Below are 72,089 nucleotides of genomic sequence, written 5' to 3' on the forward strand. Positions count from 1 at the left end.
GAGGAGGAAAATTCTGAGCATGAGAAGCAAGCTTGTGTTGTTTTCCCACAGCCCAAGACACTTATAAGACAGTAAGTCTGGAGAGTATCTAAAGATCCACAGTACAAAACATATCTAGTTTATTATTTCCAATGCTCTTTTAAATACCAGTGTAGCAAAAACAAACATCAACCCGGCAGCTCCTCCTTCCCCTAACAACGCTTAATTACTTTAAGGATGTGTTAGACACACATTTATTCTATAACAAAAACTCATGGTGAAATTTCAACAGAGGAATTCATTGAAGGGGAATATGATCAGTAAAGATATGCCTAGTGTGGATTAAAATAAAAATTTTTATCTGCATTTGTGTTTTATTCTAGATCATGTTTTATCTGCATTGGCTCAGGTTTGGGTTTTTTTTTTTTTTTTTTTTTTTTTTTTTTTTTTTTCCTTTCTGAGAGCATGCAGCCGGCATTGCTAATTCATTTGTCGAGGTATACTGCCTCTATGCGGCCTGATATGTTAAGACAGCTCTTTCTCCACAAGTAGCAGTAGGGTTTGAATTCTGATTTCCTCCGGAATAACATTTGAAAGGGGTTTTGCTGTTTGAAGTTGTATCTGTGGATTCATTTCCAAAACAGCAACCTTAAAATATCTGCCAAGAGGCCATCTCTGAGCTCGCTTTCGGCCTTCTCAATTATCTAGCTACTGTACCAAAACGGAGGATGCAGGAAGAAGCAATGGATCCTGATTATCTTACAAACTTGGAAAGTTCTCACAGGTCTATGCCCTTTAAAGTGAGTAGAATGCTTTTGGCAGATACATTTATGTAGCTGCCTATTTTTTTCATTACATATGTAAACCAGCTGTGGGAGAGAGAGCAAAACAAGAATTGTAAGGAGGGCAGTGTTAGGAAGTTGAAAACCTCGCGTATGAAGCTGGACTCTCCTTCATAATGAACAAGTTGAGCAAACACATAAATGACGCTGTCTCTGTACTTTCTTAAAGGAGAAGGTTTGATTTTCAGCTTCAATTCAGCGACTCTACTTAACAAGTAAATACCTTGTTTACAAAGCAAGGATGTATTTAAGTAAATTACTTTCCTCTGCTTTTTCCTGAAAACAGGTACCCCTTCTTCCTACCCCTCCCCCAGCTCTACAGTTTCACTGGCATGCCTTACGCAAAACTTTCTCTGCAAGAACACAGAGATTTTGTTATGTTTAGGGTGGGATGTATTTAAGTAAATTACTTTCCTCTGCTTTTTCCTGAAAACAGGTACCCCTTCTTCCTACCCCTCCCAGCTCTACAGTTTCACTGGCATGCCTTACGCAAAACTTTCTCTGCAAGAACACAGAGATTTTGTTATGTTTAGGGTGATACATGAGTATCACCGCAAATGTAAACTAAAGTCAATGAATATTTGCAATGGGCAGGCTTCTGAAAACGATGGGTCTTACAAGACATTCTGGAATCTTCGAAAAGACGTTCAGATAGTCCGATTTCTTTACCACCCGAAAGGGGAGGGTGATTTTCTTCCCTAACTACGCTTTCTGCTTCACAAAATTTCCAAAGTAAAGAGAGAACTCAAACGCTGCCTGGAGTAACCCCACAGTTGTGGGGTTAATGTTCTGATAATACGCAAATTATTCCTGTAAGTTGATTTTGTGAAGTGTGTGACCGAGTGAGGGCTGGAAATACAAGCTGGCGTTGATGCTGGAACCTGTGCTGGAAGGGCAGTTGCTAAGCGACCCCGCACATAGCTGATGCCCCCACTGCCACACGCCAGCACGATTTGTTTAAAGAATCCGGCCTTCCGCAGCCAAAGACGACATTAAATGTATAGTTTGTCAAAATATAGGTGGGGGAAACCACCGCATGGTTATTGCTAGTGTCAATCCGCGATTCTGACGTCCACCACTCATTCAAAGGGGATTTCTGAAAGGGAAAAATATAGCGTTGTGCCAGGAACCAAGGTCGTCCATAAATGCTGAAGGTAATTAGTTACAAATTCAGTTTGAACACTATATGAAAGGTAGCTGGTTTGTTTGCTGGGTATCGGTTCCGAGAAACCGCCAGCCTTAGCTTAAAAAATCACTTGTGTTCTGGAGAGAGGGTCGGCCAGTCCACACAAAGTTCTAAGCGGAGATGCGTTTGAGTAGGACTTTGGGCCCTGATGTTTACAAAACAACATTTCAGCTATTTGTGGGAATCGTTTAATAGATTTTTATGCGAAACACACAGGCTTCCAGTCTTCCAGTTTGTAATTACGACCTGGAGTAGAGAGAGATTTGCTGAACTTGAGAGCTGGAGGCGACTTAGAAGTTCTTCCAGCGCCCCCAACTGGTGGAAGACAGAACCTGAACCAGTTCCCGGAGAAGTGAGGTCCATACAGCACTTCCTTGGGAAGGCTTTCAGAAAATCAGGCATGGCCCTCTGCCGTTTTAGAGTAAAGTCAACCTCTGTCAATGCCCAAGATTCTATATTAAGCGAGGGAATTTTTTCTAAAAGTAAAGTGTATCAACTAGGTTTCATTTTGCTTAGAGGAAAGTTTTGAATTTTGTATTTTGAATACTTGAAACACACAGCTGGTTATCACCGGAGACAGGAACACCATCTGGAACTCTAGTCCCACGCTCCATGAAGTAAGACCACTATCGTTTTTTCAAAAGACTGGGACTGCTTTGTGAATTTGGGCACAGAAACATTCTGTAACTCCTTCATAATGCATGGCCACGTACAAACCACTTTTAATGCATTGTTTCATTTAATTCTTGCAATACCGGGAACTGTTTTTGTGACATGGTGTACTTAGAGGCAGAACTGATCTGTATTGTTATAAAGTATAATTTTAACTGTATTTTTCTCCCTCCAGATCAAGGAGGGATGCAATGACCTCCCAGAATAGATAATTGAAATCCTAAAGTGGCTTGAAAATTTTTGGGTTGCTTCACTTTGATATTGTGTATCTTGAAATAGAGCTGGAGACATGGCTCAATGGTAGAGCACTTGCCAGCATGAGTGAATATCCAGACATGAAATTGTTTCTCAGTGGAAAAGGCAACATCATCACCATTTCGTATTTTTGAGAAGCTAGCATGTATTGGGCCAGCACACAATACCTTTAAGGATGCTGGTCCAGCTGAGAGAGTGAGTTTGGTTTAAGAAGCAGAAGACATGAAGTAAATTGACACCTATCAGTTCCACAGCTAAACTGTACTGCAGTGGAGGTGGAGGTATGTGAGTGAGGATGGCCTCTTTGGATTCTCCTGTCCAAATTTTAGAACCTTGGAGCCTGTTGTTCCTTCTACCCAGAAAGCACTTCCCCAGGTATCTAACAGTGCTTACTCTCTCCTTTCCTTTTTCCTTATTCTGGGAGGAGCCGACTGTCATGTGGGGAAGATAATCAAACAGCTGCATAGAAAAGATCATGTGGACAGAAACCAAATAATCAGCACTGATTTATTAGTTAAGTGACCAAGTCAGTTTGAAAGAGGAACAACTAACCCCTGCCGTCCAGCCTTTCAGCTGATGCCCCAGATATCATAGAGCCAAGACAAGCCTTTCCACTGTGTTCTGACCCAGGAGTGATTATAAATGATTACTGTTGATTTAAGTTGACAGTTTTTAGGACTATTTATTATGTAGCAAAAAACAACCATCCTGCAATTTATTTGCCATCTGGCCTTGTAGAATTTACTTGTAGTCTTTGCTTCTTAGTCTTCTTGATTTGAGCTTTAGAAGTAATGATAATAATTGCAATTATAGTACTGATGTTACCTGGCTGTCAGGGTCCTATTGATATCAAACTTTTGGATCAGACCTCTGCAGACACTCATAGCACAATTGGAGTTTTCCATTATATTTGTTGGTGTTTGGTGTTACCTATTAATACAAATAAACCTGCAGCTAAAAGCATCTTTATACAAAGCTTTACCATGAAAATATATGAAATAATTGCCAAAGAAACAATGTGCTATGTCCCAAGACTTTACACAGTGGCCTTAAGTATGTTAAATAAGAAGAAAGGGTGTCAGACATCTAAACATCTGTGGGCTGATAGCAAGAACATCCTAATTCTTCTGTTGGAAAGCCAGGGAGGCCCAAGGGATTCTGTTTTCACAGAAATTCTAGTTTCTGAAGATATACTTTAGGAGTTTGGCTTCTGATTTCTACCCTACAGTTACACTTAACAGTAGTGTCAAATTCATGTTTCAATATCATAATAAACCAAGGAGCCATTTGTGTTCTAGAGATGACACTCAGTGGGTGGCTTCTGTTGGATGTAGGCATCAAGAAAACAAGCATCCAGGCCTTTGTCCTGACTGCCTCAGTTGGTAGATCCCCAGAGAATACAGGAGGGTCTTAGGGTCACTTGCCAGAACATCATCCTCCTGTCAGGAAGCTCTTTGTACTATTAAGAGCAGAGGACATTGGCCTGGGCATGTCATGAAACACTAATAAAAAACTCATCGTCAAGGATGAAGAGTTTTCATTTATGAACTGAAAAGACAGGAGTTTCTGACAGGCTTGACTAGTTGGTGTGAAACAGACCACTGTGTAATATGGTCTCCTGTGGCCTTCAGGATGGTGATCTGGTTATGTTCTAGATAAAGACGGCAGGTCTCAGATCTGTTTTCTTTTTTCATCAGTCACAATATTTCCCATTTGTTAAAATGTTTTTGATGGGCAATTTAATTAAATTGCTATTTGTTTTTAAGTGTAAATAAGTTTGATCCTCTGCTGCTTGGATAAATTGGTCAATAATTAACTTTTAGCAAAATGATAGATAACTTTATTTTTTGTTTAATTTTTTGTTTGTATGTTTGTTTGAGACAGGGTCACCCTGTAGCCCCAGCTGCCTTGGAACTTGCTATGTAGATCAGGCTGGCCTCCATCTCACAGGGATTCACCTGCTTCTGGCAGGAGGAAGTGCTGGTCTTAAAGGTGTGTGCCACCACACCCCACTTTAGATAACTTCCTTAATTTTGTATATTTCTTCACAGAAATTTATTTTCTCAAGATAGTTGACAAAGTTTAGAATTATTTTTTACAGTGGTGAAATAGGACTTTTAGAAAGAGAAGTTATGCTAATCAGGCATTAGAAAAGTAAGGATTTGGAGGTTGGTTGTGGTGGATAGCCCAGCAGGTAGTATGCATGAGGCTGTGCCTTGGATCCCTGACACTCAAACCAAACCCAACAAAAACAATATATATTTTTTTTAAAAGAAAGAAAATGAGTAATTATGCCACAGTATTTTAACCCTTTTTTCTTAAAGCATAACAAGGACCCAGAGGTGCAAAGATCAAAATCTTAGAGGGCATTCCACAGGTGTATTAAACTGAGGGAAAAAAAGGAAAAGTAATGGAGGAAGTAAAATGTGGCAGGGTAGACTTTTCTAGGTAGAAGACTGGAAGTCTTGATATGAACAGAGATTCAGGTTGTCAAGGGTTAGCAGCCCTGTTTTCATCCTTCCTCATACACCCAGTGCTAATCTTGTTCTTCCTGGACCCTACACAGTACCAGAAGTGCTGAAATGTCTGGAAGAAGGCATACAACTTCCAAGTTCTCCAATAATCGATTGTGCTAAAGTAGCCATGTGGCGTCCGTGAATGAGAGCCTCAAAACTGGTGGTAAATGACCAGAATCATATACTCCTGGGCTAGTGGAGGCCAGAAGTGTATAAAAAGTTAAATAGGACACAGTTAGTGGGAGACACTCTGTCACTCTGCTTGGAGGTTGAGAATGAGGTTCCAGGGGACAGTTAGTCCATTTAGGGCTCTTTCATTCATGGGATACCACAGATCTGGCCACACTGGTAATTTGTGGCGTAGTCTCTTCTAGTGAGTACTGATTGTTAAATATGAGTGCTTTAAGTATTTCTTTTATATCCCCACCTTCATGGAAGTCATTTTAGAGGGCAAGTCAGAACTTCCAATGACAGAATTTTGTTCAGGAATACTATCCAAAGAGATTACCACATATTTGGGCCAGATTAAACATACCAGTTTGGAATAAAATTAAATTGTCTTCTCCTACTAAGTAATATAGAAATACTTGAGAGGGCATCAGATCAATTTAACTGTCACCAAACAAACTATCTTATTTCTGTATGAAATTCAGCAAGTTTGCAACTTCATGAAAAATGTAGTGAACAGGAAATGGAAAAGCTCGAGTAGCTAGCAGCACCATCCAAACCCATCTGCATGCTAAATTCTCCATCAACAGGGTGTTTTGCCTACATTGTTACTACTTTATCTCCAGTGCCCTGGATAAGTGACTTGCTTGTAAAGTGTCCCATAAGAATCTCAACATATTTTCAACAAAAACAGAGGGTCACAAAGCAGTCCATTGTTCTCTCTCTCTCTCTCTCTCTCTCTCTCTCTCTCTCTCTCTCTCTCTCTCTCCTACTGCTAGTCTTAAAATATGTTAAAATATGTAACTTTAAAAATGTAAATTAATAAAATGTTTTGAAAAATTAGAATTAAAATATGCAAAGCCGATCTACAGTATTAGAAATCATGGTAATGGGTGATGATGGAAATAGGGAATGTTTGGGCTAGAAGAGTGCATGAAGGAAGTTTTTGGTGGGATTGAGCTGCTCTGTGGTGTATGTGGGTACTGGTCATGATGATTTGATAAGCTATATACTTATGACTTGATACTTCCTTGTATTTTTTGCTACGTATCAATGTATTAAGTGACAAAGTATGCTGATTTGCATTGATTTTTATATACTTATGTAAATTCTAAGAATCAAATATCATTTAAAAAACTTTAAAATTCACATTGCTAATTATTCTGCAAAAAGTTTGTATCATTTTCTGACACCCATTAACAATATATAAATATGACTTACTTATATTCTAGTTAGAACTTGCTATTATTTTTCTAATTTTTAATGATGATAAATAAATCAAGCTTATATTTTTCTCCAGCTTTTTCTGTTGAAAACTTTCAAACATAAAAAAGCTGAAAGAAGAAGATAATTAAAAATACTAGGTAACCCCACACTATTCATTACATTTATTAGTTTCTTGACTTTGTGCCACATTTGTTCTCCCAGTGTCTCTTGATGTCTCCTTTTTGCTCTCTCCTTTCTATCTAAATATCTGAACTACTTTAAAATAAGTGTTAGAGGCTATGAGTATAGCTAGGTAATAAACCACATGCTCTGTGAGACCCTGGTTTTGATTTTCAGCAACACACACACACACACACGTACACACATACACACACACAGATAAAAGAGGAAGTGTTAGACAGTGTATCAATTTATTATGTATTGTATTCCTTAAGAAAATCAATATTTTTATATATTACCCTAATACCTTTATCACAAATCAATAATCTTATATTATCATGTAAAATTTTGTCTGTTTATATTTGCAAATTGTTTGAACACAGTCTTTTCTAATTGATTTGAAAAATAAAATACAGGATCCAAAAATTTTGTTTACTTGTTGCATTGCATTTATTTGTTTTGCTTCTTTAAGTTCTTTTTAACTAAACCATTCCCCCCTTAGTACCTCACTCTGCTTTTTCGTAAATATTGAAAAATTTCAAGTCTCGGTTGTTGGAAAACCTTCTGTTTGTTTTCAAATGTGTGTAATCAGGCTTGATTTCACAGGCTCATATTACAAAATCATTAAAGGTTTTCAGAAGCACGTGTATCAACAACTGAAACAAATTTTCATTTTTGGCTATTGGTTAGTCAGAGCAAGACACTGGAGCTCCAGCCAGGCACCAGATGTTTTGCTGAGAAGGAAAAAATAAAGAGCATTAAGAGCTTTTTAAATCTTGCATTTTCACTCTTGTCCTATAAGAAATAATTGTGACATTTCATGCTTGGAAATGTGTCACAGAAGCTTTCTGTCATATTGACACCATACACTGTGGAAGGGACTTGCTTATGTATCACCAGTTTAAAGGACCTGAAAACGCAGTGACCGCCAAGGAGGATATTTTGAAGTTTGAAATGATCCCTATATAAATAGAACGGATCAGCATAACTTTGGGATAAAATTAGCCCGCAGTTTGTGGACTCTCCAGCCTTGCCTGTGTGCTGGGTGCTGCTCTCCTGCTAAATCACAGCTCAGCTTCCACGGGGAGCAGAGGATGGACGCCTTCACTGCCCCTATCTCCAAAGCTGGAGCTGCCAAGTTAGTTAAGAAAAATTTCCTGGAGGCTCTAAAGTCAAATGACTTCGGAAAACTGAAGGCTATTTTACTCCAAAGGCAAATAGATGTGGACACAGTGTTTGAAGTTGAAGATGAGAATATGGTTTTGGCATCTTACAAACAAGGTAAAAAATATTGTAGAGGTGTAATTGATAGAAAATGATTTTAGGTCAGTAGGTCAGTTATGTACTTTAAAGCAGTCATTTTTGTTGTTTAATGTTTGTTCCCACATTATTTCTAATGTTTATATTTCCTTCCTTTTAAAACTAGAATGGATTTGGGCTAATTTCTGTATTATACACATAGATCTCTGTATATGTGTTCTTTGCTGACTATTCTCCATCCCTGTGCTTAGAATTTGGCATCCTAGGTAGCTGTTTTGTCATGCACTGTGTTTAGAACTTTTCTTGTGCCTGTGATTACACAGAATAGAGAAAACATCTCTGGATTATGGTTAAACAGACTGTTAAAATCTTGTGATGATGTGGCTGTGGGGGACAGACTGTTCATTCTTTGTTAACAGCCACTTAAAGATATATCATCTCAGTGTCTTTATGGATGAAAAAGGGGACTTTCTTACCCATTTAGAGAGTTAATGAATGGAGAAAACTCTGCCATAGGCGCCTTGATGGTCTTCATCATTTTAATGAGTTTCAGCTCAGGAACAAAAGCTGGACTCAAAATACTAAAAAGTTAACTTTCTTTTTTCTTTTTGCTAGACTACAATAATAGATAAAATAAATTTGAAGGGCTTAATGCAGAATCTCTGCTTTGTATAAAAACAGGAAAACAATAATTAGAACAGAAAATTTCTTTAATTAAGGAATTTTTTTTTCTGCGCCTTATGCTTAATAAATCAGAAATAAATTAGCACACTGATTTTAATTCCTCCAATCAACTAGCTAATGGGAGAATTGAAGTACTTAGGCCATCTGGCAAGCAGACTGCAGAGAAATACTCTGTTTAACTTTACTTTTGCTTAAAAAAAATAGATATTCCATTTTTGGGCATAGCACTGAGAGTGAGTGAGCAAGTGAGCGAGATCAAGAAAGGGAGCATGAATAATGATTTTTTTCATGTTTCTATATATCTGTTTTCTATTCATACATAAGTCATCAGAATCTCCAATATTCCATTCAAGCACCAGTAACATTTATTTCTATTCTAATTCATGTCTCTGATCTACAGTTCTAGAGGAAGTAGAAAGTAGTGGATCCCAGTGACTTTGTCTGTGATTTGTACTTTATGATCAATTGCCGTTACTATTTTGATTGAAAAACAAAGGAGCCTATTTCTTCTGTTTTTAAATAGTTGACGGGGGCTCTGTTGAAAGAAAAATTAAATGCTATATAATTAAATGGTTTGCATTTTAAGACTTTGTTTAGTGACAGAATGTCTGAATGCTAAGCATGTTTTAAAGTGATTTTTGAAATGTATATGTGTGCCACATGTAAAATGACTGAGGGACAAGTCAGTGAATAATCTATTTGACACTGAGTTGTAAAAACTACCTGTCTCATTTCTTGAGCAGGTAAATTCTGCAGCTGGCACAGGATGCAGAGGTTCTGAGAAAGGAACTTTGAAGTGTATGTAGGCTCTTGAGAAGCAGAGCTGTTTTCTGTTATTTCTCATGGTATCATTACCCCTGAAAGAAGAAATTGTGTTTTAAACTCTTTTTGTCAATATGCGCTTACTAGCTCTCATGTTCCCTGTGGAGATAACTTGTTATTTATGTTAATGAGTGTTTTCATAGCGTTAAGGCTATGGGATGTGTTTCTCAATAGGGGCAGCAATTTACACTGTCTGCAAAGGAAGAAAACAGTTTAGTCTTGTGTATGCCAAGTAGGTGTGTGTGCAGAAATAACTGAACTTTGGCTCATATTTCAGAGCTTGTTCAGGAAATCAGTCGTGCATATGTGCATGTGGTGTAGACCTAACCTTACTCTCTGTTTACCATGAACGTGAATATAAGACTGCCTCTGGTCTTCAACTTGGGGTAAAACCTTCTTTTTCTTGAAAGTTATTTGACATTTTTAAATTATCAGTCCCTTCACTGGTAAGGTTAGACATGGAAGCAGTACATAGAATCTTAGCTTCTGGCCCAGCAAAGTAGATCTAAGTGGTTGTATCAATGTCTTAATTCACAAAGGAATTCTTAGAACAGTGTAAAGCTGAGTGGTCTGCAACTGGGTAGTTAATTAGTCAGTGAGCTCCTTTAAAGAATGGAAGCTATTTCTGTGTGGCCTTGAGGGACAGGTGGCTAGATTAAAGTTTCTGAGACTTTTTTTTTTATTAGGTAGAAGCAGAACTTTTAGATGTTGAACTGATACGTGTTACTCTCTTGTATTTTTAAGCATATTGGAAAAGTTCTACAAATGAAAGTGCACCATCAGTGTGCAGTTTGATTAGTTTTCACGAAATAAGCAAAGCTATGTCCCTATCATCCAACCCAGGAAAGGGAGCACCACTGTCTACTTTCAAGAGATGGGGATCTTCAGTTATCTTTCACTTAATAAGCAGAATAAAGTGTGACTTGTGCAACAGGTATCACCCTGCCTTGACATTTTCTCATGTCACTGATAATGTGATTCTGTATTCAATAGCTGATTACTCTCAGGAGATTAGCAGGGCTACCATCAACCCTTAACCACTTTTCATAGGATTTCAAAAGGTTATTGCTCTTGTTTCTAAATATAGCATGTCTGATCAAATGCCAAGATCAGAGGATACATTTTGGAAAGGTGATTCAGAACTCTGCTGGCAAAGAAAGCCACTTAGAATGTAAATATTTCCCTCCCTTCACCCCAATCCAAAATGTATTAAGTGCATGGGCAGTTAAAAGTTGACCTCCTGCGGCAGTATGCATTTTATGGGGAGGATAGAACTGAGGTGTTGTACTAGAGCGAAGTCTGGAAACTCATGATCTTTTCTCCCTCCTGTCCTGGAGTTGCCTTATAAGCTTCTACCCATCCAGGAGACAGACTAACCTCTCTAGAACTCCTTAGTCTGTGCCCTGGGGTTTTCCCAACACCCAACACTGATTCTTAAAGTTGGGCACACCTCAATTTGTTTCTTCCAGTTATTTTTAGATTTATCATGAAATCTTCATGTAAAATCCCATTTTGTTCATTTTTTTCCACTTTTTTCCCTCTCTGTAAAGCAAGCAATGAAAGTGTGCTGTCTTGCATTTGAAAATCCTCCCTGGGAATGGTAGGGAGAGACATGGCGTTATTAAAAGCATAGAAAAGTAAATAAGTAAAATATCATTTAACAATAAGTTATTTTTTTTAAAATTTATTATTTTTATTTTACGTGTATGTGTGTATTGCCTGCATGTAGGTAAGTGCACCCGTATCGTGCAATGCCTGAAATTTTACAAGCTGTTTTTTTCATATTAAATTTATTATTTTTATTTTACGTGTGTGTGTATTGCCTGCATGTAGGTAAGTGCACCCGTATCGTGCAATGCCTGCAGAGGTCAGAAGAAGCTGTTGGAACCCCTGGGACTGGAGTTACAGATAGTTGTTAGCTGCCATGTGGGTGCTGGGATTCAAACCTGGGTCTTCTGCAAGAACAACCAGTGTTCTTAACCGCTGAGCCATCTCTCCAGCCCCAAGTTTCATTTCTTTTAACTTTGTGTGTGTGTGTGCATGCGCATTTGAGTATGCTACAGCGTGTGTGTGGAGGTCAGAGAACAGTTTGGGGGGCAATGGTTTCTTCTTGCTGTGTGAGTTATAAGTATTAGACTCAGGTCATCAGGCTTGGTAGCAAGCATCTTTACTGGATGAGCCATCTTGCCATCCCCAAACAACCACTTTAAGACAACAATGATGTGAGGAAATCATAAATTACATGAATGAATTTTAAGCTAGTTAATGCACCTAATAGTTGAATAGTTAAGGGGTGTCATGATGTAGCTTATTCTGAGGCAAATAGAAAATATTTAGACTGAAATCAAAGTAGAAATCTCTGAAAAATCTCAGAGACCCTCCATGGACGTTCCCACAGGCAGCATATGTACTAGAACTACAAATGAATGTCCGTAAGGTTGTTTTCAATGATTTTCCTAGCTGAACATTTTGGTTCTTCCTCAGATGTATGAGCTTTGGCTCCCTAACAGAACAAGTGGAGTATCATACCTATCTCTGGTCTGAAATTCCCTGGTCAGCAGGCTTAATCAACATCCTTTTATTAATCGGTGTAATGCCCTCTAAGTACTTCATTTATAGTCCACAGCTTCTGGCTTCTTGCATGGTAGTCATATTTTTAATTAAAATAACCAATGAATGATTTTGCTTGAAAACTTTCTGGCAGATACTCTATCTACTTTCCTAAGTAGCAGTTGCTATCCAAGTGTCTAGAAAGCTTTTATTCCAAATGAATAATCTCTTTCTCACCTAATTTCCTTCTTTGCCAGAAATTTACTTTCTTGCTTTCCTATTACTATCCTAGGGGTCTTCCCCTTTCCTCCTCGGTCAAATAGCTCTCTCTTTAAAATGTTACAATGCAAGCTTTCTTTCCTCTCCCTTTCCCTTGGGGAGCTGTGAGAATTATCCTGAAAATACTAGCTTTTAAAAAATAGCTAAGAACTGTGCTTTGGCCTAAAATCCTTCGGGACTGTGTAAATATGTGGACAAGGTCAGAGCAAATATCTGCTAATCCAGCCAGGAGCAGCATGTGTGAACTTTGGTTGCAACCACAACCAAAGGCTTCTCCTGTGTAAGGTTTGTTTCCCTTTGATAACACTAGAGTTGGTAACTATCCCTGGGCTTAGCCTTTTGTTTCCCTAGAGATGCACATCCTCCCCAAGGGCTGCCTTCCTTCCTCACCAAGACTCTTGAGCTACGGGTTTTGCACCTAGCCTTGCAGGTATATATATGTCTTTAAGTTTCAGATTTAAATGACACACACACACACACACACACACACACACACACACACACACACACACACACGGGGATTAGTCTACATATGTTTTTGCAAGGGTAAAACTTCTAAAATTTCTTTGGAACTTTTGGCTATGCTTGCTGTCAGTGTGGGGCTAAACTATATAAAATCTTCAGATCAGAGACAGCTACTGACAGATTTTGGAGGGATTAAAGTTTGAGAGTTTGAGATATTTTTCAAATTAAAAAGTTCTTTTTCTCATATGCATATATTATATACTGAGCCTATTCTCCTCTGTCCCAGGCCCCTCTTCCCATCCATCCTCCCATTAATTGCTTTTGTTCCCCTAGATAATTTCTTCATTCATTTAATGTGTGCATACATGATTTCAGGTGACTAGATCAAACTGAGGAACCACAAACGAGAGGAAACATATTTACCTGACACTGGCTTAAATCGCTTAACGTGATTGTTTCCAGTTGCATCCATTTCCCTGAAAACAGCGTAACTTTATCCTCCTTTATGGCCTACAAAAGTCCCATTGTGTGTGCAAATCACATTTTTCCTTATCTGTTTCTCTGCTGTTGGCACCAAGTCAACATATCACAGAGGTAGGCAGCAGTGCTCACGGCAGTACTGTTTGCTATAGAGCAATGTAGGTGTCCATCAACAGAGCTTGGTCTCTGTCAGTGGTGGTTATATGGATATGGGTGTGCAACACTACTTCACCCCTACCACACTAACTGTCCTTAATTGTGAAACAGAGGTTCTTCCATAACACTAAATCCCCTGTGATGCCATGGGGGTGAAGTTGCATAAGCAGCTTATGAATCAGGGTATGCAGAAGGGCAGCAGTGACCGTGAATACTATAGATCCCCGTGGACACGGCTTGTTCTGGGGAGTTCAGGGTGGGATTTGTGCATCAGGATGAGCCTGTGTTTCTCTCTTCGCTTGACCCTTTGCTGAAGCCAAGCTTTTCTGAAGAGGCACCAGTGTCTGCAGCCTGCATATGTGGGGTGGAGTGTGAGTGGCTTACTCTAGAGGGAGGTAGCACCTTTTTCAGACCCCCACCCAGCCCACAAGGGCTTCCTCCCGCCTGTCCTCTGTGTTGTCTGAACATGCAGTGAAGGGGCAGCTGGCCTCTGTGGAAGAGCTCAGAGTGGGATCTTCCAAAGATAAATATTAAGAATAAATCACATCATAGGTTCGGATGCTGTGAGAAGAAAGGCCAGTGCACACAGTGAATTCGCGGCTGGCTTCACTTGCTTTTGGCATGCTGTGCCTATATTCCTGTGTGTGTGCACATGTGCTTGTGAAAATTCTGATCTTTTGGCATATCAACGTTAATGCTAGCACATAAATGAGCACAGCCTAATTTTTCATTTTGGAAGATAGCATAAGCTCAGACTTGGTCCTCTATAAGACTGTGTACTTATTTCCACACTGGCTACACAAGACCTGGCCTCCAGCCTCATTTTTAGGGTGCCTTTTTGCTAAAGGATGCTCTTTTTTTTGAAGCTAGCTTTCCTGTGTGTTGCAGGTTGAGTTATCCAGACCCTCCTGACCCCATCCCTAACCTTGCCACCATACCAGCATACCCTGGGCCGTAGCCCACATTCTTCTATCCCCATTTCTCCCTGGCAGCTCTCCAGGGGTAACACCTAAGGTACCTTATTGCCCTCCAAGTACACACATAGCTAGGTAGAAAAGGCAAGTTTTAGAAATAGTTCCATTCTAGGGTTGGTTAAATTCCAGGAGCCAGTGGTTTGCTGGCCTGATTCCCAGTTAAGAGTTAATGATTTTAGGAGACTCAGATGAAACTGACCAAAGATCAAAGACAGTGGACTGATTCAGGTAACAAACGGGCAGGAAAATCCTGCAGATCCTGCTGTAAATTAGGAGGTAGAAAAAAACATCAACAAACAAATGCATGTCCGTGCCAGAGATGTGACACGCAATTGATGCATTCAGGAGCCTCTTCCTTTCTTTGTGATTTGTACAGCAGGGTTGCAACTAAACCTACACTGTTTCCACAAAGACAAAGACAGATGGAAACTCTGCATTGTAGATATCCCAAGTCCTTGATGTTGGGCTGAGGCAGCCGATTTGTGGCTCTATCAGGCAGAAAAAGTGGCAGTTTTCTCATCTGGAAAATGAGAGGCTTGGGCTGGATAATCCAACCCAGCACCAGCATCCTGTGTTTCTTTGATTTTACATCAAAATGATATTTTCTTAATCAGCTCTTTGCTGTTTTTTTCAAGATCATTTTTCTTCCCTTTGCAGAAGCAGGCCCGAGTTTCCAATCAGTTGTAGCGTGAAGCTGCCTAATCTTTGCTGCTAATAAGCAGGCAACGTATATTCTGGTTTTAGGATCTGGAACTAGTTCTTTCTAAACACTCAGAGAAACTGTCATTGCAAGTTGCTTGTTGAGGAACTTTGATGATAAGAATGATGAAATACTGGTATTAATGTGATTTATTCGTTATCCAAAGCAGGCTACACAGCAAATAGCTTAAAAACACTGTACGCTTGGAATGGAGAGTAAATGTACATCCCTAAGTAGAAATGTCTAAACAGGCGAGTATTTATGCACATCCCTACCTAGTACGCATATCTAGCCACACAAACACATGTATGCTAGGGGCATGTGGTTGATATTTCCCAGTTCAGGCCATCTGGCGCACTGTGGGCTCATGGATGCATGGCTCTTGTATGCTCAATTCTTACCAGTGGTGAAGTATTCAGTTATGACTGTTTTATAACTTAAGCATTCTCCTGTTTATGATCAGTGAGCTTGTTTTCCATCGTTTAAACTCTATGGAAAATACTATATCATATTCATGTACTTAAAATGGTTGGGGATTAAAAAAGAAAACACAAACCTAAATAATCTCATATAACATAGCCTATAAAATAAAAATAGAATCACATGCATTTGATCTTAAGCTAAAGGGCTTTTAAGGCCCAGGAAGGGAATGTAAAAGAACAAGAGAATAAGCAGTAGAGACCATAATAACTTGAGGAAGCCTGACCCACTGCTTGGGTCCACAGAACAAAAGCCTGGAAAACTCATCAGCTACCACTATAAAACCTCTGAGCCATTTTCCCTTCAATTTTATACAAGTGACAAGAATGAAATACTTTGTCAAAAGCCTCACAAAACATTGAGAAACTCTGGGCCAGAAAGTAAAGGTTCCCTTCCTTTCCTTTTGCAGGTTATTGGCTGCCCAGTTATAAACTGAAATCTTCCTGGGCGACAGGCCTGCACCTCTCTGTCTTCTTTGGTCACGTGGAATGTCTTATGGTTCTGCTGGACCACAATGCTACCATCAACTGTCGGCCCAATGGGAAGACTCCTCTGCACGTGGCTTGTGAGATGGCCAACCTCGACTGTGTGAAGGCTCTCTGTGACCGCGGAGCAAAGCTCAACTGCTACTCCCTGAGTGGGCACACGGCTTTGCACTTCTGCACAACGCCAAGCTCCATTCTCTGTGCCAAGCAGTTGGTGTGGAGAGGTAAGCTTTGCTGTGTGGTTGAGGTTATGTCTGTTTACACCAATGTAGTTTGGGGACTTGGTCATTCCTCCTTATCTCAAGGCAATGTGATAGGCATATTAGTACCTTCAACCTAATCCAGGCAGCCCAAGATCTGTATATATGTGTGTATTACATTTTTTTCCCTGAGGTCAGTTAGTGATGATCGTACTGGAATCTTAATTTTAAGACTATGAAGTGTATTAATTTTCAGCTACTTAATAAGTGTTTTTATAGCTGTATGTCATATATATACATATATCAGGTAATGAGGCAAGCAACAAAGAGAGAATAATTCTTTCTCTTAAATTATATATAATATATAATATATATGATATATAATATATATATTGCAGTAGAGGATGTAAGTATTTGGGGGGCTGGTTGAGACAAGGTCTCCCTGTAGCTCCAGCTGGTCTGGAACTCATTCTGTAGACCAGGCTGGCCTCCACTTCACAGAGTCTTCCTGCCTCTGCCTCTGGAATGCTGGGATTAAAGGCTGTGCCACTACATCCTATGAGGACACAAATATTAACAAAAATTTTGAATACCTAAGTGGAGAAAGTGCTACTAAGGAGAAAAACAAGAATCCATGTCAAGAGTGAACTGTTATGCAATGTACAAATATTTCTCTGAGTACATGATGTGTAAGCTGAAACCTTAAGAATGTGATGGAACCACACATTGAAAAATAATCTACACACAACAAGGTCCATGGTAAAGTACGCTATTTTTATGAAAACACTATTTTCATGTAACCATCATCGCAAACATCTTTAAAAGTTCTTTAATAACTTTTGCAGTTACTCCTATCTCCTAACCCTGCCAACCACACTGGTTTGTTTTCTGTCCCCAGAGTTTGGCCTTTCTCAGAAGGTCATCTAAATTAAATTATATAATATGGTAAGCTTTGAAGTTCCCAGTATCATAAGGCATTTGAGATTCATGAATGTGATTGTATGGAGCAGTAAATGAAATGTTTTAATTGCTGACTAGTATTCTATATAGACATGCTGTACAGCCTGTCCACTCCTCAGTCAAGAGACACTTGAACTATCACTGACTCTTGTCACTTTTGGAAAAACACAGATATAACTATATGCATGTAGGCTCTTACAGGTGGGCATACTTTCATTTCTTTAGGATAAGCATCTAGGGATGAGATGGGATGGATGGTAGATGTGTAAGAAACTGACTCTTTAAAAAAGTGACTATACAATTTTGCATTTCTACCAACAATTTGTGAAAACTCCAATTGCTCCCTATAACTTGCCAAAGATCGATAAAGTGAGACACTAAAAAGAAGTTAGGTCCCTAATAAGTATGTAGCGATATTTTGTTTTGGTTTTAGCTTGAATTTCCTTAATAACGGAGGATGTTGTGAGGTTTTCAGGTGTTTATTTGGCAGCAGAGTATTTGATGTTGCTGTTTTTGACTTTTGCTCCTTTTTCATCATCATGAGTTGCTTGATGTTTGATTGTTCTAGATAATTGTCCTTTACCAGCCATGTATCAGCTTCCCTTTTTGCTTTCCTGTAAATTTTTCTTCCCTTCCTCCCTTTCTTCCTTTCTTTTTCTGTGTTCCTGCCTTCCTTCCCTTCTCACTTCCTCTCTGTTGTTTCCCCTTTTCTTTTTTTCTTTTCATGACAGGATCTTATTAAGTATTTATCTCATACAGACTTGAAACTTAAGAGGCCTAGCACTTGAGAGACTGAGACAGGAGGATGACAAAGTCAGTTTGAGCTCTATAATGAGAATTTACCTAAAAAGAAAAAGGATACACACACACACACACACACACACACACACACACACACACACACACAAATTGAATCTAGATAAAGCTTCAGTGTATTCTAACACTTAGATAATCAAAGCTTAGGGAAGAGCCAGTAAAGGAGAGCGTGATGAACTGATGAGAGAAGTTGGAGAGACCTGAGTTTGCTTTTGGCAATACAGGACTAAGAAAGAGGTGAGTTCAAGAAACAAGGTGTGGCCAGCTATAGGGACAGCTATCAAGATTGAGATCTTTCTTAAATTAGGTGACAGGGTTATCACTGACAAAAACAGTTTTGGTGAAATGGTGTGGAAACCAGATTAGAATGGCATGAGCTTGTAGGAGGCATATGCCGATAATTGTTCAAAGAAGTTTGCTTCAAAGGGTGAGTACAAGGGCAGCATGGCCCTGAAGCCTGGGGGATGTCACAGAAGGGCACTGTCTATGCTTGGAGATAAATGGGGCTGCAGGGAAGCCAAGGAAGATTCCTAGAAAGAAGATTGCTGAGGATGCACGTAACAAGATTACTTCAGTAACTTTCAAGGATCCATCCAGTCTTGAGGAAGCTGAGATGAGATGAAATCCAGTGACAATTAAACACAGTCTTAGTTTTAACCAATGGGCCATAAAAAGGTATTTCAGTGCCAGAGCATTGCATATTTGGTGATGATAAGATGAGGGCATTTACAACTGATGGAATTCTCCCTTCAAGTAACACTGAGGCAAAGTCATTGGTCAAAAAAGGAGGGAGAACATAGAATGTGAATGTTTTGATGAGAGTGGGAAAGAATGCAAGAACAATTTACTCAAGAATTGTGGTAAGAATACTGAGCTTCTGAATGGTACTTCTCAAACTGTGGGGATGTAGGGGACCACAGCCTGGCTGCTGATCCTTGCTGCCCGATGAGGAAGGGCAAGAGGGAGACAGACAGACAGACAGACAGACACACACAGAATGGAATGAAATGATCTGCATCAGTTGGAGCTCACCTTCCTATGTCATTGGTGCCTCTACTTTTTACATTTACTTATTATGTTAGATTGAGTTTTTATTTAAACCTTAGATTTTTATATCTAAAGAAATTACAGATCTGTTGACCTGTTACCAAGGACAGGCAAGATGAGAAGGCTGTTAGAACACAGGGCAGTGGTCTGGCTACTCTCACAAAAATTTTTTCCTTCTTTTAAAAATGTATTTTTTGAGAATTTCATATTAACCCTCCATTTCCATTTTCCCTCCTCCAAACTCCCCCCTCCCCATCTCCTCCAGCACATCTCCTTCCCAACATTGTGTCCTCTTCTTTTAAAAAATAAGTCCGCTCTTAGTGCTCTTATATATGCTTGGGTATGGGGCCATCTACTGGAGCATATGGAACCTGCCAGCAGCCAAGCTTGAGTCTTCTGCTTATAGCCATTAGCTGCCAACATCTCACACATTCTTAATGGAAAGAATGGGTACAGGCTAGGGGGCATTTTGACAGCATTAAAGCCTCCTTTAACCCAGGAATTCTATTTCTGGGATTAGAGACTCATCCTAGACAGGAAGACTTTTGACTCAGGGCTCTTATTTATTCTTGGCCTCCAGTTCAAGCTTTAGATATACCTTCCAAATAAAGCTATTAAGAGAGTCAGGACAGAGTGGGCAAGCAGAACACATCCATCGTGGACTTAGGACTGTGCTTGGTCACACAGCCTAGAGCATGGTAGGGATCAAGAAGCTATCTTCTAATTCCATATACCTTCAAAACAGCACAGTTGCGGGCCATTCCATTTTAGATTTTTGTTTTGGAAGTTTTGATTGAATACAGAAATAATTTTAAATATATACAACTTATAAACTTCATGTTGAACATCTATTTTTAAAATATTTATGATTAAAAAATATTTTATTATTTTTATTTTATGTGTATGAGTGTTATGCCTGCATGCAGGTAAGTGCACACATGCTGTGCAATGCCTATGGAGGACAGAAGAGGTTGTCGGATCCCTTAGAACTGGAGTTACAGACAATTGTTATCTGCCATGTGGGTGCTGGGATTCGACCCTGGGTCTTCTACAAGAATAGTCAGTGTTCTTAACCACTGAGCCATCTCTCCAGCCCCATATTTAAAAACTTAAGAATGACCTGATATTTTTCCGCTCCAGAGAATCATGCATATTACTGAAAAATAAAAAAATGCTTATTTAATAGACTGTTTTCTTATGCTACCTGCATATTATGCAGGCATAAAAATGATTTGAAAGAATTCATTCACATGGACAGATTTGATTTTTTTCCATTTATTTATTTATTTATTTATTTATTGTCTTTTGAAAGACAGGGTCTTCCTGTAGCCCCAGCTGTCCTGGAACTCACTATGTAGACCAGGCTACCCTTGAACTCACAGAAATCCACCTGCTTCTGCCTCCTGAGTGTTCAGTTTTTATTTTTCTTTTTAACAGGATCTTATTATGTAGTGCTAGCTGACCTGGCACTCACTATGTAGCCTATGGTAACCTCCAATTATAGTAATTCTCTATCTCAGCCTAAGTGCTGGAACTTAGGCAGGGGCCTCTGTATTTGGCTATCACAGGGTTTAAAAAGCCTTTTATAGAAGAGTGCAAACTGTATAGATATTTTTTTCTAAAAAATAAATATGACTATGCTTATCATGAAATAATACCTAAATTATCAAATGACATCAAAGCAAATATTTAACCATATCTAAGTAATTTTTTTTAGCTTTTGGTAACATCTATTTATTTTGGGCGATATATGTGCATGCGTACCACAGTTCTCATGTGTGGAGGTCACAGGACAACTTTTGGGAGTCAGTTTTCTCCTTCTATGATGTGGGTTCTGAGGCTCAAACTGGGGTCATGAGGCTTGGCAAGAAATCACTTTTATTTGTTGAGACATCTCACTAGCCCCTAAGTAATTTTTTAAAGGCGCATCTATAAGTTAAGACCCTTAGTTCCTTAATTCTAGGATAATGTGTTTTTTTAATTATTATTTTTATTTTATGTGTATGAGTGTATTGCCTGCATATATGTGAGTGCACCTGTGTCGTGCAATGCTGCAGAGGTCAGAAGAGGGCTTCAGATTCCCCTGGAACTGGAGTTAAGGACGGTTCAGAGCCGCCATGTGGGTGCTGGGAATCAAACCCGGGTCCTCTGCAAGAGCAGTCAGTGCTCTTAACTGCTGAGCCATCTCTCCAGCCCCAGGATAATGTATTTTTTGTCCTTATTGTTGTTGTTTGAGATAGGTTGCTATGCAACCCAGGATAATCTTGAACTTTTGATTCTCCTGCCTCTACCTCCCAAGTTCTGAAATTAGAGGTGTGTGCCACTATCCTGGGTTTTTGTAGTACTGGGCATTGAACCTGGGGTCTCATGCTTGCCAGTCAAACCTATCAACTGAGTCACACTCCCAGCTCAATATAAATATTTTAAAGCATGCCACCTGGCAAATAGGAATCAAGAAATGGATGGAAAACAAAATTGCAAATCAGAAAAATTGGGAAACATTTCTTCCATCGTTTTGCATAAAGGAGGAGAAGGTAAGTACTCGTGGATCAGTCTTCTAGTCTGGAAATCGTACAGGACTGTGAGCATCCTGTATCTTATCCCGAGGATTTTTATGACCTCAGACTAGTGGGAAGCACGTGGTACACAGAAAATGTGTTCAGTACTTGGTCCATAACTGGTCAGGGTGTTAGCTCCTGGAGCCCTCAGCAACCCTCTGAGTTCATGGCTGGACCCTCTGCAGTCGAATTAATGGAAATTGTTATGTTCACAGCTAATGATACAATGTCTGGTCAGTTTTGTACTTCTAGTCTCTGAGGGATTCAGCGGAGGGCTGAATTCTGTCCCCTGGGATTATGTCCTAGACACACTCGGGGAGAAGTCACAACACTTCGTGACTGGACATGGTGAACTGAGACAGCATACAGAGGAGGAAAATAAGTCAGGCTAACATGAAACTCAGGACCAGAGAAGTCCATTAGAGGGAGAACCAGTGCCATGGCAACTGAAAACCGATGTAATTTCATTTGCTATTTAATGGGCTCTTTGTGGGAAAGTGCTCTTTGTGGAAAAGGCTAATTGAGTCCAAAAAATTGCATGCAATTTTCTCTTAAAGGATTTTGCCCTGTTTTTTCAGTGTTGCGGAGCCGGCTTTGTCCCATGCTAGATTTTGCCCGCTATTTTTCTGTTTGCCTTTCTACTTAATGCCGCCATCTTCTGGCCTTTGTTTCCTTTGGTATTAGTATAATGGCGTTCATCAGTTGAGAGGGCTTATTTACCTCAGCAAAAAATGTCCTCTCCTTGCATCCTGCATTTTCCTATGAATAAAGAGAGTCGGGTCAGGTTTGGCTGGCTTCTAAGCAGTGTATTATTTCTACCTATTCCCTTTCCTAAGGGGAAAATGAAAGCCGCTGCTTTGCTCTGCATGGAGCAAATCCTGACAGTGGGAGAAAAATTTGTTACTGTAGGAAAGCTATAAAAATTAAAATGGTCTTTAACAGAATGGAGGATGAGGGCAATGTAAAGAAAGACCCTGCCCTTAGAAGGCTGTCCTCTGTACCTGAGTGTGAAATTCCCTGACCAGTGAGGGGAGCCCAAGAAGACAAGGCACCATTGGCCTTGTTTTAATCAGGAAACTGGTATGATAGACATCTCTCCCCACCTTATCCAGTCCACCTTTCCATCACTTGTGCTGTGCACTGTAAAAACACAACTCTGGCCACTCTAGCCACTTGCAAGTCACTTCCACTTCTGTTGTAAACACACCCAGACAATTTCAACTTCAATTTCAATTTTTCTTTAAATTGTTATTATTTGTTAAAATTAATTTTAAAGGAAATTATACATCACTATAAAAAAAGTCCAAAACAAAATCCCTCATTGCACAGAGAGAAGCAGTAACAGTAAATGACAGGCAATGAAATTCTCGACCTCCTGCTGTACAGACACAGTCTTCAATCTGATGGTAGAGAATGTCTCTAAATTGCCTTCTCTTCTGAACTCTGCCTTTTCTTTCTTATTTGAAAAGAATATTTTATTACTTTTATTTTATGTGTAATGAGTGCTTTGTCTGCATACATGTAAGTGCATCCATGCCATACAATGTCTGCAGAGGTCAGAAGAGGGTGTCAGAACCCTTGGAACTGGAGTTGCAGATGACTGGATTGTTTACTGCCACGTGGGTGCTGAGAATCAAACCCAGGTCTTCTGCAAGAGCAGCCAGTGCTCTTAACTGCTGAGCCATCTCTCCAGCCCAAACTGCCTTTTCTAGAAGCCTTGTTTTACCTTGTCTCGTTCAGCACTGAATGAGAGAACGGAAATAGGTTGGTGGGTCCTATTTCACACCTAGCCAGGCAGCAAGCAGTTCCTCCAGCTCCACGGTATCTCATGTGAGAAATGATCCCACGTTTTGTAAAACACAAGGCTTTATTCAGCAGGGCTGTATAAAGTCAATGGTCCCTCAGTGGTGGTAGTTCAAAGCATCCTCTTTAGAATCAAGGCTGTGCTCTCCACATCTTTTTAGCCCTGTCCTGGAGTTCTTTGCCTACACAAAGAGAAAAGAGGAATAAATAATGTATGAAGAGTGGAAAGAAGGGAGAAACTGGCATTATTTCACATGGCATGTTTTTCTACATAGAAAACTTGAGAAAATCTATCATCAAATGGTTAGAATTATTAGCTGAATTTAGTAGTGGTGCTGCATTTAAGATCATTCTACAAAAATGAATTTTGTATTTCTATATACTAGAAATAATCAGAAGCAGTAGTAAAAGAAGATATATTTATAATATCACATGAAACTAAGAAACCCAGAAAAATGTATGTAATAAAAGATATGGAAGAAATAAATTTTTTTGAAAAATATTAAGACTGATAATATTATACCCATGGCTGATTATGAAAAATATAGTATCTAATTATTTTTACCTTAGAGACCACTTTTACTTTTCTAATTTGATAGATGTTGTATTTAGCTAAATATTGCCAAACAAATACCTTTATTTATTTATAAAAACTGAAAAGTTGTAGCAATCTAATTTTGTGATGATTGACCAACTGGTTATAGTGCTAAGATAAGGACCTGGATCCTTTCCCTCTGTGGGGACTGCTACCTTCATAAGTCCTTTCCCTTTGTGGGGACCCCTACCTCTACCAGGTCCTTTTCCCTCTTGTTGGGGGACCCGTATCTCTGTAAAGTCTTTTTCTTCTGGTGGGGCCCCTACCTCTATTAGGTCTTTTTCTATCCTCATGTTCAGGGTACAGCTACCCACGAGGCTTGTTGTCAATGAGCATAACAGTCTTATTTCAGCTGTTGCCAACTGTCTTATTATCTTTTTTTTTTCTCTTTTCTCTATTCTCATTGGTATTTTAATCCCAAATCTTTTACTATGTTTCATTAAAAATATTTCATTATTTTTATTTATGTGTATGAGTATATTGCCTGCATGGATGTGAGTGCACAAATGCCTGAGGAGGTCAGAAGGGGGTGTCAGTTTCCTTGGAACTGGAGTTATGGGCAGTTGTTAGCCGCCATGTGGGTGCTGGGATTCAAACCTGGATCCTCAGCAGTCAGTGCTCTTAATCACTGAGCCATGTCTCCAGCCCCTATGTTTGATTTTAAAAAATATTATCTTCAGGAGCTAGAGAGATGGCTCAGCGGTTAAGAGCACTGACTGCTCTTGCAGAGGACCCGGGTTCTATTCCCAGCACCCACATAACAGCCATGAACTGTCCTTAACTCCAGTTCCAGGGGAATTTGAAGCTGTCTTCTGACCTCCACGGCATTGCATGACATGGGTGCACTCACATACATGCAGGCAATACACTCGTACACATAAAATAAAAATAATAAAATATTTTTAAAAAAAGAAAAAATATTATCTTCAATGAGTATTTGAATCACTTTCATTTTCTGAAAAAAGTTCCTTTCAGAGACTTGCTCCTGTCAAGTCCCTGAGATGTGCCTGGTTTACCACTGTCATCCTGGGATCCTCTCCCTATCATCCTGGTCCTTGTCCTCTCCCTCTGACAGATTTCCTGTTTCTTAAATCATGCCTTCTTAAGTTATAGTTTGCTGCCTATTTGAATTGACTACATCCTTTAGTAGATCTCTGAGAAAGAATGCTTAAGACTATAGATGCCACTTGGTGCATGTGTTCCTCCTTGGTTGGCAGAGGAGTCTCAACTCCTACTCTCCTCGGGCATGGTAAAAGCATCACTCCATGGCCTCTGCTTTTCCAGATGGCAGCTGGAAAACCTGAAGCCATTGTATTTCTTCACCCTTTACTTGTGACCTATGATCTTCCATTCTGGAGAGTTTAGGGTTTTTGTTCCACCTTTGTTCTGAAATTCTTCAAAGATCTGCCTTGATTTGGATTCTTTTCATCCATTTCCCTGGATCTTTCAACCTCCTAAATGCTTCTCTGTCCATTCTGAAAAATGTTCCTGAATTACTTTCTGTATGAATTCTTTCCCACTTTTTAAATCCTCTCTTTTTGAATTGCTTTTTGAATATTAGTCTCCCTAGATCACTCCTGTGGTTGCCACGTGCTGCTTTCCAGTTTTATATGTCTTTATCTTTGTGCTTTGCTTTCTGAAGATTTACTCTGGTCTGTACTTTGTTTTTATTATCTCCACCTACCACATTTAAGGTTCTCTGCAGCTGTCTTAGAATCCTTGGTTGTCTAGTGACTGAAATACAGATGAGGTTTGTAAGCCATTAGTTTCACTTACCTAGGGGATTTGGTTAGACTGGTCATCTGAGGGGGAAAAAAAAATTCTGGTTGGATTTTCTAAAGGAAAATCTAACTGGCTGCCTCCTAGAGGCTCACAGGTTAATTGCCAGCATTCTAAGTGCTGAGTTAGTGAAAAGGGCAGGAAGCACAAACAGTGGAGACACCTGCACCCTGTGTGCTACTCTTTCCTCTTTGCTGAGCTAAAACCTCTCCTGTGTATGGCTTGGGAACAGACTTTCATTCTGAAAGCCCTTCTTCCTGAGCTTCTCTAAGCCCTGGGTCATGCTCTATATTCTCATAGTATATTACAGTTTTCTTTTATGGTACTTTTGTACCATAAATGAATTCCAAATGGAGAGAATTCATGAAAGAAGTGAGGTTGTCCAGGGAGTGAACAAAACTTCAAAGTATTGTGAAGAGTAGATGAAGACGGAAACATGATTGGACGTTTTTCTTTTTTTATGTAACACCCGAACATGAAAAAAAAATGATAGAAACTCGACTCAGAGGTCAGAATTTGAAGGCAGACAAGAGAGGAGGTATGGTTGGAGGTTGCTAAGAAGTCTGGGGAATGAGATCCAGAGAAAACAGTTGGGCCGACTTCAAGAGGAAAGCCCTAGTCTATCATAGCCTAAGAGAAAGGGAAAGGGAGGTGATATAAGAAGTAGTCAGGGTTTGAGGAAGTTTCCATTTGAAGGATATTTTCTAAGTAAAACAAGTATGAGGAGACCTGTGAAGGAGAAGGATTATAGGTTGGAAAAGATTTGGGATAATTATTATAGAGCATGAGCAAATAAGCCAGTATTGCAAACATCAGGCAGCCTGAAGGGGCCAGCTGAGTCCTCTTGCTGGCCTCTGTGATGGTATCAGTCTTACTCAAATGGTGCCACATGGTGAGTTTGTCACATGGTGCCCAGCTGCTTGGGAGAAGGCCCTGAAACTGCCTGGACTCTCTCAGGTTTAGTGTCTCTCATGACACAAGTGAATGCTGTGAAGAGATGGAGGGAGTTTAGTTTTGGCAATAGAGTGCTGAAATTGTAGTACATGGAGCTAAATATGAGGAGGGCTGCAAGTGAGGAATTGTTCTTAGAGTCTCAAAATAGTTATAATGGATATTAAGCAAGCAAGATACAAAGGTAGATTATAGTCAGATAATTGGGTGTGTGAATTAGTGATTTTTAGAAACTGATCTGCTTCAGTAATGACTTAGTCTAGGTTGGACTGTGAGTAGGAGTCACAGGGGCGAAGAGAGTCACTGAAGAGGAGATCCAGAATCAGAGACCAGAACATCCAGTGGGTTGTCTGTGTGTTACAGACACCTAAAAAGAATGGCAGGTGCTTATGCAAAGAAGAGAACTGTGAGTCAGGAGCCAAAATCTACAGAATCTGATGCTGAGATAAATGTATTCAGGAAGAAGGTTAAGTAGAGTAGCTGAAAAATCAAGAGGACTAAAGAAGCGGGGATATTCTTTTTATTATTTTTTTCTGAGCGAATTGGGGAGTAATTGGAAGCAGCAGTGGGGAGTCAGATGTAAGAAACAGCACACCCAGCTATACACCGCAGGCCAGAGTTAAGCATCCCCTATCTGCTGTTGGAGCTCGGAGCAGAGTAAAGCTAGTTTGGTTGCCATGGTAACCAACGCCATGTCTTTGGGCTCATTAATCCTGTGTTCCAAACTAAGCACTTAGCAATAGCCTCTGCATAAATGCAGTAAGGCTCTGCATACTGAAAAGGGCACATTCATGTTAAGCAGGGGAAAAAGGTTTTCAATTTCATTCATTAAACTTGAGTAAATAATTTAATATCTTTGTGCACCAGTCCTCCAAGCTAATGAATAAGGATAAATGCTAAATGGAAAAGGTAGCTTAATAAAGTTACCAGCACCAGCTTTATATATAAAGAGAATTAATGTTTCCAACATGTATGTATATGAAGAGAAAAATGGAAAGGAAAGTAACATATATTAAGCATGTATGGTGTAGATATGTTAGATACATTAAAAGAAAATGTCTTATTTAATCCTTTGACAACAATATGAGGCACTCAGCATTCTCCTCATTTTATAGATGAGAAATCAGAAGCTCAGAGAAGTTAAAGAAGGCCTCAGTTCACCCAGTATGTCACATCTGAGCAGGCTCAGTTTTAGTCACTTCAAGTCCGTGCCTGTTTCACTGTGTCTGGTTGGAAATGTATATTTCTCCCCCTTCTAAGACAGCTGGCTGATTAAGGAATTTGAAAAAACTTTGTGCTCAGTTGACATGCCCTGAGAAGCTTGAGTGTTATATCAGAGTTCCATTAGCCTGAACAAAATCCACCACCGTGAGATGTTTTGAAATATGTTTAAAATGTGAGAAGGCAGCTGGGTATAATAACAGTGTGTTTAATTAAAGACATGGAAAACACTTGATGCTTCTTTCAAAATGGCTCTGCCCCCCCAAAAGCAATATTTGTCTCCACTTTGTCATTTCCAAGCATACAAAAGGTTTGGTTTTGTAAGCAGACCCTTAAGGGGAAGCTGATTCTGTCCTTTTATGTAGGATAATACCTTTGAGTTTTCTGGATTTGCCGCAACAATGCAAAGATGTGGAGAAAAGTGACTGAAGAAGATATATTAAAAATCCATTCATTCATCTTCCTTAAGATTAAACTTTTTAATTAAAAGCAGCACATAGATCATTTTCCAAAGTGTGGACTCCAACAATGCAACTGCAAGATATCAAGTGATAGAAATAACTCAATGCAACTTAGAGCTCCTGTCACTACGTTTACCTATCAGCAGGTTGGTTCTTTTTAAATTTTATTTTTAAAAATCCAATCACTAATTATTTTGTTCTTTCCCATAAGACTATTACAGTCTGTTTTCTCAAATAGAAGTTACATACTGCTGTCCACACCAGGACCACGCTCAGAAAGTAACCAGGGTCTCCTTCAACTGGCTCTCTCGACTTCACATTCCCCCTTCAAAAGCCATATGCAGCTTCCTTGCGGAGTTTTCAGCCTGGGTGTGTTATCTTTATTTTATGGCTAGAAGCATCTGAAACAAGAAATTAAAAGATGACGTTTTTCTTGGGCCTGAACTACTTATTTTTTTCCTATCAGCACTTCTCTAATTTTTTTTCTTTTGCTGAATCTCATTATCCTGTACACATTTTAAATACCATTTAGTCAAAGTTATCAGATTTAGATATAGAAATGTAGCATTTTCTTTGTAAACTTCTGGAAGCAGTAACTTATGGAAGATAATCTAAACAATTTTAGAAGGGGCCCAAGGGCTCAGATTTGGAGGTAATGGTTAAATGAAACAAGATTCGGATGCTCTCATCACAGTTTGCTATTAATCTTACCTAAAAAAAACTCAAAAAGAGGGGAAATAGTGAAAGTATCAGAATTGAAGGTTGAGAAAACCAGGCACATGTCAGCTTCCCAGAGGCTTCTACTCATTGGTGAACCTGTGGAAACAGAAGAAAACTGGACACTCTCTTTTCTGAGACAAAACATCTCCACGGCAATGAGAAGAGGTCTTAGCCAACCCAATGGAGACCAAGGGGTGGGTACCCAGTCAAATCTTCCAATACAGCATCTCTAGCCTTTATTCCCTTGAAGCTTTAGGAGTTTGGCATCTGCTAGAACCATTCTCCAACGAAGAAGGCCACATGTAGTCAAGAACTATGTTCAGGCATGGTGGCATGTAACTCCAGCATTTGGGAGGTCAAGGCAGGAGGATGATGAGTTCCAGGCCAGCCTGGGCTATGGAGTGCAGCCTTGATTAAAAAAAAACAAACAAACCACAAAAACTCCAAATAAAACAGTAATTATCATATATGAGGCTTAAATTGCGCACTTGGAATTTTATTACTGCTCCCCCAACCTTTGTGACTACTTTATGAGGTTAACCATTATCTCTCTTTATAGATTAAAACAGAGCTGTAGACAAATTGCTTAACTAGTGAAACCAGACTACAGATTGCTCTCAATGCAGAGTACCTATTCTGTCCACTAGGTGGTGGTGTCTCACCTTTGGTAGTGAAAGTCCTGCTGGTAAAATGAGGTAAATTAGCCTTGGGATTGTGTGGACTTTTGCTATTGGCCTGTTCCTGGAAAGTTTGTCTCCATTGTATAGCCTAAATGTCAGTCAGTGAACCTGAACTCTGGTGTTTCTGATGATGGAAAAGCACATTTCTGTGTTCTGTAACACTCGCTCCTTTTGTAACATTTCTGGTTGGATCAGGGCTGTTGGATCAGTCTGTCTTGGTTGTGAAACACTAAGCTCTAGGATAATGCTGAAGAATGTAAGTTCTAGAGTAAGATTTCCTGGAGTAAAATCTTGACTCATTTATTAGCTGTGTAATATGAGGTTGGACTTTTAACTCATTTGACTTTTAAATTCCCTCATCTGTTAAATTTGGCTGTTGTTGGTAATCCAAGTGACTTTAGAGAATTGGTAGTAATTGTTAGCAAGAACAAGGTCCTGAGGTTCTTGTCTCAGCATGAGCTCATGGACCATATCTGGCTCTTTCCTCCCATGTTGGATCTGTGTAGCATCCTTTCTTCTCTCTAGAAAGGCATTCCTTGAAGTCCACTGTATTAAACACTGATTCTGGTCCTGTTAATAGTGTTACAAAAGAGAGTTCATTGATCAAATAAGTTGCAGGAAGCACCTGTTAAATTAGACAGATTTCCTCCCCATAGATTGTCACAGAATCTCATATATGCTAGCATGGGTTATAATGGTACAGAGTTTTACAAAACTTACTCAATTATTTAATCTTGGCATTTTTATTATTTTTAATTTTTAAAAATTTATTTTTATGTTATGTGTTTAAGTGTTATGCCTGTGTGTGTGTAAGTGCACCCATGCTGTGCAGTGCCCAAAGACAGCAGAAGAGGGCGTCGGATCCCCTGGAACTGGAGTTATGGACAGGTGTTAGCCACCATGTGGGTGCTGGGATTTGAACCTGGGTCTTCTGCAAGAACATCCAGTACTCGTAACCAAGAAGCAATCTCTCCAGCTCTGAGTTCTTATTTTCAATATATCTCATAGTGCTATTCAGAAATGCTAGTTTAGAATAACAAGATTGAGGCTTATAGCCAGAAAGGAAATGCACATTTAGAGAAATAAAGGGGAGAAAGGCAAAATATTTTCTTTCATATGTGTATGCATTCATGTGTCATATGTGTATGCATTTATATGTAACATATATGTGAAAGTAGAAGGGGAATGTTTATGGGGGAGGTGGTGGATCAGTTGGGGAAGGAGAAATAGAGGTTGGTAGTTGAGGGAATATGAGTGAAGTATAATGATACATATACATGTATGTCATAATGGAAACCATTATTTTGTATGTTAATGAAACAAGTTAATAATTAAAAACAAACACCTTCACAGAAACAGCTAGAATAATATCTGATGAAATATCTGGACACTGCGGCCCAGCCAGGTTGACCCAATAAATCAGTGGTCGCTTCCACCGAGACAAGTTGTCTGATTTCTGACCTACAGAATTCTAAGATAATAAACTTGTGATGTTCTGAGTCACTTTGTGTCTGCTATTGTAGTGACAGGAAACCAACAGTCACCTTCTACTCTGCCTAAGCATCACTGCTAGCCACTTCTCACTGAGGACTTGGTCAGGGGTCTCAGGTTTTGGCCCATTCCCCAGCACTGCCACTAGCTTCTGGTATAGGCTGTCATTCAGTCTCAGACTCCAGCTTCTGACCCCACAACCTTCATCTCACCACAGTCATCTGTGCACATGATCACATCCTGGTCCTTTCTATTGCCTCAGTTTTTTTCTCTTGTCTTTTCTTCACCCCCTCAGTTACTGCTTACTCATTCCTGGGAGTCACAGTCTCCAGTTCTCCCAACAACTCTTATTCAGGTCTCCCAGTCTCTTGTGATATCATTTATTGCCCTTCTCAGTTTGGGCATTTGGTTTAGTTTATGCATTACTGCCCTCCTGCCATTATGACTTTGCCACACAGACCTGGGCTAATATACTCCTCCTTCCCTCCCTCCCTCCCTCCTTCCCTCCCTCTTTCTTTCTTTCTTTCTTTCTTTCTTTCTTTCTTTCTTTCTTTCTTTCTTTCTTTCTTTCTTTCTTCCATCTGTTATCTATCTATCCATCATCCATCCATCCACTTATGGACAAACTATAAACCAAAGGATGATCAAGATTTTATTTATGGTATCATCCAAGAGAGTGCTTGGGATTTCCATTTTGTTGAGATGCCATACCCTGCTCTCTCTCAAACACAACAGACAGATGTTTTCCAAGTGTTAAACAAAGAGAGCTGTTCATTAGCTCAGTGTCTGGCTTTAAGGAGCACCAACTCTTTTTATCAGATTATATTCATTAATGATACAACTCACTGCATCCAATATGTTAGGAATTAGAGAAGACGCTGTATCCTCTACAATTCTTCCAAACATCCCGATTATGAAGATGGTCAAAAGAAGTCCAAATTAATGTCTATGGAGGGAAGATTATTTTGAAAACTCAGGGGAGGATTTCCATAAAACTGTCTTTACAAGAAACAAACAAAAGCTGTGAGGACCTGTGCTCAATACCACACAGAGTTTGAAGGGGACAGATAGTCTCTAGGTCTCTACCTGGTCTCAGGAGATAATGGGCTGAGATGAAGGCAGAAATGCAAAGGGAGTCTGAGAGATTATCCCCCTCTTCTACTCACCTCCAAAATCCTTCTAAACTTTATGTAGTGATGCCTCTTGTCCCACCACCTTGGGATATAGAACATCTCATGCCTAGGGAGCCCTGGGCATGATACCAGCTGCAACCCTCCATACTGTATTTACAGGAGGACTTTCTCTAAGGTCCTCTTCCTAGATGAATCTGATGTCACGCCATTAATACCAGTTACTCAGCTGGATGGGACAGAAAGATTGCAAATTCAAGGTCAGTTGGGTCAACCAGGTGAGCTCAAGTTTGGCCTGGGCAGTAGAGTGAAACCTTGTCTTAAAAAGTAAAAAGAGATTGAAGATGTAGCTCATTTATAGAGTGCTTACCTGGCATTTGTGATGCCCTCAGTTCAATCTAGAAGGAGAGGGAGGGGGGAAAGGGAGGAGAAAAGGTGTCTACTTTCTGCTATGCATCCCAACAGAGACTTGAGCTCTGTTCAAACAGTTCTTTCTGTAGGGCATTGGTTGTAGAAAGAATACAGGTCTTTCCTCTGGACTAATGGACTGCTCATTCATTGTTAAGGACACTGGCTTTTTCCTTTCTCATTTTTGCCTCTGTTCTGTTTCTGAAAAAGGAAAGCCATGGCTACTTAACTAATTCTTTCTTGTGTGATGGCTTCTGCCTCCTCAGTTCCTTCCTTGTAGGCTTCATCCCATGCCAGCAACCTGTCCTGTAGGCATACAACCAGGGTCACTCATCATCTCTAGGACTGGGCCAGGGTTCCTCTTGTTTTGCTAGCCAAACAAGCAGAATTGTGTCCTGGGTAAAGGAAGAAGCATGTATTTACTTTTTCCAAATTCGTAGTTATTTTTAAAAAAACTTCCTCAAGATTAGTCTCTTTTTCAGTTGAATGACAATAATAGCATTCATTTCCTACAGAAAAATACCATTACAACAATTTCAGTTGTGAGATATGGTCTCACTTCATGTGCCCGACAAGATTAGCTCAACATTGTATAATAATGGGCCATTTTCCAAAGTCTGAGCTACTCAGTCTTATCTATGGTTACTTTGCTAAATTTTAATCAGTGGTTTTTGGAATTAAAAAGATTAAAAAAAAAACGAAGTAAATAAAAGGCGGCTGAACTCAGTGCTTGCGTCTTCTTTGCCAGTAGCTCATCTAGAAAGATATCTTTTCTTTCAGGTTCAGTAACTTTAAAATAAACAAAATGATAAATAAACATGGGCTCTATGAGAAACATCTGCCTCCCACGGGATGGGAAGCAATATTGTGAGGAGTCGGCAGATAAGCTCTGATATGAAAAAGATTTGCTTCAGGAGACAGAGGGAACTAGTTTGTGAACTCTGCTTCCTGTTTTCAGTCGAGTTAAAGAAAACAAACTGCAGGTAGCTGTTAAGGAAAAGGCTTCTTTGAGAATAGGCAAGTATGAAGAGGCCTGGTTTAGCCAGCATGTACAGAGCTAAGCTGCTTTTCAACTCCTTCATTGGTCCTTCTTCCATCTAGTGATCTGGACCTGTTTCTCTTTTCCACATTGAAATGTTAGTGTGCCTCTACATGGTTTTCTGTCTAAACTTAAACATTAGGGTGAGCACATCCAGGCCCGTGACTTTAAATATCCACAAATGGTGTTCAGTCTGGCTTTTCCAATCTGATCCTCTTACCTGGCCTCCAGAACACTTTATCCCACTCTGTAAAACTCATCTCCCCTAGTTTCTTAATAACAATCTCTTGCTTATCACATCCAGAAGGAAATTTCCTGTCCCTGCCTGTGTGCTCACCAGCTACACAGTATCTCTCCTACAACAGTGTGCCCTCTTGGTACTACCAAAATCTTTCCTACATGGATCACCTCCACCATGACCACACCATTCCAACCCATACTGTTTCTTCCTGGATATGATATTAGATTTCCAGTCCTTTTCTGCTTTCATCCTCGACACAGCCAACCATAGTGATGAAAGGTGAATGCCATCTGTTCATCTCCATGTGCCCCTTAACACTGAGACCATCTGGTTGTTTATCACTTCCCTCACGTTACTTTCTACTCCCTCTACAACTGATCTCTTTCAGTGTTGGCTTCTTTGTGTTCTCTGACTATAACAAATGTGTTCATACCTCAGAACCTTTGCCCTTGCTACTTCCTTTGCCAGGAGTGCCATTCACCACGAACGTCAGATGTTTATTTCCTCATCACACAATGTGACATCTTCTGACAGCCCCATGACATGATAAACTGCATCTCCTTCTGCCAATCTTCTTCATCACTTAACCAACTTTATTCTTATGGTAAGAATTTACTATGGTAAATGGTGTCTTGGAGCAGGAAGGAACTTGTACACAGTAGGACCTTAATAGATAATTCTTTATGCAACCACTACCATAATTGATTTTAGAACATTTCATCACCAACAAAAATGATGATACAATTTGCTACAGAAGATTTAGCAATTGTGACTGTGACTGTGTGGGATGGGATACTCACAAAGTCTTACAGGATGATGTCAGGATAGAAATAAGAGAAAGACTGAGCCCGAAACGTATGTCTTCCATGGAAATAGAAGAGTCATTGGGAGTTTGTGAGATAACCGATAAGAAAGAATGAAGAATCACCTCACTGGGTGACCTAAACTTTGAAAGACGGCCTCCACAGGATGAGGAAGTGATGGTTCTTGCAGATCTAGAAGAAAGTAGTTCTGAACTTCAGATCATGGAGAGTACAAGGATTAGAGAAATGGGACCTTAAGGAAAATTGTCTTCCATTTGAGATTTCATTTAAGACAAGACAATGGAAGATACAAGGAAATACATTTGTTTTAGATTGTAGACCGAAAGGGCAAATTGAAACAAGAGCACAGCAGCCAACTGAAAATATGCTTTGGTGACAGTTAATAACAAACTTGACACTGTACAGAATTGCATCCTTGACAAAGAAGCAGACTTGAGAAACAATTCCAGAATTCACGGAAAATGAAAAGCTCTGAATAGGAAAAAAAAGAGGTTTAACCTTTGAATAATAGATGTCTCAAAAAGAATATTACTGTTAATAATAAGTGAAACAGTATATGTAAAACTCTTGGGGACTGCTTCGAAGTAGCAGACTTTATTAATCTTTTCATAAAGGAACACTGAACAACATGTTGTATTTTACCTGCACAAAAGCATGTTGCCTCTCTTTGAACTGAGGCAGGTGAAATTCACGTTCATGCTGATGAGACTAAAGGTAAGGGAACCCGGATGAGAACTCAAATAAAGCAGACAGCTGAATGAGAATGATGAACTCTCTGAAATGAGTAAATTAAATAAATTTCCTTCTTGCACCCTTGCTGTCCACCCACATGTATTCTCACACATGCCACAAGCCTGTGTAACCAATGAGACCAATGGCTTTTCATCCTTGTTACCTTTTCCAAGAAAAATGTGGTTTTCTATGATGATATTAAAATGGAAGTCTTGAAGAATTGCCATGTTTTCATTCATATACCTGAGAACTGGGGCTAAAAAAGTTTCAAGATGGGACTTTTTATGAATGACCGTCTTTTTTTAAGCAAAAGCTTTTTGTGTGTGAGTGTTTTGCCTGTGTGTAAGTGCATGCACCATGTGGGTGCAGTGTCCTCGGGGACCAGAAGAGGGTGCCTGATCCCCTAGAACTGAAGTTCCAGATGGTTATGAACTGCCCAGTATGGGTGCTAGAAGAGATCACTCAATAGTTAAGAGCACTTGCTGCTCTTCCAGAGGACCTGCGTATGGTTCTCACCACCCACATCAACTAGAACATTGATGATTTTTTAAAGTTTAGATGTGAGGGCATATGATATAATCTACAGATGTCATGGTGGATGAGGAGGAAAGCTGTGTCTTGAGGGATTGGGAAGCACTGATCTGGATCATCCCCCATCCTAGCACAACCTCTGACCCCAAAGCTAGAAAACAAGAATTTTTTTTTTTTTTTTTTTTTTTTTTTTTTTTAATGGGGAGAGGGGAGTTGAGTTGGTTTAGGGACATGCAGTGAATTCAGGGCTTCCCAAGTCTGGAAATACAGAGAGGTTACAGTTTTTGCACTGATGTGGACCTGTTCCCACTCCCCTGAAGCTCTCAGATGTGACAGAACTCAGGGGAAATGGATGATGGGTAAGGATGGCGCCAAGAGCATGTCAGGAGCAGCAATGCCCAGCAGAGGGAGCAATAGGAACGAGTAAAAGTGGACATCCTATAACCTCTGAGGTCCCGCTGGGGTAGATGAGATTAGCGCTAGTTGTTAAGGTTGAAAAGAAAGGAAACTGAGGAGCTCCTGACATTTGCTAGCTGCCAAGGAAGGGAGGATTATTCTTCTTTGGGGCTAATGGCCATTTGGTAGCTTTCTCATGCTCCAGTGACGTACGGCCTCATCCATGCACAGGGCAACACTAATTGGACTTACTGGGAATTAAAAAAAAAAGACATGACGTTAAGAGGGGAAAATGTTGGTGTTGAGGGGTATATGGGGAGAGTCAGAGGGGGAAATGGAAGGTGGATATTATCATCTTTCATTGTATACATGTATGCAATTTTCCAAAGAATAAAAAGCATATTCTAAGAAGAAAAATAAAAGGGAGACTATAGCAGAACAGGACACATGCAATTTAATGGCATTGTGCAAAAGTCCCTCCAAAATCCCGACATGCTTTGAGCCTGGGTGTCCTCTTGTGGGCTTCTCCCACCCTTTCCATTCCAATCCCTACTCTGTCCCATTTGTCCCATCAGTGTACATGAATCTCAGACCTCTTTGCTCATGGTGAAATGTGAAAATTCCTTGTTGTTGCAGAGTCCATTTCAGTTTGTATCTGTTTCCTTAGTTGCCTTTTCAGGTAGCTTCTGGAAACAGCCTTACATCAGTCATAAGGTTCATAGAGGACCTTTCATGGTGAAAGTTATGTCACCCCTCTTCACCTAGGATGAAAATTCTGAAAAATTTGTTTGGGGATGTATTTTATAAGGCTTTAAAGAAACCCATTTGAGAAAACTGTATTTCAGTGCATAAGAACTCCATGATGCTGTAATGTCAGTCCTTCCTAAATTCACATGTAATTCAATAAGGTCCATGGGAGACAAATCTTAAATACATCCCCAAATCTAAAGAAACTACATTATAATTAACTGGGATGCTTATACAACCCCTGAAGAAGTAAGACATTATAATAAAAGTAAAAAAGAAAAACATTACAAAATTTATTAATGTCATCACTATATTTAGGAAAAATCAAAATAAAATGGCTAAAAGGATGTCACATTAAGAGAGTTTGAGCTCACATTTTAATTGGATGAAGAGCTCATAAAAACAGAAATGATGCAGAAAGTTCAATATACAAACAGATGACTATTTGGACAATTAATTAAAGAAGAGATTGTAATAGTTAATAATTAGTCTAAATGAATTTCAATTTTAAGAAATGAGACTTTTTTAACCTTCTCAATTAGCATGAATTTAAAATATGTCTAACACACTGATGGGTGAAATAGCTACTTTGCTGCATCAATGGGAGAAATGTGATATAACTTTGGACAATCTTTCACAAAGACCCTTAACGCACTTCAGCTGCTTTAGTGTAACAATTATATTTGGAGGAATTTATTCCAAGGGAGCAATACTAAAATTTACATCCGCTTATTAATTGTAGCATTAGTTTATAAGATCAAATTGCTGGCAAAGAAACTGTGTGAACAAGTATTAGGGTACATTTACTCCATGAAATTTAATATAGTTATTTTTAAATAGTATGCAAAGTGATAATAAGATTACAAGTATTATATTCCATCTAACTTAAATGGTAACTAGAGAAAAACATTAATATACAATGAGGTATCACTATGTACCTATTAGAATGGATGAAATTAAATAGACTAAAAATTTCAGTATTGAAGATGTGGGTCACAGAGAGCCCTCACACGTGTCATTGGTGAATACACTGGTTCAACAGCTCGTGTTGACTCTGCTTAATGAAAGGGAAAATGTGTATACTTGATGACTGCCAGTCTACTCATAGGAATAGAACCCAGGGAACTCCTGCATGTGAACATGGGGGTACAAGAATGTCCACCGCAGCAGTGTTTGGAATAGCCTGAAACTGGGAACATCTGTCACCAGTAGAACCCATTAACTGTGAATAACTTATTCTGAGAGACGAGATCTGATAAAATGAACAAACAAGCACTAAACGTCCCAACATAATGTTGAGTGAATGAAGCAAAACAAAACAGTATGTGCTTAAGAGTCTATTTATTTAAAGTTAAAAAAATAAAACTAAATGGTCTGGTTTAGAGCTCTACGCAAAAGTGGCAAGACTGAAAAATGATTTGAAGGGGCTGGAGAGATGGCTCAGCAGTTAAGAACACTGACTGTTTTTGCAAAAGACCTGGGTTCGAATCCCAGCACCTACATGGCTGCTAACAACTGTCGGTAACTCCAGTTTCAGGGGATTCGACAGGCTCTTCTGTCTTCTGCAGGCATTGCATGACACAGGTGCACGCACCAGGCAATACATGCATACACATAAAATAAAAATAATAAGATATTTTGGGAGGTGTTGGAAGGGAGGGAGTGGGCATGGATTTGATCAAAACACCTTATATGCATGTATGAAATTCTCAAAGTTTTTGTAAAAGTTAAAAATGATTTGAAGACTTGGTTGTTCAAACACGCTGGTTATCTGGTCATAGTTACCTCTGGTGGGATGGAGTTCTGATGGGGAGAGGAGTAGGAAGGTGGAGTACTTTTCTGCATCTAGAAAATTTTGCTTGAGTTGAGCTATGGTGACATGAAAGGTGGCTTTACCATAACAGTTGGAACTGCACATACATATTTTTATGTTTTATACAGTATATGTTGTATTTTAAGTTTGAATTGTGCCCCTGCCATGTCCCACAAGAACAAAAATGTCTAATGTCTAGGACCTCAGCCTGTGAATTTTCTTGGGAACAGCATTGCTGCAGATACAGTCCCTAGAAAAGCATGAGGTCTGGTGGAGTGGGGTGGGGGTGGGGTCCCTGTAGCCATACGTGTTCTTATAAGAAGGAAAATGCAGAGACAATGCTGGGTGTAGATGAAGGCCAAGATTAAAGTGACACTTCTATGAGCAAAGGGACTCCAAGGCTCACCAGCCATCACTGGAAACTGAGAGAGGCTGAGATGGATTTTCCTTGAGCCCTCAGAAAGCACCTTTGATACCAGCACCTTTAGACTTATAGGTTCCAGTGCTGTGGGATGATAAATTTCTCATTTTAAGTTTTCCTCTCTATGATACTTTATTTTGGAACTTCTTGGACACTAATAGATTGTATCCTCAGGTTAAAAAAATAGTTGTAGAAGTTCCCCCAACTTTGTTTGAGTTCTAATTTCCTGAAGAAATCACAAACATCTAAAATCAAAAAGTGTTATATATTCTTTGGGAACGATGCTCCCAGAGACAGGGTTCAAGTATCAAAATAAGAGGCTCCTATTCCGAAAAGGCAACTCTGCCCACATCCAGTTGTACTAAGAGGTTAAGGTTCAGTTGTAAATGCCCAAGTCCATTAAAAGACAAAGAATGTGGTTTGTTCTAAGTTGGCCTGCAAAAATTTCATCCTGACCCTTTGATTCTCTTTCTTACTGGAAATTCTCCAGTGGCTGCAGTGACCCTGTCCAGGGCTTCTGGGAAGACATTCTCATTCATTCTATTTGACTCTGCAGCAGAGACCTGACTTGAAAGGAGACCTTACCCAGAACCCTTCCAGGCCAGAATACTGATGAACATGGGCCCAGCTAAAGGTGGGCTTTGATTGCAGTTCTTCTTTCTGCAAGGGAGAACAGCCTCAGAGTTTGCCAAGCATTGCTCTTGCAGAAACCTCCCTGGAGAGGTGTCTGTGATTTCATAAGCGGACACTGAGCATGTTTATGGGAGATTTCCTTCTTCAAATATAATTCACATAATCAAGAAATGCTGTCAATAAAGCCAAGAAGGAGGAATTCATGGGATAAGATATTTGAAAATATATAAAATGTAGTGTGACTTATACAACATCTGGTTTTTATATATCAAGCATTAGTGATTTTCCTGCAGAAAAATAATTAGAATAGCACAGTAATGAGGGATTTCAAAACCAGCCTGTCTGCTTGCAAATCTTTGTCCTACTGCTCACTAATTTGGTGTACATTGGGTAAACTGCTAACCCAAGTGCAAATGCCTTCATTTGTAAAATTGGGATAAAAACTATACCTATTACAACATTGCTGGGATGATTCGATATGGCAGTCTGTGAATGGCATTTACCTCAGAATGTTGCACATGGTTCAATACTACATTAATATTGTTATTGGCATAGTAATAATAATAATCTCTTTGGATATATATTTGAAATAGCTATGAAAATTTCTAGTAGAATTGTTATGAAGTTGGCCCCTATGAGTCATATTTGGTTCACCCTATTAAGTTAGGCAGAAAAGGAAATTCCAGCTTCTCAAGTTGGTCATTCTAATACTTAACATTCCTTGTCAGAAAATAAAATTCACCTCAGTTTCTTGGGTTGTTAAATTAGTGGGTTGAATGAATAATTTCTAAGATGCTTTTCAATCACATAAAAATTGTATTTTTAAATCATTTGCCACCCACGAACATTCCATAGTCTTTGTATTTCTTTCTTTCTTCCAGTGACTAGGTTTTTTTTTTGTTGTTGTTGTTTTGTTTTGTTTTGTTTTGGCCTTTTTGAGACAGAGTCTCTCTGTAGCCCCAGCTGTGACTAGTTTTATAATATTAACGTCTACACATTTCAATGCAATATGACGTTGCGGCTGTTTTAGTTCCTGAAAGTGTGTGTGTGTGTGTGTGTGTGTGTGTGTGTGTGTGTGTGTTTTCACTGCATTCTAAAGAATTAGCCTTCCTGATGTTGTGATTTCAGCCAAAGGATGGGGTAATTTCCATGTCAACACAGTTGGTTTGCACCAAACTTCAGGTCCACCTGCTTTGAAAGAGAAGAAAGACACTATAAAACATTCAAAACAAATTTTAGGGCCTGGAGACATGGCTCAGTGGTTAAGAGCACTGACTGCTCTTGCAGAGGACCAAGGTTTGGTTTCCAGCACCCACATGGCAGCCAAAGACTGCCTGTAACTCCAGTTCTAGGAGATTTGACGCCCTCTTCTGGCCTCAGAGGGCACCTGCACACACATGGTACACATACAAACAAGCAAGCGCACACACACACACACACACACACACACACAAATTTAAAGTCACTTGCATGAACTTCAGGGTTTTTTTTTTTAAATAGAAACTTTATTTTAAAGATTTAAAATTATTATTGTTATCATTAATTATTTTCTAAGTGATGTGTAGGTATGTGTGTGTGTATCTGCACAAGACTATGTGTTTGTGAATGTAGGTGCCTGGGGAGGCCAGAGGTGTAGAATCCCCTGGAAGCGGAGTTACAGGCACTTGTGAGCTGCTTGACTTGGGTGCTATTGAACTCAGGTCCTCTGGAAGAGCCATTCTCACTCTGAATCACTGAGCCATCTCTCCAGCCCCTAGAACCTTCATTTTTTAGATTTAAAAATTATATTTATTTCGTGTGTGTGTGTGTGTGTTTGTGTACCTGTGTATGCCAGAGGTCACAGGTTGCCTTCTATCATACAGGCCCTGGGAATTAAATTCAGGTGGCCAGGCTTAGCCACAAGGACCTTTACCTTTTGAACCGTATCACCCACCCTTTAAAGTTTTTATTTTATTTTTTTTAATTACAAAAGTCTTTATTTTTAACAGTGTTTGCCATTTTGATGATAAAAAACTATTTTTGTTATAGAAATCACTTCCAAATACACCTGGTAGTGAAGAAATGATACCCAACATAGCTTCAGCCTTTGGAAAAAGCCTTAGCTCCTATATCCTGGGCATCTGCTAGGCATCTAGGAGATGGCTTTGTTGTTTTGAGGACTGACTTCTGCTAGATCCAGAAATGGCCTTTTGGGTTGGGTGGGACTCATGCATGCTGGTCAGAGATTCAGGATAATCCATATGAAGATGGTCATAAAAACAATGGTAAGATAAGTGTAAAATAGGTTTGAACAGCTGTCTGTCTCAATTTCCCTTCATAGGTGCTAACGTGAACATGAAGACCAACAACCAGGACGAGGAGACACCCCTGCACACGGCTGCCCACTTCGGCCTCTCGGAGCTGGTGGACTTCTACATGGAGCACGGGGCTGTAGTGGACAGCATGAACGCCCACCTGGAGACCCCACTGGCCATCGCCACGTACTGGGCCCTGCGCTACAAGGAGCAGGAGTACAGCAGAGAGCACCACCTCATCTGCCGCATGCTGCTGGACAACAATGCCGAGGTCAATGCCCGTGATGACGACTTCAAATCCCCACTGCACAAGGCTGCTTGGAACTGCGACCACGTGCTCATGAACATGATGCTGGAAGCAGGTGCCGAGGCCAACCTCATGGATGTCAACGGCTGCGCGGCCATCCAGTATGTGATGAAAGTCACTTCTGTGCGTCCTGCAGCTCAGCCTGAGCTCTGCTACCAGCTGCTGCTGAACTACGGGGCTGCAAGGATCTACCCACCACAGTTCCACAAGGTGAGGCTGAGTCAAATAGGGGCATGCCCTCCAGTGTCCAGGGGGCTCCAGCTTGTTGAAGACTTGACTCTTTGAATTTACCATGTCTGGCTTCTATTTGACCTTCCCGTCCTACTCTATGTCCATTTGAAATCTGGGTGGTGAAGCTAAGAATGAATGTTGGAGGGGCAGATAATTGTTCCTGGTCAATGTCTGGTGGAAAGAAGACCTGCTGTAGAATGAGTTAGCTCATCCCAGGAAAGGGCTGATCAATAATAGTCTAGTTTGATGAAAGCTCACAATAAACCCTAGCTAATAAATGGGGACCACTAATTATATGCAGTGAATTCAGCACATTGTTGAAAACAATTTGCATTTGCTAATTTAATTCTTAGAATAATTCTTCAGGCTATGTATTGCACCAGTTCTACAGGAGAGGAAACTGGGGTGCAGAGTCTTACATGAGCTCCCAGAGTGGTGGAGCTAGACCTGACCTTAAATGATTTGGTTCCAGGATTTATTTGCACAACATCACATTGTATGACCTCTCTTCCAAATGATACTAATTAATAATCTCCAAGAGGCTGGAAGAGACCAGATGCTAAGGAAACGGATATGACCGAGACAAGGTACCTGGTCAAGAAGCCTCGAGTCTAGTGGGAAAGAAAAATACACAGGGAGGTCTTTTTACTATGCACAATAAATAATAAGGTAGAGGAACACAGGGACAGAACACAGAGGACAGAGGGTTTTGCATTAGGTTAATGATGACAATTAATTTGGCAGTCAAAATTCATTTCTCTTTAAGATAAACAAGTCAGATAACATTGCAATGAAAAGTCCTTTTTAATTCTGAAAAGTTAATTAAAAGAAGTTGAGAAATTTGAGGAATAGCTCAGATAACTGGAGCCCCCCCACTCCATGCAGGTATGTATGTATGGATAGATAGATAATACAAAGATAGATAGATAGATAGATAGATAGATAGATAGATAGATAGATAGAATTCAACGAATTCTATCTAAGTATTCCTTCTTACCTTGACAAAAGGTCAGGGATTCATCTGGAGTCCTGCAGTGAGGATGATGCAGGGGAAAAGTTCCATTAAAGAATCAAAGGGTAGCCAGATGTGGTAGTACAGGTGTTCCTGTTAGATCCACCAGTACTGGAAGCAGAGAAAGCACAAGCTTTAGGGCCAGCCTGGGTTACATAATGACTTAAGGTCAGCCTGGGTAACATAGCCTTATCTAAAAAAAAAAACCCAAAACCAAACCAAACCAAAACCAAAACCAAAGAAAGAAAGAAAAACAAAAAAACAATAAAAATAATTTAAGAGTAGTACTCTCAGTTGGGACAAACTCCAGATAACCCAAAGAGCCTTCAGGGAAAGATATGGTGAGAATCAGAATGTTCAGCTCAGTAGGGAATTTTCTCTTGGTTGTCAGTATCCGGTGGAAGATCAGTCTTGCCCCTTAAATTTATATGTAAAACTCAGGACATTGTCAATTTTTTTTCCTTGTTTTTTTTTTTTTTTTTTTTTTGAGACAGGGTCTCCCTGTAGCCCCAGCTGTCCTGGAACTTACTATGTAGACCAGGCTGGCCTTGAACTCACAGAGATCCGCCTGCCTCTGCCTCCCGAGTGCTGGGATTAAAGGCGTGCGCCACCACACTGGGCCATTGTCAAATTTTTAAACATTTTTATTCCAGTATCAAATGGTTATTCAGTGGTCATGGGTTAGATTCGCACTGAGGTTACCTGACTTTAGGTCCGTGCTCTTAGCATTTTCAGTTGTATTTTCTGATGACCTGTGATCTGAATAATTAAACCTGAGGGATCACAAGGTAAGAGGAGGCTGAAGTCAACTGATTTAATGCTCCAGGTTTCAGGTGAAACAGGACTCTGGTCCTATTTGTCAACAGCTAAAAAAGTGAATCACACAGCAGCCTCTTCTCTGTGTATTTACTTGACTCTGAAACACTTTTTTTTCTCTCACTTAAGAAGTTATCTAAGCCAAACACCTATTTCTAATTTATTATCTACAATAGTTTATATGTATCCTACAAAATTTTCATATCTTTCTGAAAGTATGTACCTAGGGATACTCTGACCTTCCAAACCAAATTTTTATTTCCCTCAATTTTTAACTAGTAATTTTATTTGTGTTGGGATCTTTGCTGAATATACCTTAAAAGGTCATGAATCATGTAGGCATTTAACCCCTACAAATTTCCTATAATTTCAGAAGAAAATCTGCATCCTATATGACCTAGGATGGCATTCTGCGCTATCACTTTAGCTGTGAAATCTCTCTTTCCTTGGAGTTCTGAGGTTTTAAATGCTTTTGGACTCATAGAATATTTTCATAGGAGAACTCTCTCATATGCAGCCATAGAAATAAAGCTCAACTGTGGAAACCTATGAACTTAGATGGCCCTCAGCCAGGACTACCTATTGCTCAGGTAGCTTCTATTTTTTTGAATCACACATAGGCTTTCTGGACTTGTTCACATAACAAATGTTAACAGGCTCTAGTGTGAATATGCAGCCCAGAATTTTAAGTAGCATATGAAACCACCCTTGCTTTTAATTTTAATCTCTGCTTTGACATCTGCAGTTCCTTCATTTTAGACTTAGCCATGTTATTAATACCAGGAATACAGAAGTGTGAAATTGGAGATCAAACTTTGGCTTGGCACTTCCATAAGGGAATGACTAACTCCTGTGCCTCAGCTTCCTTCTCTGTAAAATGGGTGGACTTTGTTTTGTTCTTCAATAGTTCGTGAACACGGTCCTTCACCAGAGAACTATTACTCCTGTTCATGGAACGCCACACACGTATTCAGAGCTTGGAGGATGGTACCAGTCCTTTCTCACTCTTTTTCTTAGGGTGCGTTCAGTCCTTGCAGACTGCCACCCTTTCTTACCTTCTCCCTCTCTCTGTATCTATAAACATCACTCCCTTTATCTATTTTCACCTCTTTTTATCCCACTTTCATCTGACCAGGCTCTTCTTATCCATCATGATGCCACTTTAAAAGTCCAACAAACCCTCTCCCTCAGACAACAGACTTTTGAAAACATGCTTTGGGAATGTGGAGGACTGGAGAGATGGCTCAGCAGTTAAGAGCACTTGACTGCAATTCCAGAGGACTTAAGTTGTGTTCCCCACATTTGTGGCCTGCAACTCTAGCTCTAGAGGATCCAACATCCAATCTCTTGGCCTCTGCAGGAACATACACAAACTCAGGCACACACATACACATAAAATAAATAAATAAATAACAAAAGCATATTTTCTATACTTATTCTTTCTCACTCTTTTCCTTCCAGAGAAAAGCCTGAAGGTGGTATGGGTGATGAGGGGGTCAGAGACGCATCTCATACCACCTTATTAACTGAAAAAAGTCCTCTCAAAGATTGTTTTGGGAAAATTGCATGAGGATATTTGAAACATGTTTAGCATGGTTCCTGGTAAATGGTCGCCACTAGCAAACCATGGCTATGAATATTAGAATATCATATATCTTTTGAGCAATAGAATCAATACTTGTGGATTTGCTTGACCCATGGCCCAGCACAGAGACACATGCTCCTGAGACACTGCCTAGACCAGATGCTGAGCAGAATCCTGAAGCTTGCTTCTGAGTGAGTGGGTGAAACAAGTCTCTGCAAAAAAAGAATTTAAAAAACCCTCTCCTCATTCTCTTCAAGTGCCACATTTATGAGAATGGCCTTTAACAGGGCTTCTGTAGTGCAATAAGAAATTGTGGAATGTGGAGAGGTCCAAGACCTTTTTCCACAGAGGCAATTTGATAGAAACCAGTAAGGAGGACCTTTAATAGCAGAGGCCTAGTGATGGGTGGACACAAGTGTCCACTTGGCCATTTCCTCACTGTATGATTTTTGGACAAATGACTGTATTTCTCAGACTCCAAATTCCCCATTTGAGCTATGCAGGTTGTAGCATAAACTCTTCAGGAACACATGAGCAGAGAGTGATCGAGGCACATCCACCAGTCCAGTGAGATGCTCAACTAGTCTCCCTTCCTCCCCCTCCTTGCATGGTGTGTTCTCAGTGTAGCACAAGAGCTTTCCCACTAGCCTCTTCAGTAGCCATGGGTCTTGCATCCCCAGGTACATGGACTGCATCATTAGTGTTTTCTTACTTGGTTTTGTTTGTTCCTCTAACTTCCTCTAGTTTGGACTGTATGCTAAAGGTAAAGTTGACTACTGGTGCCTGGCTGCTACTGTAAACATTTTTGTTGCTAACCCACAGAACTTGTGAGAGAGCAGGCCTCTTCCCAAAGGAAAACACAGAACTGTTCAATTTACTATGCAGATACCTAAGAGTGATTTAGAACAACTTTTCCACAGCCCAACTTTCTTAAGAGAAAGTCATCTTTAGGACAGGCAAATGACTGGCTCATTTATCCAGAAGATTAAGTGATTTGTTCTCTCCCGGATGGGGAATTCAGTTTCCTTATTTACAAGGAACAAGGTCAGAGCTGCAGAGTCTGTCTTCCAAACGGAAAGAGGATGTGTTTGGAGAGGGTGTATTTCACTGAAAACCAATGTATAAATTACATGTGAGGTGGGGGGGCAGAGAGTGATAGGGCCTGCAATTGCTTTCCAGGGTACAAAAGGACATTTGATTTTTTGCTCTCCAAGCGTAATTCAGAAGGAAGTGACACCCAGGGAAGCAAGATCAAGATTTCTTGTAGGACAAGAGAGGCGTTTTTATAGGGGTAGAAATGTGAAGATTTGGGGGAGGTAAGCATGATTTCTGCTGTTGAACTCTGTTGTGTGTGAAGTCCACTGTTCTAGAAGTTCCCTTGATAATAAGTGAAAGATACATCACTCACAAGGTTCGAGGTAGCTTTAGAAGAGTCCCTACTAAAATGACTTATGAGGAGCACTTGGAAAATTGGAGGAGGGGAGACATGTTGAATTTGATTTTGTGTGTGTTCTTCTGTGCTTGTGTGTGGGTGGGTGGGTTGGGGGATGGAGGTCAGTTTAGGATATCTTCCTCAATCATTTTTTTCACTTTGTTTTTGAGACAGGTTCTCTCATAGAACATGGAGTCTAGCCTGATTGGATAGACTGGCTGGCCAGTGAGCTCCAGGGGCTCCCCTGTCTCTTCCTCCCCAGTGCTGGGATTAGCACACCCATCTTTTTATAAGGGTATTAGCCGTGGAACTCAGGTCCTCACACTTGCGCAGCAAGCACTTTACCCACTGAACTACATCTCCAGCTCCTTGACTCTGTTTATTTATGCTTTTAGAGATCAGATGATATCTGAACCTCTCTCCACGATGTCTGAACTTCTCTCCAGTTATCACCATTTTAGAAGGAACTCATCATCTCTGTCCAGTTGTTGTTCTGTGATGGGAGAAGAAAGTCACCAAAGAGTGATGGAAGTAAAGCTCCTTGGGTGCTGTCTGCCCTTTAGGCCAGCAAAACCAAAGCAGAGCAGGGCTTCTCCCTTGGGGCTCCGCAGTGGTCCACTGGCATTTGATAGTCTAGATTCCTGGCCATCAGTGTGCTGCTTTACAGTTTTCTGCCTCTTATTCCCACCTCCAACCTGGGTGAAATCATTACTGAGGCTTGAGAGGGCATGTCTTGTTGTCTCAGTGCTAGAAGAAACCTGAAGTGCCAGGAACTACAGCTAGGAAGCTGTCAGGCTAGAATGAACCTTTCATGCTTTGAGAATACAGTCTTCTGTCAGCAGAAAACTTTGTAGCAGACTGTCAGTAAAAACTAATGACGTAGTGGAAGCTTGGGACCCACTGCATTTGGCTGCAGAAGATCACGATTTGGAACCACCTAATATTTTACCCTAATGAAACCTGAGAAGCCGTCGCCTTGTGATACCTGGGAAGATGTCAGGTGCAAATGGAAGCAGGGGACGTGTAATATTCAGCTCCTAAGTATGAATACTTAGCCATATTTCAGCATGTACAACTTCAAACTGTTTGTGAATAGGGGCCAGGGATAGGATTATCAAGAAAATACTGGGGATGGTGTGTGAATTTCAAACAAATAACAAAGAAATTTTAGCATAAACTTTTCTCAGGCAATATTTGGGACATATATGAAAATTATTCATTGTACACCTGAAATTAAAAGTTAACTATGATGCCTACATTATTATCACTTACTGTGGTAGTGGGATATCGTATTGACAGTGATGATTAAATAAAAACAGACTGACTCATAGTATCCATTAAAATTAAGAGTGGAGCCTGATCTGTTCTGAGAACTTATTCCTTCAGATTTCTCTTGGAACTGTTCTCTACAACAAAGGTCTTGGTCTCTCTTCATTAAAATGGTCCATCCAGCATGAAATGGACAAGACAAAGAAGGATTTTCCTTTTCTGACCCCTACTGACCTAGAACAGCACACACAAGCACAAACAGATGTTACCAATTGAATTCCACCTGTTGTTTGCAGCACAAATGAGATAATCCATTGCTTTCAACATTGCTGCTTTCAGTAGTTGCATTTTCACAGCACACACACACACACACACACACACACACACACACACACCACATTGTGCTTGGTCCAGGACAGGGAAGGGCCATGAGGAATTGAAGCTTTATGTTTAGGTTACAAGAAAAGCCCAAGGCCTAGTAAGCTTGTTTATATTATAAACAAACTTAGTGTTAAATGATCTTAAAGCATAAAATTAGCTTTGGTTACAAGGTTAGATAAGATTCCATTTGTGATTGAAGGCATTCCCAGAAGTCATTCCCACAGCTCACCAAGTCTGGCAACTCTACTTGAGAAGTGGGTAAGGTAAGAGGATCTCCACTTGTCATCTTCATTTTAGCCTAGTGGGTTCTTAACTCAGAAAAGAATGTTATTTATGAGCCTCTAAAACTGAATACTGAAACATGAAGGATCCCAGTGAAGATGAGGGTGTGCCAGCCCTAGTGTCTCTTGTCCTCAATTTATCCCTCATTATTTGATCCTGAATTTTTTCAGTTAAACAAAGTCTGAATAAACTAGCCTTCTAATCAAATCTGACAGTGTTCAGTCTGTGAATATCTCTCTGGGCATCCAAGCCCAGAGAGAGAACCCAGCTCTGAACACTATTTGGTGTCTTTCACTCTGAAATGTCTTGGTCTTTTGATTTTGGACTTGTGCACACCTGTGTCTGCAACGCAGCTCAACAATGTACTGGTTAAATGACCCGAAGCTTAACTTTTCTCAGCCTTGATTATTTATATGTAAAATGGGTATGATTATAGGATTAACCACATAGGGATGTATAAAGCTTGAGCAAGATAAAGTATCAGGATTTAACAGAGTTAGACACATAGTAAGTCTTCCAATGCCTTGTTCCTTTTTCATATCATTTAAAGGATTTCTGTCAGTGGCACATTTGTTTTACCAGATTTCAGCCTTCCAAGTTGCATTCTTTACTCCCCATATCTGACTAGCATTAAGCCCCACTTACTCTTTGCCTGCTGGGACTTAACAGTGGCATTAGCCCAGCCTCTCAGTTCTCTGCCCTTGATGTGCTTGTTTTCTCCTTTCTACTTTTGTTCACAGTGCTCAAGGGACACTTGATGATCTTTAAGTTAGTCTTTTATTATTTACTGACTTTATTGCTCTCTAACTCTTTGAAAATATCTGTGTCTTTTCTGTTCAGCTAGGTTATAAACTTGAAGACAAAAAAAAAAAATAAAAAGCAGGTCATAGACTTCTCAGATTTACTGCCATGGCACCGGACAGTGCTCAATAAAGGTTTCCTAATGGAATGAATAGATTGGCTGCAGCCCATTCTTGCTAAGAACATGTAGTAACATCCTGTTTCTTGTCAAGTCAATTCAGGGTCTTCTCTCTTCTCTCTAGCATCCCTGGTGCAGTGTCAGCAAGCTCCCTCTTGCCTGCTCTATATCCCTTTCCTATCATGAGCCCTCCATTCAGGCTGACAATTTTTTTTCCATCAGTATACAACCTCCCACATGTGCACATGCATGCACACACATATATACTTTCATAGATGAGTGTTGAAATGATAATTTTCCTTTCACAGGTTTTCCAAAGATTTTTAAGACATTAGGCACTTATCACTGTACATTGAAAAAAATGCAATGCTAGACCACCTGTGAAGAATTAGTAAAGCATGTGGGGGAACCAAGAGCAACAGGCTAGGGTTGAGATAGGCCAGGTAATTAACAAGGACATTCTCTGCACTGAAGTACAGGGGCCTGCCTTTCTTCTAATGATTTGGGGACAGTTCATTCTCATCTCATGCCCAATGAGAGATGCTTTAGAAACCTTCCTCAAACAGCTTGATATGTTCTCTGAAATTAAGGAAAAACAGGAGACTGATATGTAATTAATGATGAGAACAGTCCAAGGAGGAAGTCTGTGACTTGAGCTGCTTGTTTGGTGGCAAAGGAGAGAAAAATGATTTAACTGGGCATTGGGAGTGATTTCACTGATGGTGAGACATTCTGCATGGGCCATTGTGAGCATCATGGCAGAGACAGCTGGGGACAGTTTTGAAAACAGGCTATATGGAAGAACTTCCAGTGATCAGGCGATCTTGGCAGAAACATGGTAGAAGAATCCTAGTGAACAGAAACTTCTGTGGCGGGTAAGCAGGTATAAGGAGCCCACACACCTGTGGATGGTAAGCTGGTGTAAGGAGCCCATACTTCTGTGGAGGTTAAGTGGGTGTAAGGAGCCAACAGAAAGATGAGTGTTCCAAATTGGGGCATCTGTAGAACTCGTACAAGCTCCATGTGTGTAGAAGAACACCATGGAAGGCAGCCATGTGAGGTCATATTGTTCAAGACTTTTCCTACCCTTCCTCTCTCTCTGTCTCATCCAAACCCAGAGGAAAGGGGTGTCACAGACCTTTCTACTGTCCAAGACTGAAAGTTGAACTCTGCTCCTCAAAGATATCTTTCCTGACTAGCCCCAATCTACACAAGCTCTCTGGCTTGGAATTTCTGAAGCTCTTTTTTTTTGTTTTTCAATTCTAATTCTAATTTTCTTTTGCGTGCATGTGTTTGGAACAGGACACACTGTGTGTCCCAGGCTGGCCTTGAACTCTCTCTCCATCCTCCTGCTTCAGACTTCTTAGTACTATCATTATAGGCATGCGCTACACCAATCTAACACCTAAATATATAAACCAACCATCTTTCACCATGCGTCTTGTTTAATGTATGTGTGTTTTGCTCTCATCATTATGATAAGCCTTTAACTAGAAACCAACGTGCTTTACTTTGGGGATATTTATGCTTTATCTTTGTACTCTGTAACCTAACAAATGCTACTTGATTGATTGAGCAGATAGGTGTAATATTGAATGACTAATCAAAGGTTAGTTTAAGGAGGTAAATACCTATTTTGGTCTAAATCTAAAATGAAATATTTCTGTTTCCTATGAGAATTGAGCCACTTTAACTTAACTTCCCCATGTTTTTGGTTGATCATTGAATTTGGGAATGGAGCATGCTAATGTTTCCAATGTATTCTACATCAATTTTTATTTCTTGATGAAAGTTAAGGCGCCACAGCATCCAGTGAGTGTGGCTTGGTGTGTGTATGACATTAGTCTACTACAGGCCTTGTTCCTGGGAGATGTCTTTGGTTGACTCACATGTGACTCTGAAGTTTGTTTTAACACACCACAGGATCACCAATAGAGCTAGGTCCTTGAATTACTAACATCCAATCTTTTTATAATAAAATTGTTGGTAGAGCTTAGAGAGTTCTAGCTAGCTGGAAGCATATTTTGAGACACCACCACTCAGGGAAAGCAGTTGTTCATGGTCCTGTCTTCTTATTGCTATTGGCACTTCATCTTTGTTGTTTAGGGTTGGTAAAGGAAGCTACTTTGAGGTCATTAATCTGCCCATCTGCAATAGGTCAGGCAATATAACTGATCACTCAAAGACCCGAGACTTCTCAAAAGCACAGTGCTCTAGATGGCACTGTCTGGAGCTGGGGTCTTGAGTGGGTCTCAAAGTCCTGGGTTCCAGCTATCCCTCAGCTTACTGAGGAGCTAGGACTCCAGGTACATGCTACTGTATCCACCATGGTCCAGGGATTCTTGATGCCTTTGTGATAACTGTGAATTATGTATGCGCACTGAGGGATGAAACTCTGTTTCCTCGGCAGGTGATCCAGGCTTGTCATTCTTGCCCCAAAGCGATCGAAGTTGTTGTCAATGCCTATGAGCACATCAGGTGGAACATAAAGTGGAGAAGAGCTATTCCTGATGATGACTTGGAGGTAATAATTTACTGGCTGTGATTTTCACCATGGAGGGCTGCCAGACTGCCATACATGTATGGAAACTTCTAATTTAAAATACTCATTTTGAGAATACTTTTAAAGTCTTCTCAAATATAATGAAACAGAAGATTAGAAAATGCAGGTATGTGTGCATATGATTCTGTCAAATACATGGTATTAGGGAGTCTCTGGAGGAATTTCTCTGAAGGAAGGTTGAGTAAATATATAAAGGTGGCAGTTATACTTTCTTTCCGTCAACTTAGGTGAATTAAGTGATAATATTTGGGATTACTCATTCAGCATTTTTCCAGAAAATTACAGTGTTTTATGTAGACATTTCACTCACTTTAAACTATCATGAAGTGCTTATGACTAGGCTGGAAACAGCATTAAAAATTCTGCTGTGGATCACACAAAGCTTTGTTTGTGATCTAAGGACTTTGCTCCCTCTACAAACCAGACCTTCCCATGGAGCATTCTGTTGTCGGTTTTAGAAATCGAGCTTGTGTCTAATACATGGATACAAAGCTCCCTGGATATAGAGGCCAATGGTTTACCTGTAATCTCATTCTGTAATTATTAGCTATTTACCTTTTCAAGTTAGTTATCCTATCCACCACTGCCATTAACATATTAGGTTAATTTAAAATTACTGTTTTGGTTTAACTAGTCCAGGCAGTTGAGACACCAGTAGTTTATATAATGTCTTAGACTGTGAACTGTAGAATGTTTCCTCCTTCTCTTTCCACTCTTCTTATATCCCTCATCCTTATGTCCCCATGTTAGGTTGGTGTTTAATTTTGTCCACCATCAGAGAAAGCTATCCTTAAATATAAAGTAGGAATAAATGCCTCATTGTGGATTTTATTCATGTAGACAATGGAGCCTTCCTCAAATTAACCTGTCTTGCCCTCCCTTCCAGAAACACTGGGATTTTTACCACTCTCTCTTCACCGTGTGCTGCAACACTCCAAGGTCCCTCATGCATTTGTCGAGATGTGCCATTCGAAGAGCTTTACAGAAGAGGTGCCACAAGGCAATTCCTAAGCTGTCCCTCCCATTGTCTTTGAAGAAGTACTTACTTTTAGAGCCAGAAGGAATCATTTATTAAGCCTTATGAGACAACAGTTTCCAATCCTAGATATTTAAGTGGACTTGCTGGGTAGAGACAGTTTGCATAAATAAAATGGTACTTGGGCTGATTATAACACTTTGGGGATTTTAAAACACTTTACGAACGCTATGTCATTAATCCTAGAGTATCATGGTGAGCTGAAAAAAGCAAGTAAAGTTAAGGAATTTTTAAAGACATGACTATATTTAGAAGGCACTGGCATAACAGCAACAGTCCATATGTGTAGTGCTCTTATTAGACACCTGATCTATTTTGTGAAACTTTTCATATATTATCTCATCTGAAAAGGGACCTACAATTTCTTACAACCAATCTCATTCTCTACTAATAATAAGTTTACATGACTGTTTAGTTTGAAATGTAGCAGGTTTTGTGAGTGACCTCTTAAACTTGGTGTCCCCCTCCCCAGGACCATTGAGGGTCATACTGTCACTAGTTTTAGAAGTTTCTACTCCTCATCCAAGGTCCTATACTCTTTCGTGACAGTGTACATGAGCACAGTTAGAACAAGGAGATCTTTGAGACAAGTTAGAAATGGGAAAGACCAACCTACTAGTCCAGGAATGGACATTTCAAACACTGAGCCAGACACTGGAGATGCACGGATGACTCAGATGGGACTCCTGCTCTCCAGGGTCTCATTCTCTGACAGAGGATCCGGATATACGAGCAGGCGACTGTAGTATGAAGTGCGATGTGATGGGGTGTGAGTACAGGTGCAGACTCGTATTTAGTGCTTACCTGCCAAGGATATGCTTTTGACTTGAAGTGCATGATTTTTCTTTGAACCATGAAGACAGAAAGTGGAGAGATTGTATAGAGGGACCTGCTACTATTAGAGTCTATGTATGCAAGTTTCTCCAAATGGTCCAGACTACTTTATTTTGTATGGTTTCCTGTTTAATACTTTCCTAGATTCCAAGCAAACTGTTGCATACTCAGTGGCTCCCATGTACAAGAGAAGGAAGTTGAGGGAAGATGGGAAACAGGAAGTTGTGGAGGGAAGCACTCAGTAAAAGATTGTCTTGGTCTTTTCATGGAACAGACTGATATTTTAGAGTATTTCAGCTAAAAGATAAGGATCCTGGATTTTAATAATGGCTCCCTTTAGAAACTAAATAGACTCTGAAAGGAAAAATGGAGAAATTGGGAAGTGTTTTAATCAGACTTGCTATTTAGTGTTTTGTAGAAAAAAGATGGAGGTGATTCACCTGTAGGCCTCCTGGAGAACGTTGCTTTGCCTTTCTGTTCTTGCTAATTGCTGTAGATAAACTTATTTTGTATTTATTTAGTAGAGGTTAAAGTAGAAGCAGGGAAAAGCAGACCTGGACCTGCTGATGCCCAGCAGGTTTCTTTTATTGTGTGGTCTTGTTTCCTGTTGGATGTTTTCCTGTTTTGTTGACTAGAGATGATGTCAAATATTCCACTAGGTCCTCACTTAGTTCTGTGTCTAAACTGAGATTCTAGAACTCCCAGTGCTGTGTAGGAAAACAATAGGTGGACACTATTATCTTTTACTCAGTTAACTTCTGAAAAGTATTCTGTACTAAAAAAAAAAAGTATTCTGTACTAAAACAAGATCTCGAACAAGATCATCGAACAGAATGTTGAACTTTTAGGATGATTACTCATAAAAAGTAGTTTACTTCATCAAGTGGTGTTAGAACATACTCCAGAATTTTCAAAGGATTAGGGGCTTCTCTCCATCTCCAGGAACATTCTGGTAGAAAGTCTGGACAGACTGACTTATGATAAGTACACTGAGGTTGAGGACAGGAAGTGGGGATGTTCCTTGTATAGAGAAATAAAAATATTTGTCAGTGTGTTGCTTGTGTTTGAAAGTTTGCCTTAGTCCAGCATAGACTATGTGGCTACTTGTTTTGAACTGTTTGTGGATTCAATGTGATTATGTCTGTACTTTGAAGTTAAGGAAATTAAATGAAATAAAACTTACATTTTCTTTTGTCTTTGTGAGTTATTTATCAGTAAGTCTCGTCTTCCTCACAAAGGGTTGGCTCTTTAGCAACACTGAAAAACTGTGTATGTTTCACGGCTTTCTTCAACATTAAAAAAAGAGAGAGAGAATAAAAAATTGGGAGGCAGAGGCAGATGGATCTCTGTGAGTTCGAGACCAGCATGGTCTACATAGTGAGTTCCAGGTCAGCTGGGGCTATAGGGAGACCATGTCTCAAAAAGACCAAAAAAAAAAAAAAAATGTACCTGTCAATAAATAATGTTTTTAAAATAAAGTAAAAGGTAAATATGACTGGGACACAAGTGAAATGGAAGCTATTGCTATTTTAGTGAGTATACTTTAATAATAATAAGAAAAGTGAACTAGATGCTTCTCACCATCTTACCATCCACTCCCAGAAGAAATTGTATCCTAATGATGCTTTTGTACCTTCTGGGAGAAGTTTCTGTAAATAGACATCTAATGTTGAAGAAAAAACAATCTCTGTCCTATATGCTACATGGGAGGCAGCAGCTTTGGCAAGAGGAAGAGACCTTCTCTCCGAGTTCTGCACTTCTCAGGATCTAGACACGCTTGTGTTCTATTTTTAATCACCCAGCATTACATCTCTACTTGTCCTTCCATTTGGAACCCAGTGGGTTCTTATAACAACACAGTAGTCACAAGATGATGAGAAGGATAAGAAAAGCAACAAACCATTTGCAGTGAGTTATCAGCTTGGGAAAAACAGCGGTACTTTCGATTTTTTATTACTCATCTGATTGATTGTGCAGAACTCAGAAGTTCAGAGTTGAAACACTTGCAAAACTTTTAAGAAAGGAAGTAGCTATTCACTGTTTTCTTTAAAATGCACGCATCAGAGTTAGCACTCAAAAAAGATTCCTTGGCATTTTCTATAGGATGATAAGCAGATGCATTAAAGTTTGAACTCTGGTAACTGTCTGGTTCATATCTTGGGTCCCCATCCCCATCTTATCCAAAATCTAGGGAAAATGACCTGCTTCATACCTTAATGTCCACACTTGTAATGTGGGAAGTACAGTGATACCTACCTCATGGAACTTTAATAAGGTTATGTTGAGATTAAATCCTTACAGTAATTAAATCAATACAGCATTTTATCAACACTATCTTTCATATTATTTAGGGATGGTTTCTACCAGTGGGGTAATATATAATGATAGCCTATATGTGGGAATTCCTGTTCTCTTTGGGAAGTAAAGCAGGTGAAATGCCACTATTTGTCAGATGCTCTGAGGACAGTGGGGATCAGTGAGGACAAGGTAGTCTGTGCCCTTGGGCTTTTGTGAGGTAAAGGATGAAAAAAACTCTGCTGTGGAGGAGTAGCAAATAAGCAAGTGGATTACTTTTAGAAATTGCGCTGTTTTGTAAGTCTGTTTATAAAGGATGCAATGACTCCTTTTATTATTGTCGATAGGCTGTGGTTCACCTGAAACCGCCATGTGGACTGAGAGGGATGTCCATCCGCGTCTATCTTCAAGGGGAAGGAATAGGAGGAGATTAACTGTGTAGGTTAACAAGAGATTCCCACCAGGAGGATTTTGTTCATCACAATGAAACAGGGAGGGGTGGAGAAATGCATTCATTTATTCTTGTAAGAATGTATTCAATACTGCTACACATGCAGTTCTGAGTTAAATGTGGATGAAAGAGTGACTTGCTATCCAGTCACTGTAAGATTCACTTTTAATAGCTCAGTGGTTTTGTATATTTGTTTTTACTAAGAAATCAAGATTATAAAGGATAGTGTGTGTTTTTTAATTAGATACTGAGTTTTGGGTTTTTTGTCAGCCTGACATAAAATGGTTGATTAGAAGCGCCTTCCTGGACCGTTGGGTTCTCAGCATGCCAGTCCTCAGTGATGAATTGTTTACAGAGGCAGAGGCATAATTACAGTCCTTCAGGGCCTGGGAAGTCCCAGGACTGCTGAAGTCAGACAACAATAGGCTCTGAGGATGATCCATCAGGGAAAGTTTGGACGTCAGCAAATCGTGTTTTAAGCAACCTCTCTTAATTCTATCGTGAAGTTACAGAGAAATGAACGCTAGTCTCCCAATTTAACACAACAGTGAGGCACAGGGGGCAGCATGAGGGTGTAGGGATTCAGTGGTCTGGGTTTTCACCTTGATTGTGCCATTTATTATCTATGTGAACTTCAGTCAGCTTAACTCAACGATCAATTTTGTCCTCTTCCTCCTCCTCTCCTTATTTTTGTAGTGCTGGGGTTTGAACCTAGGTCCTCACAAGTGCTAGGAAAGCATTTTTCCTTTGCGGCACAACTCCAACTCTCAAATTCTTTATTTTGGGTAATTGTGAATCAAATCCTGTCAAATTGATAAAAAATAAGTAGCACCCCCACAAAATAGACAAATTGATGAGTAGCTCTGTTTAGTTTCCTTTCTTCCTTCCTCCCTTCCTCTCTGTCCCTCTCTCTCTTCTTTCCTCCTTTCCTCTCTTCCCTTTGTCTGTTCTTTCCTGAATGTGCTTTTTGCCTCTGTGGGGTAGGATTTCAATGTGGGCTATTCTGGGGGACTGTTAGCAACTGACTAATGTCTTCTACCAAATTGGAGGAGGGGGAAGTGCATTTAATTCACTCCTGGGGCATGTACAAACTGGGAAATTCTATGCTTCCTTTCTCCACTTTAATTCTCTGTTTTCAGTGAAAAAGCCTCATTATGGAAAAGGTGTTTTCCTTTTAGTAAGAGATCGAAGGTGAAGGGTCAGGGCCAAGCTAGAAGCAAAAACTACCAAAGGTAAGAAGAACATCTTCATATATGAGGCCTTCAGGTTGTTGCCTGTCCCCTGGGATGCCAGAGAACAGGACCAAATATCTGATTTGGGTTCCAGTGCACCACATGTTGGCGCTCAGAGTCAGGCAGGGCCATCACAGGGTCATAAAGGTGCTGGCTTTGGGAAAAGCACAAAAGAATTACTTCCCAACGTAGCACCAAAATAACTGGTCACTGACTGGCTCAGAGGCAGTTTCCGTCTTGGCCACTAGGGGAAGTAAGAGCAATTGCTTCTTTATAGTTGATTGAACAGTAAAAACTCTTTCCCGACCCTCCTCCCCATCTCTTTTTTTCTCCCTCCCACCTTTGCCTTCCAGGACCTCAAGCCTCAAGCATTCCAGGCAAATATTGTACCACCACCACTGACTTACACTACCAGCTCAACTTTTGGCAAATTATATGCTATTTATAGTTAATTTTTCCTGTTGAATTCCAAATTTCTGTAAGCAACCTGTTTGCAGCCCCCAAACAAGCCATCAAAGCCTAAACACACATATGTAGCAAACATATGGGAGTGGAATGCATGGGTGAGCCTCTGACGTTAGTCCATGTGTTGCAGGAGGAAACCTGCTCAACGAGCCACATGGAACCAATCAGCACAGGAGGCGGCTCTCTCTCAGCATGTTATTTGAATTGGTTTGCAGTCAACCTTCATTTTTTTTTTTTTTCTGCCTTGGAACACAGCTGCCTGATTCACTCAACACATGTCTCCTCTGTAGGTATAACTTGTCTTTCTTATTTAAATATTATATGGTTCAAAAATTGTTTTGGGATTGCAAAAATATGGTATGGCATTTTCTGTTCTGCCTGCAGGCAGTATTAACAAATGAAAATACTGTCTCTTGTTGAGCACACACTCACCTCCAGAATCCTCTTCAACGCTGTATCTAGAGCTCCAGTCCTAATTGTTTGAAGGAAAGAAATTTGTTGTTTTTGGGTTCCAGTCTCTGTGTTCACCCAGCACATGCTCAGCATTACAAACCTGGAAGGATGCAGAAGGCACTAAGGACTGTCAGTACAACATTTTGGGTTTTGTTTTGATCAGGAAAAGCATACAAAAATTGTTAGAAATCCTTTTCCAAGGCCAAGCAAAAATTCATTTAATGATTTTTTTTTTAAAAAATGAACTTTTAATCAACACATCAAACATTCAAAAATATTTTATTTATTATTTTTTATTTTATGTGTATGAGTATATTGCTTGCATGTAGGTAGGTGCACCTAAATCATGAAACACTGGAGGAGATCAGAAGAGGGCATTGGATTTCCTGGAACTGGCGTATGGACAGTTGTTAGCCACCACATGGGTACTGGGAATCAAACCCAGGTCCTCTGCAAGAATAGTCAGTGCTCTTAGCTGCTGAGCCATCTCTCCTGCCCCTCAAACATTTTTTTTAAACATCAAACATTCTGAAACATACAACCCATGGAAAGATGTGCTCATTTGACACACGCTCAGGAAAATATTAAAAGTTGTTTTGCAGTGATAAATTAGTATGTGTCTACAAAGGCAGAGTGCTTTGTACAGTAAAAACACTGACTTTCCTAACACACGATAGTCTTGAACTGGAGCAGAAGTCTTCTGGGCAGATTTGTGAGCATTGCATGGAGTGATGTCCTGCACAGTACAAAGTGTGTGTGTTGTATGTTCAGAACCAAGGCTGTAGTGAAGTCACACGATACAGTATGGGCAAGTATTGTTATAAACACCTCATATTCATTAAATGTTCAATTTTAATTAATTTTTGATTGTCATTTGTTCAGAAACCTTTTACAGTTGCAATATTTTTCACTGCCCCCACATTTAGCACATGATCCCATATGGAATTTCAATACACTAAGAAGCTAGAGGCTGTACCACTTGTTTGTGTAAATAAAGGCTACGAAAATGTAGCCTTAATTAAGCAACACACAGTTGTGTATTATTTTCTCTCAAAAACCTTGACTTAATACAGTATACAAACCTTCTATAAACATTCTTGCTCAAATATTTTTGTGGACATGTTTCCATGTCTCTTGGATAAAGATCTCATAGGGGAATTCATAGATCAGCCAGTCCTACTGATCTAGGACTGCACACATAAGCACAAACAGACATTATTAACTTAATCTCACGTATTGTTTGCAACACAAATGGGATAATCTTTATTGCTTCCAACAAATCTCTGCTGTTTGCAGCAGTTGTTTGATTGATACATATAACATACATATACACACATATATATTATTCTGGGTCAAGGGCAAGGAAGTGTCATGAGGGATTAAAGATGAATTCCTAGGTCAGAAGAGGAGCCCAAGACTCAGTGAATTTGTCTACATTATAAACAAGCTAATATTAACTTTTTGGTTGCAAGTTTAAGTAAAAGTCATTTGTCCAAGCTGGGCATAGTGACATACTCCTTTAATTCCAGCACTTAGGAGGCAGAGACAGGAAGATTTCTGTGAGATTGAGGGCAGCCTGGTCTACAAAGCATGTTCCAGGCCAGCTAGGGCTATAGGGAGCTTCTGTCTCAAAAAGATTTTTAAAAAAAATCTATTTGTCTAGAGTTTTTCCATTTTATAAATGTCACTCTCATATTGGACTATATAACTTAGTCATATTGAGTATGTAGTTATGTGTTTTCAGACTTTTGACTTAGGTTTCTCCAAGAGCTAATCATGTCAAATAGCTTTGCACTTGCTATAGTGGTTTATTGAACTGTCATTCTCCCTGAATTAAGAGACACTTAGAAAATTGATAAAGTACGCTTCTGGTTATGTCTGTGAGGGCCTTTCCAGAGACGACTGGTGTGTAAAACACTGAACCGTGAAGACGCTCCTTTAATGTGAGTGGCACTATCCAACACACTGGGGGCCTCTTTGGAATAAAAAGCACAAGGGAGAAATTCACTCCCACAATCACTAGGGCTTTCTGCCAATATTTTTGGCTGCTACCCTTGCCTGGGCACGGAGACACACAATAGTAATTACTGAGTGAGTGAAGGAACATCATCTATCATTTATCTTAAGTGATTATTCTAAAATGATCACTAAGCGCTCACAAAGTAAACCTCCAAGTGTTCCACACAAAATCACAACCCGACAGTTGGTAGGTACAGAGCATTATTCCTTTGTAGAAGAAATGAGAACTGGAAAGTTCTCTGACATCATCAAGATCATTGAATTAGGGCTGGAAAGATGGCTCAGCAGTTAAGAGCACTGGCTACTCTCGCAAAGAACCAAACTCATTTTCCAGCACGGCAACTCTAGTTCCAGAGAATCCGATGCCGTCTTCTGGCCTTCATGAGCATTGCATGACACAGATGCACTTACATGCAGGCAAAACACTCATACACATAAAAGTAAATGAAAAATAAAGATCATAGAGTCATAACTCTCAAAACTGCTACTCTAGCTGGAGCCAGGAGGTTGACTGCTGTGCCCAACGTGCCTTGATTTCCCCAGCCTCATTCACCCTCCCAGCTCCCCCACCCCATCTCTCCTCCTAGCAGGGGACTGACAAATTTCCTGTCTTGGCACCCCAGACCTCTTGACTGACCTCTTGGTCCAAACTCTCCACTACTTACTGATCCTTTGCATCCAGACCAAACCAATTCCTCCCTGTAGTTCCCACCTCCCTTTGCATCTCTGGGCAGCCCAGGCCCACAGCCTTCCTGGATCCAGCAGCTCACCTGGGTAAGTTTGGCTGTGCCCACTGTGCCTTGCTACCCCAGCCTCATTCACCCTCTCAGTTCCCCCACCCCATCTCTCCTCCTAGCAGGGGCACTGGTGCATCTCTTGTTGTGATACCCCAGACCCATGGACTGACCTCTTAACCCAGAATCCCCACTGCTTCCTGATCCTTTGTGTCCAGACCAACCCAATTCCTCCCTGTAGTCCCCAGGAACCCTGGGGCCTCTTCTTTCCCCCACCTTCCTTTGCATCCCTGGGGCCCAGCATCTTTCCTGGGCCCTGCTCCCAGGCCAGGCCAGCCCTCAAATTCCTGAGGCCAGCACCTTTCCTGGAGGGATCCAGACCTTAGGAGAAAGCCTGGGAGCATCTGATCCTCATCTGACTTGGGCCTCTGTGGGAACTCCTGAGCAGCAAGATGAAAGCAATTTGGCCACTCCAATATAAAAAGAGAGAAACTGAAGCTATCGAAATCTACCTGATGATTTTATATCCACACTCAGGTGGATCTCAGAAAGTAACTGACTGTGACTAGTAATAATCAGATAGTGACTAGTAATATCAGATATATAGAGATTAGAAATGCATGTGCAAACATCTATGTCAATTGCATTAAAAATGAGTTTTTCTGCATGAAACTCTGTATTTTAAAATGAAATGGAGATCTTTTTTAAAGGTTAAAACCTTATTTAATTTTATGTCTTACAGGGTTTATACTGAGTACAATATTATATAACTGTATTAATTCAACTGTGAGCCTAAAAATTTACAGCCAATTTTGAAAGAGATGCATCTTTGCTCTGGAAATTGTTATTGACTATTTTGATGCTGTAATGAAATATTTCTTTTAATCATGTGGTTATTAACTAAATAATTAAAACAACAACAACAACAATTAAAAAAACCCCGAAAAAACTGCTACTCCAATCTGGATTTTGCAAATCCTGTATATCCTGCTTTGTGTTTTTGTTATTAGTAGCTTAATATATTAAATACTGGAATCACCATTAAATGTGCTGATTCATTTATTCTTTCAACTATTAATATAATAAACATAATGATGCTGATTACATGGTTTGATTCCTTTAATTCTCACTACAACTCTATGAAAGTACTATAATTTTTTATTGTCTAGACAATTAAGCTGTAGCACAGAGACATTAGTCAACTGCCCTATATCACTCAGGTAATTAGAGGCACAGGCAGGAATCAAGCTCAGTTACTCCTATATAATGTTTGTGTGTTTTGTGTTGCTGTTAAACTACTCTGTCTCTTTTGCTAAAAGCAGTTGTAGACCTGTTGAATTTGGTGGGCTATGCGTCAAGATGGAGAAATCCAGTAGAGCTCTGACACTAAGGAGAGAGTTGCAGGTCAGGAGAAGGGGTATAGAAAGACTACACAAACAGTAACGACAGTGCAGGATCCTAAAAGAAAGAAGTGTTAGAAGTCATTGGACAATGAGTTGGATACTAAGAGATGGAAAAATGCCACCACCTTTGAGGAGAGAAAGTTCTGTGGCAGGCTCCACTTTTATGGCCCACCTTGTCCATAAGAACAGGTCTGTGGTGAGGATATCTGGTTTCTAGTGGTATCTCCCTAAGATACTCTACAATACTTTGACTGTTAGAACCCAAGACAGGTGAGCCTAGGTTGTTTGTCCACTGGACCTCACTTCCTATTTACCGGAAGCCCTGTGAGGCTCAGCAGGGTCCTCTCAGGCCAGATTGACTAACCTCTTCTCTGCTGGGATTTCACCCTGCATCTGATAAGGGAGAATGAGAGGTGAGTCAGTGTGCCTCCATGCTGGCCTGGTCAGGCAGGTGCTAATCTGTGTTATCTTAGCTCCCACAGTGTGAGTAATCATGCCTAGCCAGAGGATCTCACTAGGGAAAACAGGTGCAAGTTTCCAAAGACTGCCTCTGTGACCCTAAAGGAGGTAGCTGAGACCATATCTATATTTATTCTTTGAAGAGAGTATTTTTGAACTATGGTTTACAGGAACATTCTGGCTTCCTGAAAATTTATTTCTGCCTTAATTACATGGGTGTCACAACCATGCCAGCAATGTGCCCTGCCTAGATGAGGTGATAAATGCAGCCTCCCAAGACTTGTAGAGCAGGTCTGAAGCTAGAGGCCTTATTCTGACACCCTAGAGAGGCAGTTGGTGACAGGGAGAAACTTTGCTTGCTGGCTACACATGCAAACATGTTTTTAAATCCGTTATGCACTCAGCAGGGAACATGCTGTTCTATCTGGGAAGTTGCCAGAAAATTATGAGACAGTTTGACCAATGCCAAGAACAAACACCCGGGCCTCTTTCTGCTCAGACAGGAACATTGTGTGGTGCTGAGCTGTCAGGGCCCTCTTTGCTCCTCTGGCTTCCCACACTAACTCTGCACACTGTCTGTCTACACTCTTCAGACCCTTGGTTCATTCTGACGTTGTTGTCGGAGGCCACTATTCTTTTGGGTAATTGTAATCTTGCTATCTGGAGCCATGTGTCAATGTGTCATTGCTTGTGTCTCAAGGACTCAGATCATGGTGCTCTGACATGGACCCAGGAGAGGCTAGTTTTCAATGTCCCCTACTGCAGATAGGTAAGGGAGAGACTGAGCAGCCACAGGCCCCGTGGGCCGTTTGCTCCAACTTTGACAAAGAAGGCAAAGGTCATTTGAAATTCAGCCATGGCTAGCAAAGTTAAGGTTTGGTTCTTCTCTTGGAGGTCCTGCACATCTCTCCCCCTCTTTCTTGTTTCTCAGTGGGGATTACTTTTCTGTTGCTGTGTTAAAACATTGTGCCCAAAAATGACTTATGGAAGGGTTTATTTTAGTCTATATTCTAGAAGGATGCACCAGCAATCACAGGCAGGCATGGCAGGAACTCCAGCAGGGGCCAAAAGCTCAGAGAGCACATCTTTAATTGCAAACACGAAGCAGCGAGAGTGAACTGGAAGTGCAGTGGAGGCTATGAGCCCTCAAACCCACCTCCAATGACATACTTCCTCCAGCAAGGCCCCACCTCCTAAATTTCCCTAAGCTGTGCCAAGGACAGGATCAAGTATTCAAATACTTGGGCCTCTGAGGGACATATCTCATTCAAACCATCACACAGGGTCTTCATCTTGACCCAGCTTTAAAATAAAATTTACCATACCAATGTTGCTTCCTTTATAATAGTGCAGGTAAGAACCAGGTGTCACTTTTAAAGTAAGTCTTTCAGGGATGTTCCTTCTGCCTCATATAGTGCATAGCTTCTTGTCTGAAGTCATTAGGATTGTTTTTCAAGTTACTAAGACTTGACTGATTTTTTTGACTTATGAAACTACCATTAACCAAGATGCATCCGCAGGGTGTCAACCACCTGCAATTAGGCATTCATCTCATTCACATCCATCATCCATCCTTCCACCTATCCATTCACCCATCCATCATCCATCCTTCCACTCATCCATCTGTCCATCCATCCATCCATCCATCCATCCATCCATCCATCCATCCATCCATCTATCCATCCAGCCAGCCATAGTGTCCATTCTTCCATTCTATTCATCTGTCATCCATATTGTGTGAATTTAAAGTGCCTAAATATAAATATCTACTTTTATATGACTTAAGAATAAGAATCTAGGGCAATTATAAAATGAAAAATATCATATATATATCCTTATTGTTTACTAAGCAGATGAAAATAGAAAAATTCAGGAGAGAATTATCTTGGTGAATGTAAAGGATTCTACAATGGAAAAGTGCTGTGCAAAACATAGGAAGCCGAATCTAGGCACAATAGGCTCATTCTGGGCTTGGGACCTGCTAATTGATTTCATATGTGTCCAGATGGAACCATCACATTGTTATATTCCAATATGGGGAGAGAAATGAGGCGCCTCACTGAAATGCATATGTGAATTGATGCAGGAGATGGATGTGCTATCACCAACATTAGATGAGAATAACACTGATCAACAAAAGGCATTGGATTTGAATGCTAGTTCACCATTACTAAGCATGACCTTGATCTAGTCATTTACATGGCTTACTCATTCAATAAATATTTATTGAGCTCTGTCGTGTACCAAGCATGAGGTGAGGTGATGGATTTCCTCTGCCCAGACAGATTCTCTTTGATTATTATTAACACTCCACTTTCCTAAGGTATAACAACTACCTCTGTTGAAGAGGTGTGTGTAATCGAAGACTGAGAGTTTCATTTTCTTCTTTTTTGATATTCGTTTGATAGAATACTTGTTTATTCAACATGACACATTTCATTATTTTAACATATAAATTTCAATTATTCTGCTTGAAATGAATCCCATAACAAATTTTAAACTATCATTATTGTCTTTGGCATGACACTACATTAAAAAATACTGTATCTGTACTAACTCTTTCGGTGAAGACTTAACTGTGGCTTTGGCTACTTACATTTTCTGTTCCTTAATTTATGTTGTGATAATGTGTAGGTCTGTTATATGAGTCAATGAGAAGATGCCTACAATTCTACTTTCTTCTTCTTTGAGCTCCATTGTTCCAGAGATCATGTGCAAGTGAGAACACATGAGTGGGAGTATCTGTGTCTGGCTTATTTCATGTAGCATATTTCTTAGTTTTACCCATGTTGTCAAAACACCAACAATTCTTTTTAATTTTTATTACATTTATATTTATTTATTTGTGTGTGTATATATACATGTGGATCTGCATGCCAGAGCATGGATATATGGGGATCAGAGGATAACTTGTAGGAATCAGTTGGCTCCTTCCACCAAGTGTGACCCTGGAACTGAACTGAGGCTGTCAAACTGTGGCAAGTGCTTTTACTTACTGAGCCAACTTGACGATCACAAATATTCTTTTTAAAGGCTAAATAGTCCATTGTGTGTGGAGATTTTTCTTATTGTCTAGGCAATTTGTTTTCAAAGTTGGTGACAAAGAAGCACTGTAGAGAACAAATAGATAACCGAGATTTATTGAGGCAAACCCATTTTGCATCTCCAACTATCACTGTCTAGTCCCCAGTTTTCAGGGAACTATTGAATTGTAAATCACAGCTACAGAAAAGTTGTGTGTCTTTTCCTTCCACTCTGTCTATAGCAGGCCAATGACATGCTTCAAGAGGAAGACTGAGAGGGATTAGATTTGCTTGGAAGAAGCTGAGCTGGGACTCTTATTTTTCAGTTGGATGACTACTTGTGCAACGAATCCTTTGAACTGTTCTTTTTGCCTACTTGAGCAATGGGAAAGAGATGTAAGAAGGAAAGTCATGGTAGTAATGAGTAGCAGGAGAAGGTAGCACTTTCTCACGATCTGGAAGGAAAATGGTGCAAGAGTCCTCTGTAGGGCAAGGGCACATGATGGAAGGTACCGCCCAGACTTGAACAACCATGGTGGAACACAGCCTCACTGAGAGTCACCAAGAGAAGAGACCCTAGCAGCAAAAGTCTGTGGGCTGGAATATATCAGAATGGGAACTGAGGGAGATTGTAAGAGGCCCACTGGGACCGACTTCCTGTGTTAGGTGGCCGGCCACATGGGAGGAGGCAGAGAACCATCAGATATCTCCCAAGAGATCAGCATTTGGAAGACCACCTGGCCAAGGGCAGAGATCATAACAGCCACCGATAAGTAACAATATTTCATCCTTTTTTGCAAATCTTCTCTCCCTGATCTCCACATAGAAAAAGAAACAGAAGATGCAGGGATGGGGGGAGAGTCCAGAGAAGCTGCTGCTTCTGGTCCCCAGGTGGGTGGTGGACATGTACGCTGGGTGAGAAATCCAAGCTCATGGCTTTGGAGTACCTCTTACACCCCCAAAGACAGGAGCTGGCACCTGGTGCAGATGCCATAGAGTCTGAGAAAGGAAGATTCAGTGGTGTACGATAAAGCCAGAACTAGAGGCAAATAATAACCTATGGGGTTTGAACCCCATGGAGCACACAGAGTTCAATACACTGCTGATGAATGTGAAGTGCTTAGTGCACAGGGCTCCACAAAGGCTGGTATTATTCCTAGACACCTAAATAGAATACATATTTTGTACCACAGAAGGAAAAAAGACATTGAATTTGACTATGGCTCTGAGTTTTCATTTTGTCTCATGAAGGGACATTTCTGAACTATTTACCACAGTCCTCTCACTGCTCTAGGTATTTGCCTTCTTTGAGTTTTATCGGCCTCCCTGCTCTCCAGGGATGGACGGTACCACAAGGGTCATCTAATCTCACTTCCTACCTGGTTAAGATGGAATGTTATTTTGTTATGAGAAAAGTAAGTTATTAAAACAACATGATGTGTGCAAGAGATCAGACAGAGCAATTTCTGCAAACTTACTACAGCCTAAGGCCAAAAGTGACTAGGTAGTGAGATAAAAGCAAGAAGACACTGGGCTTGGAGGTGGGAACTCAGAATGTCTCCCACAATATGAAGCTTTTAAACATTTATTTTAATTTAATTTTATTTATATGTGTATATGATGCATGTGTGCCTGTGTGTGTGTCTGTGTGTGTGTGTGTGTGTCTGTGTGTGTGTGTGTGCATTCAAGAGTGTGGGTAGGGTGTGCACTTGCCAAGGAGTGCATCTAGATGTCAGAGGACAGCTTTGGTGTTGGCATTTGCTTTCCACCTTGTTTGAGATCAGGGTCTCTCTTTGGTTGTTTGCCCTGTGTTTGCCAGGCTAGCTGGCATGAGAGTTTCCAGGATTCTCCTGTCTTCCTTACATCTCACTACAGTGTACTGTGACACAGCACCCAAATCTTAGGTGGATTCTGGAGATTTAAACTCATGTCCTCACACTTGCTTAAAAAGCATTTTACTCGGCTGGGCTTGGTGGCACACACCTTTAATTCTAACACTTAGCAGGAAGAGGCAGGTAGTCTCTGTGAAATAGAAGCCAGACTGGTCTACATAGAAAATTCCAGGGCAACTGGGGCTACAGGGAGACCCTGTCTCAAAACAAACAAATGAACAAAAACCAAAACACCAGAAAAAGATTTTACTCACTGAGCCACCTTCCCAGCTCCCACAATGTGAATTTTCATGAGTAATTTAATCACATTTAGAGTCTATTTCCCCTAGTGTAAAACAGGAACTCTAACAAGGACAATTCTGAGTTATTATGACAATTAAATGAGAGACTACGTCAAGCACATAGCCAAATGCTATGCACAAGGTTGATGCTCTCTTGGCATAGCTGTTATCCCTTTCCAAAACCATTGGTCAGAAGACACACTTGAACAGAGAGGTGAGGTGCTGGTGTCCAGAAGGCAGGCACTGGGGAGAGGCAGGGACCAGAGAGTGTCACGGAGACATTCATTTGCACATTCAGTCCAGGTTCCTGGCCAGTTGTGTGGCATTATTTTAAAGATCCATGGAAAACCATGATGACATTATTGAAGCAAAAAGACAATACTGATATCTTCATATTTGTTTCATAACATGATATGTCACCTTTAATACTCATGGTTTTGTTAAAAGTGGTATTTATGATAACAACTGATAAAAATGTTGCTGGAGAGGTGGCTCAGTAGTTAAGAACACTTAACTGTTCTTCCAGAAGACCTGGGTTGGGTTCTCATGCCCACGTACTAGCTAACCCCACCCTTGACTCCACCTCCAGGGGATTCAACACCCTCTTCTGGCCTCCCTGAGCATGCATGTGGTATACTTACATACATGCAGCCAAAGAACTCATATACTTACAATAAAAATAAATGAAATCTTAAAACAGTTAAAAGTTATTAAAACTATGATGTATTTCACATATATAGTGTAATAGAATCCAACACTGAATAAAAGATTTCAAGACTATAAGCATTATGTTCACTTTATCTTGAGAACAAGCAATGCAAATAAGCATATTAAACAAACTTTGTATAAAGTGAAGAAACTCAATCCTGAGTATTAAAATGAACTAAATGTTGGATTTTAAAGTATGAGCCCAAGAATGAACAATATGCATAATGATGTTATCCTTGGTGTTGAGCCAAGTTTGGGGGCAAATTCTTCAAGCATCAGGAAACCTTTTTCATAGTTTTCACACAAGACTAGCAAAACCCTAAATCCTAATATCGACTTCTGAATCTTTTATTTACAAAAATTTCATCTCTTTGTGATAGGATAGAGAAATTTGAATTTTGTTACAGGCTGCGATGTTTTTATTGGCAGCTGTAACTGTTGTTACTTAAGGCAGTCAGCTGGCTAGATGCTGGGTGCTTAGCTTCTGCCATGAAATGGCTCTTTGTTCAAACAAACAAAGCAAATCAATCAGGCAGATAAGGAGTTTCTATCTCTAAAGGAGGCTGGTCTGCACTGTCAACCTGACTGAATTGGAAGGGAGCCTGTGTCCTGAGGCTGAGGCCTTGTTCTCAGTAACTGGCTTTCAGGGAAGATCTACTTACATATTCAGGGAAAACAGAATTGGGGTGAATCTGAGCTGGGAAAATCTGGGCTAGTGGTTCAGTTTTCTTTCCTTACCAGCCCAGAGGCCATGAGAGATCCCAAGGCCTAGTTTTCATGTTGGGCTTTACTCTCTGGGAACTTTTCAAAGTACAACCACCTAGCAATAATTCTGTAAATAATTCAGATTATAAATTCTTAAAATGCTGAGATAATGCTATCTTACGAAGAAAAAATATTGGCTTTTGGGTAGTTTAACAATAGCATGAAATACTGGAGTTCTAGATTGAGAACTCTAGATTGGAGTTCTAGGTTGTAAATTGAGACTGCAATCACTAAACTCATTTTGCTCAGAACGTTTTCCTCCATTAACTATTATGGTTGTTTAACTGTATTTTGAAGGACAAGTTTACTTTAGTTCAAAACAATTATTTGCAGGATATCTGTGAATAGAAAATGCACCCCAGTGTCCTCATCTTTAGTCATTAATAACTTGGCATTTTTCAACCAAATAGAA

The 72,089-nt window shown here is 40.1% G+C and overlaps 1 protein-coding gene across 1 annotated transcript; it reads left to right on the forward strand.

Moving 5' to 3' along the window:
- The first annotated feature begins 7,699 nt into the window (after positions 1-7,699).
- Asb4 (ankyrin repeat and SOCS box containing 4) lies at positions 7,700-56,693 on the forward strand. The gene is made up of 5 exons (XM_008822577.3): positions 7,700-8,285; positions 16,264-16,563; positions 42,857-43,347; positions 53,475-53,588; positions 54,514-56,693. The coding sequence occupies exons 1-5, from the start codon at positions 8,099-8,101 to the stop codon at positions 54,700-54,702; spliced, it is 1,281 nt and encodes a 426-aa protein (XP_008820799.1). The 5' UTR covers positions 7,700-8,098; the 3' UTR covers positions 54,703-56,693.
- The last annotated feature ends 15,396 nt before the right edge of the window (positions 56,694-72,089 follow it).

Source organism: Nannospalax galili, unplaced genomic scaffold (assembly GCF_000622305.1).
Source record: "Nannospalax galili isolate Female #2095 unplaced genomic scaffold, S.galili_v1.0 scaffold85, whole genome shotgun sequence".
Classification (NCBI taxonomy): Eukaryota; Metazoa; Chordata; class Mammalia; order Rodentia; family Spalacidae; genus Nannospalax; species Nannospalax galili.

Excerpts from the sequence above, each read along its gene's own strand:
- Asb4 (XM_008822577.3), top strand. The coding sequence starts at position 8,099 with ATGGACGCCTTCACTGCCCCTATCTCCAAAGCTGGAGCTGCCAAGTTA. Across the intron at positions 43,348-53,474 it reads ACCCACCACAGTTCCACAAG|GTGATCCAGGCTTGTCATTC; the intron begins GTGAGGCTGAGT and ends TTTCCTCGGCAG. Across the intron at positions 53,589-54,513 it reads TTCCTGATGATGACTTGGAG|AAACACTGGGATTTTTACCA; the intron begins GTAATAATTTAC and ends CCTCCCTTCCAG.